The sequence below is a fragment of the Parasteatoda tepidariorum genome, chromosome 3 (assembly GCF_982258835.1).
Source record: "Parasteatoda tepidariorum strain Cologne lab strain chromosome 3, Ptep-v5.0, whole genome shotgun sequence".
NCBI classification, from domain to species: Eukaryota; Metazoa; Arthropoda; class Arachnida; order Araneae; family Theridiidae; genus Parasteatoda; species Parasteatoda tepidariorum.
This window is the reverse complement of record NC_141757.1, coordinates 13,136,788-13,208,876: the sequence shown is the minus strand read 5'-3', so window position 1 is coordinate 13,208,876 and position 72,089 is coordinate 13,136,788. Positions and strand designations below refer to the sequence as shown.

The window sequence follows — 72,089 nt, the reverse complement described above, 5'->3', positions numbered from 1 at the left end:
AATGCATTCTAAATATAAACTCTCCAAGACCTATACCCCTCGTATAATTACTTCTCATGCAAAAGCATTCGAGAACATTGGTTCTAATTTTAGCCAAACTACTGGGCGACCTTTAAAAACAACCGAAACATTTGTTTCTAGCAACCAAGAAAATAACAGATTACCTACAGATCATCCTTGGAGAGTTCCAACGCCTACAGATTATTACTCACACAGTATAAAACCTACAGATCACCACTCACACAATATAAAACCTACAGATCACCACTCACAGACTATAAAGTCTCCAGAATATCATTCGCATGTTGCTGAACATGCAGATTACAGTCTGGAGACACTCACTAGTACCGATTTCAATGCCACAAAATCCTCATCTGATGGAATAACCACTTTTACTAGCCAATTATCTCCCACTGAAGACTTTGCCGACAAAAAACACCAAATTGGCGAATTGCTGGAAAACAAATCCAAGCTGGTGGGGTCCTTCTACAAGGAAAAGAACTCTTCGGTAACCCAAGTCAAGAAGATAATAGAAAGCGACTGGCCATACGGAGAAACGAATGACAATCAAGATGCAGAAAGGTTCTTTCATTTTCAACAACTTAAAGCACCGCTTTTCTCAGGTCGTTCAGCTTCTAAAGTTGGTTGGGATTTCGTTACGACAGTCCGACAGCCCAGATGGTTTTTGAAAAAAATTCAAAATATTAGATTAAGGGATATTAATGAGACTGACGAAGAGTACAAAGGTAGTTCCACTACAGAAATATTTGATGATGTAACAATAAGTACTAAAGACAATCGAACAGATATGCTTAACCATGCAGAAGATATGGAAAAAACTCTTCTTTATTTAGATTGATTGCTTGTAACGTAATAAAGTCGTTTAATTTAAAGACGAATAGTATATAAAGAAATTAATCTGAGTCTCAATACTATAAAACATTTAAAATATATACTTTTTCCTCCAGCCTTCACTCCGACCTAATTTTTAAGTCGAAGTGGGTTTTCTAACAAGATAATGCCAGCCGTAACAGAGCTAAAAATAAGCAACTGTAAACGAGCTAAAAATGTAGCAACCGTAAGAGAGCTAAGAGTGAAGCCCTTTTTAACTATCCTCCAATAAGTCCTAATCTAAACTTATAGAAATATTTGGGGTGTCGTATTACGAGCCTCATAAGAGAATGGAATACAGTACTGCAACCGTAAAAGCCATCAAAACAGTATGGTTGAATATCGAATTAGAAAACGTGCAACATATTGTTCTTACAATGTATGTTACAATACAGCAAAAAAATAATTTATCAAATCAATAATTAACACGTTGAATGCCACGGGGGTCACCGGTGACCGGCGAAGCCAAGATTATTAGAAACACATAATTCTAGTAAATTTTTAATTTTTTTTATGTTATTATCGTTACTAAAATGGTTTGAGGAAATTAATGCATTATAGAACACACAAAAATAGTTTTATTTATATACACAGAGATACCAACCTGCTCCGGACAGCGAATAAATATTTTCAAGTGGTAGTTTATTAATTGTGATACTTGGTTTAATAAGCTCAATTTAGTAGATTTCTACCCACTACTATTTCAAAACAATTCGTAGGCTCATATAATTCACCACTTTTTTTAGATATGTCATGCTAAACCTTTTAAAAAACTAGCAAAATCTGTCTAATATTTGCAAATTTAGTTTGTAGTTATTTAGCCTTTAGCCAGACGGGCAAGCCATGTAAAATTAGAGTGGCATTAAACGTGTAGATAGAGAAAATTACATTATGACAATTCCTTTAAGATGCTTCATAATGAAGACAGATTATAAGTCATCTTTTTACTTTATTTTTCAATACAAAAATTTTTAAACGTAATCAATCATCTAACATCATTTCTAGAAAGAAAAAAAGAGGGGGCATCCACATATTTACTTATTATTATTATTATTATTTTTTTAATTTGGAGCCGCTTCCTCTTTTCTATGTTGCCAAACCATATCTAGAACTGCCATCTTGTACGGTTGTTGTAGAAATATTTTACATATTTTAAAAATAATAATTGAAGTTGGGAGAATTTTCTAAATATTGAGCTATTTCACCAACACTTAAAAATACATCTAAACTATTTTACCAGCACTTAATAACACTAAAAATAAATAATAAGTAGGTAGTGGTAAATTAATGCTTAACTAATGGATATTAGAGAGCTTTTACATAACGCTAACCTTATTTTCTACCCTTCAGCGACATTGTAATTTGTAGGGAAATTTTCGCATCGTTAAATCTTACAATTATTATTATATTTGAATTATTGATTTGTCATTAGAGTTAAAACATTTCTTTAGACATTAAAAACCCAAAAACATCTTCATTAAAGCATAAATGTTTTCTACCATTGATAAAAATTTTCTTGTACAAGTTGGCAGCTTGGATATTATGTAACGACCTTCATCTTATGATATTATTTTCAATGATCAATAAATATATTATTGCTAAATCACGTTTTTTTTTAATTTTCTTTTATTTTTGTCAAAATTCTAAAATTTCCAGCTATTGTCGTAATTTTTAAATATAACCATAACTAACAAAAAAAAAACTATTTCCTTCTAAACAACTTTAAACCCAATGATCAGATTTAATATCGTTCAAACGATTAATTTTTTTATTTTTATTAATTTCATTATGTTCAAACGATTTATTATTCATTATTATTTACTTAATAATATTCAAACAAATTATTATTTTTTATTACTAATTTAATAACGTCCAAACGATTTATTATTGTTTATTTATTATTATTTATTTATTATTGTTCATTTAATAATGTTCAAATGATTTATTATTTATTATTCTTAATTTAATAATGTTCAAACGATTCATTATTTATTTTTATTAATTTAATAATATTAAACGATTTATTATTTATTTAATAATGCTCAAATGATTTATTATTATTTATTTAACGAATTTTATCATTTATTTCAAAACAATCAATTCGGATAAATGAACTTTTTAATTCTAAGCAAAATTTTTTCCTCTCACTTAAAAAATTTTCGTGGTATTTATTGCGAATTGCGTTAAAAGGGAAAATAACATTAAGGAGTTCAAATTTACGATTACTCACCTGCTTATACTATTAGGATAATATAATCCTGATTGCGGCTACCCTCCACAGCTTCGACAGCCAAAAATCCAAATCAGTTGGGAAAAAACTGAAAGTTTATATAGATATTGTCTATTTTTGTAACTTAAAATATGGCTGCTCTTATAAATTAACCTATTTAAAGTGGGGCCTTCAATATTAATTGAAATTAAATTTAATAAACAATTAATTTAAATTAATAATTAAATTGCAAATTAAATTTAATCATTAAGATTGAGTCTTACTATGTGAGAATATGTTCATTAGATTAAAAGTTATTTATATTTTAACAGAACATTAGTAGAAAAAAAATGGCCATATCAAGATTTTAAGGTTTATAGATATCCACTAAATCTTCTTACCCACTGCTTTCTTACTTTACTACATCTCAATTCAATTGCGTCAATTCATAAATCAATCTCATACTCAAAAATATTTTAACAGAACATTAGTAGAAAAAAAATGGCCCTATCAAGATTTTAAATTGTAATGATGTTTATAGATATCCCCTAAATCTTCTTACCCACTGCTTTCTTACTTTACTACCTCTCAATTCAATTGCGTCAATTCATAAATCAATCTCATACTCAAAAATATTTTAACAGAACATTAGTAGAAAAAAAATGGCCCTATCAAGATTTTAAATTGTAATGATGTTTATAGATATCCCCTAAATCTTCTTACCCACTGCTTTCTTACTTTACTACCTCTCAATTCAATTGCGTCAATTCATAAATCAATCTCATACTCAAAAATATTTTAACAGAACATTAGTAGAAAAAAAATGGCCCTATCAAGATTTTAAATTGTAATGATGTTTATAGATATCCCCTAAATCTTCTTACCCACTGCTTTCTTACTTTACAACATCTCAATTCAATTGCGTCAATTCAAAAATATGTTAACAGAACATTAGTAGAAAAAAAATGGCCCTATCAAGATTTTAAATTGTAATGATGTTTATAGATATCCCCTAAATCTTCTTACCCACTGCTTTCTTACTTTACTACCTCTCAATTCAATTGCGTCAATTCATAAATCAATCTCATACTCAAAAATATTTTAACAGAACATTAGTAGAAAAAAAATGGCCCTATCAAGATTTTAAATTGTAATGATGTTTATAGATATCCCCTAAATCTTCTTACCCACTGCTTTCTTACTTTACAACATCTCAATTCAATTGCGTCAATTCAAAAATATGTTAACAGAACATTAGTAGAAAAAAAATGTCCCTATCAAGATTTTAAATTGTAATGATGTTTATGGATATCCCCTAAATCTTCTTACCCACTGCTTTCTTACTTTACTACATCTCATCTCAATTCAATTGCGTTTAAATAGAATTAATATTGCTAAACGAAGAACGATTAAAACCGCAAAAGAAAACCGCTTTTGCGACCCGCACCTAATCACTTGATATTGTTATGACCAATTCATCATCATGACACAGCGTGCGTGCCACTTATTAATATTCGGACGATATATCGCGTAAACTGAAACGCTGTAGATTTTATACGGCATATACCCACGCAAGCATTTTGTAATCCGCTGTTTTCAAAACGAGGCAGACCTTCGACACTTCCTGTCTATTGCAATGATCTCTGCTCGGACCCCCAACTTCCCAGTCTTTTGTTTTTCCTCGTTCTATTTTTGTTCTATTAAATTACACCGGTCCGTCTTCGTTTATGATCTGAATTAAATTGCTCCTAGACTGAAGGTGATATTTTTTTTCTTCCTTTTGTACACAATGAGAAACTGGATACGACTGGCGCATGTCCGTTTCTTTTTGTTCCTTTTTCGTTTTGTGGAATGAATTGCTGCAGTGAAAAGAGACTTCAGTCGAAAGGATTAGGTGACATGTTTCTGTGTTTTTTTGCAGTTGTGTTTCGATTTTTGAATATAGATTTAACGAAGGCAGAGATGGTGAACGTTTTCTGATTAGAATGCCAGTTGATTTAATGTTTTTTTTTCAAGTGTCATTTGTTAAATTTCTTTTTTTTTTAAAAAAATGTATCTGCAACAGGGTGCGTAGTGTTTTTAAAAAGTGCTTAAAGGTGCTTATTTTCGATTTTCGTTTTTTAAAAGCCCTTATAGGTGCTTTTTTCTTTGGGTGTTCTTAAAAAGGGCCTAATTTTCCCTTTTTCAAAATTACATTTTTCCTTAACCATGTTGATTTTCGCTACTAATTATGCAAAAAGACACAGTTCACATTGCTCTATTCTACGCTTTCACAATTAATTCAACTCCAAACTATTTCAGCGTATTGTCAGTACGTAGCGTATGAAGACACCATTCGTATTATTTAGAATTTCATGATTTTTGACAATTGTCAAAAACAATGCCAAAAGGTTTTTTTTTTGACATGACAGTTAAAACAAAGTAAAACCGTCAATTATAAAAAAAAACTTTCCAACTCTGCCTAATCATTATATTTTTTAAAGTGCTTAAAAATATTTTTTGAGTGCTTGAAAAGTGCTTAAACGGTGCTTATTTTTTGTTGAATAATTTGGCTACGCACCCTGTGCAAGTCCTTGCTTTGATTTCAAACCATAGAATTACATTGTGTAACTAGCTGCTTGCTGTTAACTAGCACATTTGTTGTTAGATAGCACATAAACGTAATTCAAATCTCAAACAATGCGATTTCTAATTAAACAATAGAATTAATTGATGAAAATACTTATTCACAACATCGTGCAATTTATAGTTTATTAGATTGTAAATATCTTCACAATATGTAATTTATTTTAATATCTGTGCCATTCGTTATATTTCTTTTTAAGAAAATAAATCTGTACGACCTAGCTTTGATTTTAAACCATAGAATAACATGGTGCAACTAGCTGTTTGCTGTTAACTTGCGCATAAACGTAATTCAAATCTCAAACAAAGCTGTTTCTAATTTTCGATTATACAGAAACTATTGATGAAAGCGTCTGCTCACAACCCCTGTGGCAGAATTTTTTCGAGCTATCCGTGACGCAACTCTCTAGCACTAATATCTTTCTGTATGATACTTTTAATAATAACACAAACATATATGTTACTAATTTAAAATAACAAAAACGCTGCGTTTACAAAAAAAAAAACTGTAAATATATATACATATATATTTTAAATGAACATGCAATAATTTTTTATTCTAATATTATATGTGATATTCTGGAATTTTGTTGGGAAAATGCTTTGTAAATAATCATCACAATCAAACGCATAATTAAAAATCATGAAATCCGTAGTAGACATTGCCGAAAAAAGTTCGACTACGAAGTTACGCTAATCGGACTCCTCAAATGCGTGTTTCGTTTCAAGATTAGGTTGTTGTAATAAATAATATCGTATAAAGAATCTCAGATTTAAAAATTATGGCGAAATCAATGGCAATAACTGCCAAAAATTCCATAAAATTATTGCCTTAAAAAGTAAATACTCAAATGCACGATTCGAATTTTCCATATTGTTCGAAATATATCGGGATATTTAAAAACTATGCGAAATTCAATATCAATAACAATCGAAACATTATATCGATGTACGATTCTATCGGCGTAAATTGAGCTCGTCCATAAGTGATTATCTAAATCAGTGTTTCCCAACCTCTTTCGTGCCATGCCCCACCTAAGCCTTTCTAAAAATCTTATGTCCCACTATGTAACATATACATAATTTTTAATATTAAAAAATTGAATTATTCACTTAAGAAACTTAAATGATAGGTTTTAGGAAGAAATCACTAGGAAATTGTTAAAGAAACACAGTAAATAAATTTTCAAAACATATAATGAAAAACTAAAATTCAAATTCGATATAATTTTAATAAGGATTTTTCTATAGTAATTTAATATTTTAATTTAGTGAGATCCTTGCGCTGGATGCTTGTTGAACAGAGATTTCATGTTAGGTTCCAATTTGGTTAGCTTAAGTCTCCTCGTTGTGTTATATCCAGACGATTTCTTTTTTTATCAGTAAATCATTTACAGCACTAAATCCATATATGAGCTAAATATGAAGATGGAAGCGGTAACAATAGTTTTCTTGCACATTTGGTTGAATTTGGGTATTTGATTTCTGTTTCCTCGCAAAGCCATGTCATCACTCCTTTTATATTAAATTAAGTTTCAACTGACTCCTCATTCTGCGAGTTCTTCTTGATACTGCATATTTGATATATCAGACAAATTCACTAACATTGGCTGCATCATTCATGATGGTTGTTGTAGTTAATTTACGTCGCACTAGATCTGCACAATGGGCTATTGGCGACGGTCTGGGGAAACATCCCTGAGGATGATCCGAAGACAAGCCATCACAATTTTGATCCTCTGCAGAGGGAATGGCGCCCCAGCTTCGGTAGCCCAACAACCTGCACGCGAAGTCGAGCACTTTACGGTAGAACAGTTTAACGAGGACCCATACCGCACACCCTCGGTCTCTACGCAGACTGATCCAAGTGGTCTCCCACCCGCACACTGACCGCAGACAGTGATGCTTGACTTTGGTGATCTTCCATGTCTTAACGATCAGTGCACTGCGAGACTCATCCATGTTGGAAAATCAATTTATTTTAAATCAGAAAATCTTTCTTTTAAATCAGTCAATAGAATTTTTTGATGACAATAACAAGTAAAGCGGTATCATTTACTTTACTTTTTTGGAGCCAATGAAACTGTTTAAAGTTTTTATTGTTAATATATTTCTGACATAACTCAATAAAGGTAATGAAACCAAATATCGTCGCTTTCGCATCAACAAGAATTTTATTTGTTCCTTGAAGTCGCTTATTTAATAAATTTAGTTTTTCTGAGATATCGGCTAAATAACTTACAAATGCTTTACTATCGACAGTTAACAGATACTTCATTTCAGGTTTGTCGCTTAAAAAATGACTAAGAGTATCAAACAGTTCCATAAATCTTTTCAAGCAGTTCCCTTTTGAGAGCCATCTTACTTCAGTGTGAAGTAAAAGTCACATGGTCTGCCTTTTGTTCTTCACAGAATAGCTTGAAGAGACGCTCACATTTGGCATTAGCTTTAATAGCATCGATACCCTTTATTACTGATATGTAGTACTTCATTTAGAACAGGCGAGATGTTTTTAGCTACCAAGTTTTCCCTGTGAATAACACAATGCACAAGAATGGATTCTCATCTTTCATCAATTTTAAGCAACCATTTTTCTTGCCCATCATATTAGGAGCACCATCACTAACACAAGGTGTGAATTTACACTTTTATACAAGGTGCAGCACAAGGTGTTATATTTTTCATTGGTATATTATTGACATCTAATTAGTTTTTCAGCTTATTATATATATATCTTTAGAGGTAATCTTTTACTGAACAACATTTATTCAGCAAAATGCCCTTTATCAATATATCTTACGTAAGTTATCAATACTGCCACACTGTCTATCAAAGTTGTTTCATCCATTTGCATTGAGAATTTTCCTGTTTTCAGCAAGTTGCTTTTCAATATCATCACTCATTTCGTCTATTCTTCAGATGCGAACAACTGCATTGTTTAGCGAGATTTTAAAGCGTGCGGGGGTCCACGCGAAGCCTGCCGTCTGCTGCAGGGAAGTTAACTTAACGACGCCAAAAACCCAGTTGAAATTTTGGTATCGTCAAACGAATTTATAATATTTATTGGCCGCAATTATTTAAGAATTTGCTTTTTTCTTTCAATTTTGGCACCGAAATCTAGCATTGCATTTAAATGGCCCGGAGCAAGAGGGTTAAACTCGGGTCGAGTCCATTTTCGAATTGCCCCCCTTAACAATCAAAATGCCCCCCAGTGGGGCGTGGGCCCCACGTTGGGAAACACTGATCTAAATGCATGATTCAAATATTACGTAAATTTTACATTGATGAGGTAATTTTACGAAGATTAAGTTGTAAGTTTCTGTTGTAAAATTTTTAAAAGAAAGTAAATTTTTACTTTAATACTTTTACTTTTAGTAAATTTTTTAGTAATTTTTTTTTTTTACTTTTCAAAAGAGAAATCTTTCAGCACGAACTCTGCAAGGTTCTGCAACAATTTCCCCGTGTTGCTGCGATTCTGCCACGGGACTCACAGCATTGATAAATTTACTGTTTATTGCATTGTAAATATTTCTTAATTTAAGATTATTATTATTTCTTTCAGTGTTTTCACTACAGCGCGAGAACGCGAGAATCTCGCATATTTTTTTCTTTTCTCGCATTAAAAAATTATTACTGCGAGAAATTCGCGCATTCTATAAATCAATTTCAAAATTCGCGAATTTCTCGCATTTTGGAAGAAGCTTCGAATTACGCTATTTAGAATAAAATCCGTTTCACTTTTCTTCCTGGATCTTTCATTATTTTCAACATTTGCTCCGTTATCTAGCTTCCCTATTTACCAGTATTGTTCAGAATCTTTTCGAACAACAGAACACAACCGAACCACGGAACCCCTTTCAGAACACATTTCTCTGCAACCACGTGTTTACCGTAGGTAAGGTTTTTTCATGTAAGACGTTCAAATTTTTTATGCACTAATGTAAGATGGACAAATACCTAGTAAAGGCAAAATCTTCTATGATGATGCAGCAAGAATATTCAATGCTTTAAAAAATAGAAGACGTTAAAAATGTATTATAATAAAAGAAATGATTTTTTTTCCAAGTCTATTTGTGTTTTTTAAGTTTTTGGAAATCTCACTTAACTTTCTGAAATCTCACCCTGTTTTTGAGAAAGGGTGAGAAATTCCGACCCATTTTTTTTTCTATGATGAAAACACTGTGTAATTTAGTTTGAACTCTCTCTTTACAATTCAACACACTTACACACTTTCCTAAAAAAAAACTTATGACACGTACTTCTCTTGTGAAGAGACAACGAGTCACCCTCAGTCTTGAAAAATATTGTAATATCTCCCAAATTCGTACTTGCTTCTGAATCCACCTATGTCGGCTTGCACCGACCACAGTGCTGGCGTAAAATATTCTCAGTGGTAGACGGATCATGGGTCAGAGTCCCCTTGTAGTCAGGCTAACCGTGGGAGGCTCTCTTGGTCTTCCTCTCCATGTAACGCAAATGCGGGTTAGTTCCATCAAAAAGTCCTCCACGAAGGCAAATTTCTCCCAATACTTTATCCAGGAGTTCTTGTTTTCTGGATTGGATTCAAGATTACTGCAGTCAAATTACTGCAGGCTCCGGCTGTAGTAAAATCTTAATTATTGAGATTCTCCATTCCACCACCTGTATTACCATATCGACTCTCAAAATTCGTGACGAATGGGAAAAATCGGCCCGATATTCGTTGTAATGTAACTCACGTGAGATGAAACATGAAATTTTGCATATTTTCAGAAAGATGTTTTAGAAAACATTCTCACATAAAAATGTTATTGATGCAGATATTGATTTTTGAATTATTTAAAATCAAATTTTGTAGGTAACGTAATTCAGTTAAACGTAAACAACAAGCAGGGAAATTATGATTTTTTGCAGCCACGTACTCATAAGTCTGAAAATGAACATTAGCAAAAATTTCGAATAAATTTTAGAGTTATTAAATACAGTTGGATCTAGATTCTTTATTTGTCAAATTCATAACTTAATTTTGCGTTTAATAGGTTAATTAAACTGCCCTTAAAAACATCAAAAAAATGTTCCGTTGTATTAAAAGAAACCTTATAATTAAGTCAGAAATTCGATATTCTATCACAGTGGTTACCAACTGGTTGGCCTGCGAAGTCTTTTTTTTTGTGGCCAGCGAACTAAAATATATTAGTTGACATTTTTTTGCGGACAATTTTCTTAAAAATCTATATGATTTTAAAATACTTTTCTTTCGTTAAAAAAAAAAACAATTTCTTCGTTTCTGTTAAATTTAACCTATCAGCGATTCAAAAAAAATTTATTTCTCAGGTTTTGCATCCAAAAAAATATTTATTCAAATGCAAAAATAATCGTGTATGTTGCTCTTTTTTTATTTCATTTTTTTTTGTATTTTGCGAATATAATTTATCATGTGCGTATCAGAAATTGTCTCGAAGAAATTCTCAGATTTAGTGTTTTGAAACCACTCATTTTGGACGAAATTATTTACATTTGTAAATTGTGTAGCCAGAATTTCTTTAATATGCAATTAAATATTTTTAAAAATCTACTTCTTATTTTAATTTGTAATTAAATATTTTAGTTTTGTACAACTCGATAAAAATCTGACAGAAATATTTAATGTTCCTTCAAACAGAAAAGAGTTCTATATAAAATTTTGATAAAGTTGCGGCCCGCCACTTGACTGGGGTTTTTAATTGCTGCCCCAGGTCTCATGCAAGTTGAAAACCCCTGCTCTATCACATCACTTTGCTTAACCAAATTCAATGATGTAAACAAATGCAAGTTAACAACCGAGTTAAGTGCAAGCCAAACAATAAACACCTCATTTACCACTCAATGTTTAAGTTTTTAAAAAGTTTCTGAACAATAAATAAAGTTACGAACAACACAATGTAGTTTAAAATATTTTTATTTCTATATCGGAATCATAAATACTAAAAACTACAATACATAAATACGTTTATTTAGACAAAAATTTCATCTGTTTCAAATGGGATTTCTAACTGATGCAAGTTATTTACAAGAAATATTAGAGCAAAGAAATCAAATGAAGCACCAATAGTCGAATCGTACACGAGAATCCATAGAACGTTTACGCGAGATTCTCTTAAAAAATAAAAAGTTTTCATATTAAAATACAAAGTTTTATCTTATTTACATCTTTAAGACAATGAGTACATTTTAAAAACAAAATTCGTTCAGTAAATTTGATATTTTTTTTACATATATACTAATAAATATACAGTTCACTTTTTTCTCACCAAACGATTTTATCGCTTGTTCGTGATTTTGCGAATATTCGCATTGTCGTTTTCAAAATGTTTTTTCTGTGGGGGAAGAACGTTGCGTTCGAATTCTCCAGGCATGTTGTTGTTGCCAGCAGGTCGATAATTTACGACAACATAGGCTTTATTTTGTCCTGGTATTCTGGCAACCCCCACGCCGATTTCTGTCGTGCTTTTCCATAGCAGCTGAGAAAACCTGTAGGCACCTGAAAATAAAAATCACATAAATATATGCATCAAACTTAGATAATTGTTTTAAATAGTTAAAATAAACGTGAAAAACTTTTTTAACTCAATTTTAATGCAGTAAAATTAGACATTTTCTTCCGAAAAATAAGTACCCAAGTTTTTGCTTTCTTCATAGAAACTATAAATGATGCCACCATCTATAGTTATGTAACTATAAATGATGCCATCATCTATAGCTATATAACTATAAATGATGCCATCATCTATAGTTAGAGAAATGATGCCTGAAAACTCCGCTACTCTCTTCTGTACACTTTCTAGAGGAAAATGAAGGTAATTTGAGGGGGGAGAATTAAATTTCTTCTTGCCATGTAAGTCAAGCATTGTATACAATGTATTTTTCACACAAAATGAACGTAACCCTTTTCGAGAATCAGACTATTAGTTACAAATTTATATGTGCTTCGTGTAAAAAAATTACAACTTTGTATTTGCACTTATTAACTCATCTTACATTTGCTATAAAGAAAAGTGAAGTACTGGGTCTTGTGTATTTTTTCCAGTTTAATCGAATGAAACCGAACTAAAGACTGAATGACAAAAGTTTCAAAGGGTTTCTTTTGTATGCCATTTTTGAATTGTACTTATTATGAAGAAACTCCTAATATCTTTAAAACTGTTTATGCTATTGACGCAAATTTCACATAACTCAGTTCAGCATAAAAAAAAATTGCATCTAAAATGTATACGCCCAGATAACCTCCAGATAGAACAATAAGAAGTATACTTAGGTACACGTCAAAAGTAGCACATGAAAATGCTTGTAACTTTCGAACTACTTATTCTATTTATACGGGTTTAGTCTCATTGTATACAACGTAAAAAATTTATAATAAAGGTTTTATGCAGCAGGAAATAAAATAGAATAGCAATGCATTCTCTGCAGTTATTAGGCCTAATCTTTAACCCTTTCCTTCTCGCTCCCGTGAAATTTCCGGGCTGGGGTGTTCAAGAGTAATGCGCCAATAAGAATAAAACTACTTTTTTTACCCGGAAAACATTTTATTTCTCATTTTACACACCAGATGGCAGTACCAGGGTATTTTTAAGGTAATTGTAGATAGTTAGTTTATTTTAAACTAGATGTCAGCACTAATCAAATACGTGTATTTGGCAAAATAGGCACTTTTATGAGAGTTTTCTTGAAAATTAACTGATCGTTAAGGGAATAACAGGAAATTAATAAAAAAATAAATTTTAAAATTTTGTTAAGTGTTAAATATTTCTTAAGTATGAATTGCTTTGAATCCATAATAATGAAAAGGAGGAGTTTGTGTGTGGGTATCTCATAATTCCAAAACTGAAATTTCGACACTATGTGAAAGGGAGGATTTTAACCCTCGGTCCTAATAGTCGTTCAAAAATTGAGAAAATGGGTGTTTTTCACAGTTTAAAGATTGAACATTTTTCAAATAAAATTTAGACAGTGGGATACTCTGAATTTAAAAAGATTACAGATATGCAACCACCTGACCACTTCAGAACCAGCTACTTTTTTTATGAACAAAATGGCATGTTAATATTCTGGACATTGCTGGTCGAGCTAAGTATCTCCGCATAAACTAAAATATTTATTGGCATGATGTTAAATACAACGCCGTATCGCATATCGAATGTGTTAAAATATAATTCTTTCTTGTCTACGTCTTTTATTTAACCTATATTTATTATTTGTTTATGCATTTGGGAAGAGTTGTTATCGACCATGTCAACATGAATTGGAATTTTATTTTTGTATAGTGGTAGACGCACTACAGTACTCCCCAACCAGAATTAAAGCTGTGATAGAATTCGATGAGGGATACCATTAGTTGATTCATTGCTGTTTTGTGAGAGGCTGGGAGAGCTGTATTAAGGTCACCGTACTTTTGAGTGCTGATCGTGAGAGCTGTATTAATTTCACGGTCGTGGTTGCTCCTGTGTTGCCTTTAACAGTCGAGTGAATACGTTGTACGTCATGTGTGATCGAGACTGAGTAGCAACAGTGCGAGGAGGTGGATGATGTCGCAGTCACAAGTAGCCAAGTCAACTGTTCAATGTGGACTATCCATTGAAGTAGGGGGTGTTCAAATCGAAGTGGTAGTTTCTGTCAAGGTAGGCATGTTCACATCACGTCCGGGTCACCAATATGGGGAGAGTTCTTGTCATCCTTCATCGATGAAAAGGTACCCCTAATGTAGAATCGAGTTAACATGCCTTATATACTAGAGAATTGGAATTGTATTTTTGTTGTGGTAGACACACTACACATTTATTATAACCGAGCAAAAATTAATTATGCTCTAAAGTTGCCAGATGCACATAAAATCTATATGGGTTTATGTTAAGAAATAAACCAAATATTTCTATGAGAAAGAATAAAGAATGTATGTCTTAAGGGAATTCATATTTGACGGACTATAGGCTTACTCGAAGTAGAATGAAAAGAACAGTTGCTAACATAAACGACACCACTCAATCAATATCCAAACCCACGCTCCTTGAGGGTATCCAATTTGTTTTTTTTTCCCATCATATATTTTAAAAATATCGATTATGCTATCTAGCTTAACCGCTCTATTTGATCAATAGAGTTTCAACGACAGTTATGGCAAAGTCTTTAATAATAATTATTTATGTTTGAACACTAAGCACAAGCAAAATCAAAGCTGAGTAACAACGTCAAATTATTACTTTTAAAGTTATTCGAAAATCTAGTGTATATTTTATAGTGTTGTTTATTTTTCAAGTGTTTATGTTTAAAGAAAACTTTCAAAAACTTTAGTGCAAAATTATTGGAGAAAACTTCTTGATTGTGGTAAATTTTAAAAATCTTGAAACTAACCACGAGCAATATAATTTTTCGGGTGGTAAAGGACCTTGAGTGTAATTAATCTTTATTTTTGTGAACTTCTAAAAATGTGTTTGGCTCAATCTAATACTGTAAAGTCACCAGGAAAGAAGACCAAAAAAAGCTTGAACTTTTTGAGATTTTTTCTAATTGGACACAAATAACGTCATAGGTCGACTCTGAAGCCCATTAGGTTTGACTATGCGCGAGACTTTGCTTGCAGATATCCAATTAAATTTGATTTAAATCACACGGTTAGGCATTATCACTTCTTTGGTTGCAAGTACCCAATATTGGTGGAATGTTCCTTTTATTATTATTTTTTTTAATGACTGCGTCGTGTTCTGCTGTGGAATGGAAAAATCAATAAAAGCGACAATATTAGAAATTGAGGTTTTTATACATTTGGTATCTTTCGTATGTTAAGCTATCCCATTGCAAAAATTTTCTTTCAAAAGTAAATTTTATTTTAAATTTTTTTAAACATTTTATTTTAACGTTCATTATTGCAATAGGAAAAAAGTAATTGTTAAACCACTTTTCTCTACATCAATTGCACGATAATATTTAATTAATGGTGATTTAATAATTATTTACTTTTTATTATGCTCCTTAACAAAAACAAGCATTCAGCTAAAGACACATAAAATAATTTATAATTAAAAATTATTCTCTTTTTTTTTTTGAAAGTGATAAATTATAACTCTTAAAACCCCATAAAAATTTCCGAAGAAGAAAATAAAGTAGAGTTTTACTACTTTAATTACCTTCTTCTATTTCAAAACATTCCTAAATTTTATTTTTATAACTTAAGCAGGAGTAAGGAGAAATTCGTGAGCCGTTAAATTAGAACGTGCTATGTATTAATAATACGGCAATTCTAAAATGAGACATTTTGAAAGATATTGAACTGATTAGTTTCTTACCTTTAAAATTAAATATAGTTTTTGAATCATGCAATTACTAATAGCGACATGTCCGTTCTTTATTTGGAAAGTAAGATGGGAATAATATTTTTTAATCGTGGGTGTCTCGTTAAAAGTTGAGAATATTTTACTAGTAGAAATATTTTTTTCCTACATTAAACATGAATGTTTTTCCATCACAATTGCGAACTTAAATTTATAATCACTTTCAAGATATCAAACACTGTTGCTTTTAAAAACAATTTTTTTTTTAATCATCGGTAGTTGAAACTATTTTATCAGTAGTTATGCTCTGTTCAGAAGTGAGCTGTTATTGCTAAAAAAGAAATGCTTTTTTTATAGTTCTGATTTCTAATAATAATTATTTCACAATTCTTGCAATTGCAAGTGTTACTTTTAAAGATTGTTTATAGTCTGTTACTCTTTTATTTAGTATGAGCTGTTATAAAAATGACTGCTCTACAATTGTTTGGCGCTCATCAATATATATTACGAAAAATTTAATAACCCTTATGAATGAAACAAAATTATCAGAAATATTTTATATATTATAAAGGCAGCAGCCCGTTGTAGGCCAGTTGGTTCATGGAAGTTAAGGTTCCCCAATTTTATGACAATTTCAAAGTCATACAATATGGTCATGGACCATATTGTATGACTTTGTCTATATAGTCCACCTTTACTAGCCAGACTAGCTGGTACCCATTGATGTGAAGTTGGGTGGGCTTCATGCCGCCACTGAGGATCAAACCCCAGTTTCTTTACTGGAACAGTTCAGTGCCTTAACCACTCAGCCATCACGGCTCAAACTTCGTTAACTTAGAATGATGTAAAGAAAAACTACTGGATAAAGATATTAATGCAAAACTAGAAAGTTACCAAAAAATTATAAATAATTTAAAGCGTATAAGTATAGTGTTAATTTTCAAATTACAAAAATGGAAACTGAAACAAAACTTATGAACAAAATTAGGGTGATCATCAGAAATATTGTCAGAAACTAAATTTTAAATCATTTACAGACATTAAGTTCACCCGAGTTTTAGAAAAATTTATTTAGGCGAATAAGTACCTCTTTTCCAACCTGGCTTGCTGTAGTTGTAGTTATTTATTTCCTTGTACCATTCTTTGACAATTTGTTCACCTTTTCTCGATGGTTTTTCCAAATCTACGAGAGAGATATTTTCACCTAATCCTAAAGATAAGAAAAAAAATATTTTAATAATATTGTAAATTAAAAAAAAAAGATTAGAAATGATAAAAAAAAATCTTTTTTTTTTTTGAAAATAAATTTAACCTCTTCTGCTCTCATTCGAACGCTTTTAATAATTATTCTTGGAAAAAATAGAAAAAACAAACAATAAAACCAATTATTCCAGGTTAGGTATCAAACAATCAAATATGACAATTATTCCAGGTTAAATAGCAAACAATAAAAAATTACAATTATTCCAGGATTAATAATAAACAATTATGTCTTCAGGTCGAACAGCAAACAGTTACTAAAAAAATATTTTGGCATTCTTAACCCATTTTTAAAATTTATATACTTTTTGTACGATTTTAATATTTGTAACATGTTATATAAATAGCATTTGAAAGCTAGAGTTACGCAAAAAAAAATTTATTTCATTTTATCTATGAATAAATTCTGATATTTTTTTAAATGAATAAATGACGTACTTTTTGTTTAATTTTATCTTGTTTCTTTCTAAAAAATATAATAGACAAAAATTTTTTTAAGTTTCTTAGGATCTTAATGGCCTCTCAGAGTCTAAATACAAAGCACGTTTTGAAGGGACTAAAGTAATCGCTGTTACAAACTAGTTATTAATTTATTTTTAGTTTTTAAAAGTAAAACTAGAAATGAAAACTTTAGAGGAAAAAATAAGTATATTTTATTAATTTAATTATAAAAATATTTAACCATTCACAATTCAATGTCAATGAAAATTATAATAAAACTACACAATTTGGTAGAAAATCGAGATTGCTCCATTTCTTATTTAGTTAACCATCAAAGATGCTTTGTTTTTTATTCTACTGTTGATTAATAATCTAATCCATGTATTTCAACCTATAAGAAGTCAATATATTACACATTTTTCATTGTACTGTAGAATGATAATGTATTTCACGATTCACATTCTATTGCATAATTGCAACATATTTCACTTTTCTCATTCTACTGTGAAATGACAAAATATTTTACATTTTATATTTCTCTTTTTACTGTAGAAGGCAATATATTACCCATTTCTTTTCATTTTACTGTAGAGCAGTGATTCCCAAAATGGGTTCAGCGATACAAATTTTATTTCATTAAAAAAAAAGAAAAGAATGGTGCTTAATATATTCACATTTTCCTCGAAAAGTTTACAATTTATTGGTCATTATGTTTGACTCTGCAAGGAAGACAAGTCAACATATTGTAAGCAAAAGATAAATTGGTTGCCTTTTCAAGGAAAATACAATATTGGATTTCAGCTGTGGACCTAAATAACTTCGAGTGTTTCCAGACGCTTAGTCAGAGCCTGACAAAGGCAGGGGCATACGGGGCAGTTGAGTCCACATCACTGGGGTCCCTCAAATCGAATTGAAAGTTTATTTTAGGTTTCCTTCTTTAATGAACTTTTTTAAACAAAATATCAGTACAGTGTAAAATCCGTCAGCTTTATGTTAGCTTCTTCAACAATCTATCGTATGAACACAAAAAATCTATATTTTGTTAATCCATGGCTTTCTAGTGCGGAATTAAACAAAATTTTCGCAATTACGATGGACAAATTTGACTAATCGAAAGCCTGTATATCGCAACACTTTTACATATCGCAAAATACGATATGTTTACAAAAACACAGGCTTCTGTTTGGCTTAAGTGAGCCATCGTAATTGCAAAAATTTAGCTGAATTCCGCCCTAATGTCAAAAAGGATATGAATTTTTCGCAGCTAGATGACAAAGTTAACAATCAGAAAACTGCATTCTGCATGATGGACAAAGAATCGTCAGAAAGTTAATAAAATGGACAGAACGATATTTTGTCTGACCATTGGAGGGGGAGGGGACTTAATAGCTATTTTAGGTTCTAGTCAATTCTCTTGTTATAGATGTATAATGAGGTGAAAAACTTAAATACCTCTATAAAGTTCAATTCTTCATTACAGAAGTAGTGAAGCAGAGAGGGGGCCGCCAACGAAATTTTTGCCCTGGGCCCCAATTAGGCTAAGCCGGGCCCTGCGCTTAGTGATTTTCTCGAAGAATCTAAAGTGGATTTAGATATGGATGATGGTATAAAATCCATGATGGTATAAAAATCCATCTGTCCAGTTTACAGCAATCACTCAGTGATTATTTTCCAAGCCTAGAGAATCAAGATAATTACTGGGTACAAAATCTTTTTAAAATAAAAAATAAAAAACCAATAGGATTTCATTCAATGGATTATGAAAATTTGATGGAATTGAGCTCGGATACACAATTAGATGCCAAATTTAGAACACTTTCACTAACAATATTCTGGTCTGATGTGTTCGATGAACGTCCAAATTTAGTAAAAGAGACTCTATTCGAATTCTATTGCCGTTTGCAACTACTTATTTGTGCGAAGCTGGGTTTTCAAAATATGTTGCGATAAAACCAAATATCGTAACTAACTTAATGCTGCACCAGATGTGCGAGCTCAGTTATCAAACCTAATGCCTAATTTTAAAAGAATCATGGAATCAAAGAAGCAGGTGCATCCTTCACATTAAAGAATTTCCATTTATTTAAGTTCATGTTTGGTATTTTTATTAATTATTTCCATGATTGCTTTTTTTTTTAGTTTTGTTTAATTCAATAAAATCTGAAATACCAAAATAATACTTGTTTCATTTAATATCAGATATTAAATTTTGAAAAGTCGTTGATTAAAAATTATCCAGGGTTCCGCGATTATTGGCAACAAATTTTGGGGTTCCACGACCAAAATAGTTTGGGAACCACTGCTGTAGAGTGATAATAAATTTCATGTTTCTTATTCTACTGTACAATAACAATATGTTACATATTCTAGAGTAGAATGGCAATATGTTTCATGTTCTACTGTAGATTGATACAACATTTCATGGTTCTTATCTTAAATGTTTAGATTACAGTATATTGTTGATTATTTTTACTGAAATAATTTAATATCGTCAAGGAAAAATGATAATCTGTTTTATAAGTCTAACATTGAATAATTATAACAAATCATTTGTGCAATAATAATAACAAGTGAGCTATTTTAGCATTGAACTGTCTGGTGATTAACGAAACACTGAATTGCTTTTAAGAACAAAAAACAATAGATACGTCGGTCAGACATAAGTAAATGTATAAAAAAATATATATAATTACCTGGATTTTCACTGTACTGTAGAAATCCTTTCTCGGCTAACTTAGCTGCCCATGACTGGGCTATGTCACTCAGTTCATCGGACATCAATAACGGTGGACATCCATGCATCGTCCTGTAGTTGTTATGGGCATTGAAAGTATCTCGTTTGAAAGCTTCTAATTCAACAGAACCTGCGAAAAAGCAAAATTAAAAAAAATGTACAGGATTAGCCGCAGCAATAAATAAATATCCATTCTCTCCAACAAAATTCCAAATTATGATCAGTTACAATAGTTATTAGTTAAAAGAATTCTATATCATTAGTAAGTAAAATTAATTTTAAACCATTACCAATCAAATTCTGAATTGCCGACAGCGAAAATTCTGAATTGCCGACAGCGAAAATTCTGAATTGCCAACAGCGAAAATTCTGAATTGCCAACAGCCTACCCTCCAACTTATGAGGACTTTGAAAATAATTCTTTCTAGTGATAGCGAACCAAAGTAGAAACTTTTAAAGCAAATGGATCTCTCATAAAACTTTTATCAGAACTTAAGAATATAGCCATATGGCCTGCACTTTTATAAGTAATAGTGGACAAGTTACGCTAAAATTATTTTTTTTTAAATATTAAGACATTAATTTTGCTACCGTCTGAAAAGAAGATTTCTGAAACTACGGAAATTCCGTAGCAGTTGGAGAGTATGCAACAGTGAAAATTCTGAATTGCCAAACAGTAAAAATTCTGAATTGCCAAACAGTGAAAATTCTGAATTGCCAACAATTAAAATTTTAAATCATGAGCAGGAAAAATTACATTACACTTACAAAAAAACATCAACGGCGCTAAATAACTGGAAAAATATTTTGAATAGAAACACTTTTCTGAAGTAGATATTTAATGATTATTATAGAGCATAAAATGAAAAAGTTAAAATTTAGTATTAAATTATTTTTATGCAAAATTTAAATTATTAGTTCAATAGTGTTTTCTTTTTAATCGGGGAAAATGGGTACATAGGCCTTCTTTAAAACTGGGTCCAACTACATTGTTATTCAATTCCAACTATTAGTTGACACGCTCTCTATATATCTTATTCAAATTTTTAATCGTTAATAAAATACTTTTCATTCATCCATTTATGTTCAGATAATTTTTTTTAAACTTGTAGAGGATGAAACTTCATGTTAATACACGTTTTTTCAAAAGTTTAATTCATTTATTAAATTTAAATAATTTTAGTGTTATATGGGAGAAAAATAGTAATTATTTAATAAAAAGTAACTAAAATAAAATTTTTAATTTTCGCCTTTATTCAGAATGGCATGTATTTAAAAAAAAAAATTTATTCGCGACATTGTTTTAGAACAGAAAAAATAACTGATTTTCGTCACCAGCTGTAGTTAAAGTTCTCCCATTCTAGCCATAAATAATATCTTCCAATTACATCGCGGATGTATAAAATGGGCAATTTTTTTCCCTTCTTTCTCTCAAACAACTCCAAGTATTCGATAGTTGTAGCGCAGAAAAAAAAAGAAGACACGCTTATCCAAGCAAAAATCTCTAGCTTTCCCAGAAAATCCGTGTTTACTACGTGTTAGAGATACTCAGGAGAATACAGGAGCTTGTTAGGAAAAATAGACACTGCTATTTTCATACAAGTACAACAAAGCGTAACTCATTTTTTTTCTGGGTATCTCGGTTTAACTCTGTTATCGATTTCATCAAAAGTTGTTTTACATATTCAAAACAGACCTTCAAATAAAAATGAGCAAATATACACGCACAATTTACTAAATACGTTATACGTGTATGCGTTTAGTTAAATGTAAAGTTTAGTAAAATAAGAATCGGGACGGGATTACATACACTGTTAGAATTTTTATTCTAAAATTACGGGGAAATAACCGGTAGTAATCTGTTTATCGAATTAACCGTAAAGTTTACGGTAAAGAACATTTTTTAACTTTACGGTTTTGAAACCGTCTTTGTAACTGTATCGAATTTATATGATGGTAGCTATGTTTTGAACTGAAAGCTAGCATCTAAATGTGCATTTATTATTTTTAATATGTTTCGTGTAATAATGTTTAGAATTTTTCCTTAAACAAAAATCAATATTGAACAATATATTTAGTTTTATTTCATTGTATATTTGAAATTTTATGAAGATTTTAGTTCAAGTCACAAATAACAATTATTGATCTAGAAAAAAAAATTATTTCGATAGTTATGTATTACAATTTACTGTAGAGCTGACAGCGTAACAAACAAAATTGCAGTTTTACGCTCAAATTTGCCCTTGTTTTGAAAAAATTTATAAATTGTTAAAGTTTTCTTCAAACTTATAAGTTTAAGACCCCTACTTACCAAAAATAAAATTAAAATTTTAATTAAGGCTTTTTCTAAAAAAATGTGTCGAATACTTTAAATCAGTCGTTCTCAATGGTGTTCCGCGGAACTATAGGTAAATGGGTTCCCCGAGTTTGCAAATTTTTTATCAAGTGGATGAATTTTGGAACCTCTGAATATATTTAAATACAACTTATAATTCCTAATTTATTTAGATTTCCAGTTGTTTTTATGAAATTATTGCAAACATTAATGCCAATAAAATAGAAAGGGTATTTCTTAAAAGAAAATATTATATTTATAACTAGCCGCCTAAGGCGGCCAGATGTCCGCCACGCTAAAGGTTTTCACAAATAAAGTTTTTTAAAACATAGCAGGAAATCTGAAGATTAGTGGACAATTAAAGTGTTCCTGTCCAGCAATTTTGTCTTCATATCCAGTTCTGCTGCAGATGTGTTATAGCTCTTGAGGATGTTTGAAATTATATGGCTACAACGCTTAAGAAAAAAAAAAAACTAAAATGCTAAATACATGAAAAGAACACGAAAACGAATAAATTTTTTATGGTATCAATTTCTATTTCTATATAATTTTTCATTGTATCAAATTCTATTTCTATATCTGTTACGTCAAGCACTCAGGTATTATAATTTGATCTAGTTGTGCTTGTATAATTTTGATCTAGTTGCGCTTTCTACGTCATTTTGTTAACATATCGTTTGGTTTGTTATTTAACATCGTTTGGTTTGTTATTTCTAAGTTAACTTTCAAAAAAATGGCTGGCATCAGCATTTTTATTCTTTAAGTTGTTTATTTTTTCTTTTGGAATTCGTTCCTTTTTAACGAAATGTTTTTCAACCTAATCGAATTCTTTGCCGACTGTTCTCTGTATATATAAAGAAAATAAAGTAAATATCTTTAAAGTGTTGTGAAAAGAATTTTTAGTTGTACAAAGTACTACAATATCGCTATAAAAATTATCGTCTTCGCTTAAGAAAAAAAAATAGAGCGTGGAAGGAAGAAGAAAAACTTATTATAACAATTATGAACAGCGACAAATATATCAAAGCGAAGCGTTCTATTTACGTATCGAATATGTTGCCACATTTTTAATACAAAAATTAAACTTTTCTCCACTTTAATAAATGTAAACTAATGCGAACTTTACAATTAAATTATTAATTCCTTCGTATATTATTGGTTTAAGTTGTCGAAAATTAATATTTCAATTGTGAGGTTCGCATTAGCATACATTTATAAGAGTGGGGAAAAGTATATGCATTTTTTAATAGTTTTTTGAATATGACTCTTTGAAGACGAAAAAGCAGACGAAAAGCATAGACTTACAAAATGACTGATAACTAAATAACTAATCAAAATTTTTGAAAAAGAAAAAAAAATACTTCTTCATTATGTCAAAACACAATTATGGGCCGAGTTTCGTGCCCGGCCGAGGCTTCTGGGGCGATATATTGTGATTACAGACACACACACAGCCGCGTTTATTATTATGTATAGATAACAATATGTTGAACAAATTATGAAAAAAAACAAGCATTTATAAAATATTGCTTTGGAATTTTCTTATCACGCTTTTTAAATAAAAATAAAATAACTCTTTAATTTAGAAATATGTTAATACAGTACAGAACCCGTTATCCGGAAATCAGAAAACCGGAAAACCAAATAACCGGAACGAAATTCGATAAATTTTCCCGCCATTTCTAAAAAAATTTTTTTTTCCTCATAAGATTTTAGGATTTTTCTTTCTTTTTTGAAAGATGTTTACCTTACCATCATTTTGGAAATAATCATTAGTGTATTACTTCATCGTTTTTTCTTCTTTTTAAGATTATTTCCAAAAAAAAAGAATTTTTTTTTTAGTTGGGTTTAACAATAAAAAAACGGCTTTTTGTAGCGATTCAGAAAACCGGAAAAATCAGTTATCCGGAATAGCGATGGTCCCGATCGTTCCGGATAATCGGTTCCTTACTGTAACAGTTTTCAACGCAGTTTTCAGCTCGAAGTAAATTATAATCGGGCTTACTTTATCCAGTCATGTTTGTCCACCAGAAACAGATTCATCACTAAACTAAATATAAAACAAGGACTGCAAATTTAACTGTCGGAAATAAAACCTAATTTAAGATTATTAATGAGAAAACGGCGAAAATTCATCTAATTAAATATTTTAAAAATAGTTTTTTATAGGTTATAACGTTATTATTTTAGCAAACATCATTTATTAAGTCGTCAAAAGAAGGTTGATTATTTAGGGTTTCATAGCCGAAAAAAATTCGGAACCACTGCTTTAAAGTAATTTTTTTTTCACTTTTCTGATAGTAAAATATAACTAAAATCTTTCAAAATATCCTGGGTTTAATTTTTCTACTATTGCTGTTGCCTTAGGCCAGTGTTTCCCAAAGTGTGGTACGCGTACCCCCAGGGGTACGGGAGCAGTTTAGTGGGGGTACGCGTTCTTATGCGAAATATCTTGCCACAAACGAAAATTTCAAAAAGCTTTATTTAAAAACAAGGCTAGTTATGAAAATTTACGATTACGTATTTTTCTATTGGTTATTTTTTGCAGAGTTAACAGTTAATTAGTGGTGTTAACCAGCCAGTTGTGATTTTTAACTTTTGTGCAATTTTTTTCTAGTATAAAATACATTCATTTTTTTTTATTAGTGGTACACAGAGTTTCGGAAAATTTAGAAAGGGTACACAAAAGTCATAAGTTTGGGAAACACTGCCTTAGGCCATTAAGATAAGGGTTGTGATTGTTCTTTTCTTCAAGTAGCGCCATCTATGGCCATGAATTCGACTTAAGTCACACCCATACGTCACAGACTTTTATAGAGTGGACCCATTCATACATCCATTCAATCATTCATCCACAGATCGCAATTTTGACCTGAACCAGAGAACGATTAATCTCCAATTCAGTACCCCCAGAGGAGTTGATTTATGGGAACATAGAGGACTTTGTGAATCGACAGATTTAACGTGACCCAGTCACCATTAACTACACGGGGAGTCTTCGTTCTTCTGGATTCGAACTCCTGTTTACTCGAACGCGAGTTCAGCTCCCTGCCAACTAGGTTATCCCGGCTCTATTTTTTCAACAGGATGAAATATATTGTTTTAAAATGCAATTATGATGAAAGCCTAAAACATCAACAGTTTCATCATATGGGGAGAAAAAAAACTAACAATAAACCTTACATTGCATGCTAATTGAGTTCGGAACATATTTTAACATTCGAAAAGGGAACTAATAGAAGGTTTCTAATAAAAAGGAATTCAAAATTTAATATTTCCGCGTCTGGGACACTTTTAGAAAAAGGAATTTATCTATCTTCCAAACAAAAGAATAAACAAAATAATGAAATGAAACAAATAAAATGTAAATTGATTACTCCGGGGGAAAAAAAGTAACAAAAAAGTCTCAATTGTTCTTTTCACACTATTCAAACAAAGGGATGAGTCATTTTCTTTGAAATGCTAAAGTGAAAGTGCTATAACAAACAGTGAGTGATAATGATACTAAAACTAGAACTGATTTAACAACAAATGCTTCCGTGCAATTGGTTATTAGACAAAACATTAATAGAACGAAAGTGAAAGAATTTATTCGATTGACCGATTTTAAATTCAATTATTTCGGCATTCTGTTTTTCTCTTTGGTTTATGATAAAAATCAGATAGTTAAAAAATGCCATAGTATAATATATAAACCTAGAAAAACAATGCTACAGATTAATTCATAATTTTTTTTTTTTTTTTTTTTTTTTTTGGCTCAGTCCAATCTCGGTATCACGAATTTTACGATACCACGAAAAATTCTGCTTTCACTACTTATTTGTTATGATATTAACCAGTTAATAGTAAAGTGCGCAAAAAGAAAAAATAAATAGAAGACTAACTTTTGATTTGGTGATTGGATTTTCTCTTACTACGATGCAACCTTAAAAACCTTAAAAATGCCGATAATTTTCACCGACGTTTACTTTAAGTTATGAAATCAGACACAAGACAGAAACGTACATTCTCTTATGCCTGTTTTTTTTTTATTTTATTGATTCAGATTCTATAACCTCAAAATATGGTTAGTTTAAATGTGGAGAGTCAGAAATCTATGTTATTTGGACCTTTTAAACATTTCTTAATACCACTGAAATTCTTAACGAGATTAAAAAAATGTTTAAACATACTTATGAAGATATTTTTTTATATGAAATTAGATAAATTAATTGTTAAAAATTATTTTTTTACGGTTAATTTAATAATTTGTCAAAAAATATTTTAATATGTAAAATCTATCATTTTTCTCATTTCAATTTAAACAAAATCATTTTTAATGACAAAATAAAAATTTGAAATTACGAAATAAAAAATAAGTTATTGCTAAGTGACATACAAACTGAATGTATTGCAGTCCTCAAAAGCCAATTTTCTTTCTGCGGCGAAGGCCTTTTATCAAAAAAGTGGGGCACCTTTACTGCGAAATATATTCTAAAATCAGTATACGTTAAATAAATTTACTATCAAAACAAAAGCCAGATTCATTACTTTCATATTTGCATATAATTTTATGTAATTTAAATAATTAAGATAGAAAAAAAAGAGTTTTAACGTAAGCTACCAGAAAAAAAAAATTCAATAAATAATAAGCTAAAGAGTTTATTATAGTAATTTTGTGTTAGCTAATATTTCTCATCCAATTGTCGGGAATTTATACGTTAATTCGATACATTCTTTCCTTTATCCTCGAGAAAGTCGAACAAAAGTTTCTGGAAAGTTCGAATGTTTATGAAGTTATTGGTGTTTTGAGGGGATATGGGAAATATCCACATCTCCAGAATGAACGATAATTGGATTGGTTCTGTTCCATTATGGAAAATGATTCGACAATGATGCTGTAATACATTCCATACTATTCTGAGCCAGTGACTTAATATTATCGTCACAAATTCGAATACGAAAATAGAAGAAATTGTACTAATATAAACATTTTAGTAGCATGATTATATGAAATTACTTTTCAGCAAAAATATTGCATGATATGCACGATGTAAATGCATGCAGAGTATTTGATATCATATAATCTCATAAAAAATCGGAATTGGAAAAAAGTTGAAAATTTCTATGGGACAAGATTGAAAAAAAAAACATTCTTGAAAAAGACAATTACTGTTCGAAGATTCATGCGCTACCTGTTTTAAATATGTTACATTTGTAACTTCGCCAAAGTCTAACAATCATTTAATATTTGTTTCACACGCTAAAAGCTTAAATCCTGTTTTAAGAGCTTAACCCTTTAAGGATTACTTAACTAATTTGAATTTAAGTACTCTTAAAATGAATCAAAAACATAATTCTTAGATGATTTTTTATTTCTATTCTTTAAAATATGATGTAAACAGTGGTAGTATTTTTATTTCATTATTTGCATTTTTCTTAAAACAATTCTATTTACTGTTATGTATTTAAAATAAAAAAAAGTATTATAAATATATGATAAGGTGAATTAACACGTTGAATGCCACGTTAATTTAACATGGCTTGCCCGTCTGGCCAAACGGTAAATAAATACAAGCTAAATTTGCAAATATTAGACAGATTTTGCTAGTTTTTTAAAAGGTTTAGCATGACATATTTGAAAAAAGTGGTGAATAATACAAGCCAACGAATTGTTTAGAAATAGTGGTGGATAAAATTCTACTCAATTGAATTTATTAAACCAAGAATCACAATTAATAAACTACCACTTGAAAATATTTATTCGCTGTCCAGAGCAAGTTGGCATCTCTGTGTATGTAAATAAAACTATTTTTGTGTGTTCTATATTGCATTAATTTCTTCAAACCATTTTAGTAACGATAATATAAAAAATTAAAAATTTACTCGAATTATGTACTTCAAATAATCTTGACTTCGCCTGTCACCGGTGACCCCCGTGGCGCTACGAACAAGCTCAGTGCCGATCACCGGTGACCCCCAATGGCATTCAACTTGTTAACGCTACATCGCTATAGGGTTCTTTACAACTTTTTCAATTTGTGTAAGGTGACAAAAAAAAATTTCCTTTCTTTACTTGCATTACAATCGTATCTTTACTAGTAAACAGATGAAATTTCATTTCAGTACAAATTTCTGGGCATCAGAAAGTTAATTTAATCTAAATAGACCAACGCTTTTTTTAAACTTAGGGGCACATCTTTTATTACAGAAATATACAACATCCACATAACTAATATCTACATTTAAAACAATTTCTTCCCTAAAAATAGTCTGAGAATGTTTTATACGAAGAAAGAAAATAAAATATGCAGACTTTCCAAGAAGTTGGCTTTCTCTAGTTTCATCTAAAAGCCAAATAATCTCTACTTCTGTATGAAAATGGACTCTACTCTCGGTTTCAGTATAAGATACCGTAATTTACAAAAATGGAAATGTACCATGCAGTACACGTAGTGTCGTGTTAGAACCTTGAATAGAATACAAAAAGATTCCTTGAGACTAAAAGTTACTAAACTGGGAAAATGTGAAACGAAAAATAAATGCGATTTATATTTTTAAACTAACCCACTACATCAACAAAACAAAAAGATCTAAATGGTAAAACGTAAAGCCAAATACTTTTAACACATCCTTTAATCTTGCTAGGTCCATGACATCACGGTTAAAAAAAACATTACTGCAAAGTTAAGATGCATTTAAAATAAGGCAAAAATTTCCATGGATGCATTCGAAGTTAAAAGTAAAATAATTATGTATATTAAGATTTATATCAAGTAAAGTTATGTGTTTTAATATGGGTTTTCATTGATACCATATCCTAGAAAATTAAATAATCATAATGAAAACTCCACATATGTTGATGATTTTGATTTGGTGTATTTTTGCGGCCACCACTATAGAATATATAAAAATATGAAAATTCCACGTCACCATACCTCTAACCGCAAAAGTGATGTAGCAAACGAAAGGAATTCTTACTAGCATTAGTGGAAGTTTGATATCACCTTTAAATTCTTCTTAAAAGGACCTTAGAAACCCTCGTTTTTTTAGAAATGGCAAAAAGTATTCCGGATACTTATCTAGAATTCTTAAAAAAATATTAAAAACTGAGAATTTTTTTTTTACTGGATATTGACAATGGATACAACGAGAGCTACTCTGAATTTTCAAAGACTGTAGTAGGACTATTGAATTGAATTTAGGTTATAATGGCACTAAGTCCAAAAGAGGATATGCTGCACCAAACGAACTGTTTCAAAATAAGTCAAAAGGTTAAATACCACTACGAATTTATCTTTCTAAAATATATATATATATATATATATATATATATATATATATATATATATATTTCTCTTACACGGCGACAAAAAAAGCCTCATTACAACTCCCCGAAAGGCAACGCTAGAAAATCGACCAATGATTACCGCCAAAAATATCACATGCCAAATCTAGCTGAGGTGGCTCAACATATAGCGCTTTTAAAAACGAAAACTGAAATAGCCAGAGAGAGCATTCTCAACAAATACTATTAAGCTAGGCAGAAGTGAGTAGTCTTTGTCGATAGAACTCTATTTTAGTATTTTGTCGAAAGCGCTTTTTTTTCACGAATTTATATATTACGAATTTATTTGACGATTTTTGATTTATATCACGAATTTATTTGTTTTATTATTGTTATTAGTTATTCATTGAAAAATGAGTCTCAGTCGTGCTGTTACGCTTTTGAAGTATAATCAACAGAAGCGTGCTCGAAGATTGGAGGAGAGCATTGATGACAGCTATGAAAGACGTAGTGGTGAAAGAATGCGCAGGCGACGTGCTGTCATTTTAGTAGACTTAATTATAGCCAAAATTTTTACCTTTTTAAAGAGATGTCAGTTTTAGAAATTTTATCTTAAGATTTTATACTATAGCACATTTCTAATAGGTTTAACGAATTACATGTCTTTTATTTGAATTTAAATTTATTTTAATGACTTAGTATTTACTAAAAATATTTAATTTTTTTTTTAAAAAAAAGTTGTTATATGGATTTGAATGCTTGTTTTGAATTCTTAGAATTTTGTGCATTTGCAATGCACCTAAGATAGTAGCGAGCGAAGCGATCTTGGTTTGCGAAGCAAACCATATAAGATTGCGTAGCATTTTTCGGGGGTTAGCGAGCGCTAGCGAGCAGGGGGCGCAGCCCACTAGTACATTAAATTGCTTAAACAGTTCATGATTAAACAGGTGTATTCAAAATCAAATGATAGGATAGGATGAAAGTGTAGAAAAATAGGATAAAAACAAGTTTTATACAATAGAGGACTTAGACAATAGTATAAGTAGGACAATAGACAATAATATCAATAGGAAAATTGCATAGATGATGGGTTTCACCTAACAAATCTATGAGGGTTTTGAAGATCGGCTGATTGGCGTCTTATCTCTCAAAAACTAGCAATTTGTATTCGGTAACAGGACTAATGCAAACTTAATTTGTATCCTGTTACAGAATCCTGTTACCGAATACTAACTCAATTTGTATTCGGTAACAGGAGCGCTACGGAGAGTGATTGACATATGGGCTTTTCGATTAACAATGAAGGGATTAAAATTGAAGAAAAAGGTTGTAGTTAGTGAAATGAAAGCTTGCAACGATATTCGGGCTTCAATATATGACAAAGACATTCCATATATATCGCGATTTAAAAAATTCACATAAATGATAGTAACTAAGTTCATTTGATTTTTTTAAAAAGAAAAAAGAAAAGAAAAGGAAGTTTCGTAAATATGCCGATTAGCCACACCAAATTCACCGATATTTTATATACATATGTAACCGTCGTTGAACAGCGAACCCAATTTAGGGTTCACGATTACTAATGCTCAACTCCATAGCCTTGTAGTTTTAAACCCAATCCAGAAGACAAGGGAACTACAGGCTCAAGTATTGGGAGAACTTTTGCCTTCGTGGATGACTTTTTGATGGAACTAACCAGCACTTGCGTTACATGGAGAGGAAGACCATGAAAACCGTCCTTGGTTAGCCTGACGGCAAGGGGACTGACCATGATCCGTCGACCACTGAGGATATTTTACGTCAGCATTGTGGTCGCGGGCATCGAACACGGGTCACCTCATTGGGAGGCGAGTGCTCTATCCCCTGAGCCACCACGACTCATATTCGCCATTAATAAAAATCTTTGGGTGGTCACAGAGAGCTCCCATCTAGACACCCCTCAATCCAAAGCGCTTTTGATTTTCAAAACTACTTGTAGCTAGAATCTCCATTGACTGCGTTTTTTCACTAGATTATGTGATCGGACGCTGTATCGGTTAAATAAGTGTTTAGATTATTAAGGATAAGTGAAATATTATGAAGTATAATATTGTAGAGTTATATGTATAATAATCTAAGAAATAATAGCTGCAATATAATATTAGATAATCATATTTCCAGTATTCTGACACTGCAATATTTTTGTTACCTTAACTCTTAAGTGTTTCAGGTTAAAAACTGTTTTCGCATTAATTACACGAAATATGCATAAATAAACACAATCAACAGGCCACAATTTAATTATATTGTGGTCGTTTGAACACAATGAAGTAAACATTTGTGAATCGAAAGCATTTTCGGAAAGTTTAGGATCCCTTTAGCTGCGCTGTTGAGGAATGAGATATTGAAATTTTTAAAAAAAATAAGCTTTGACCTATAACAGGAATTGCGTTTTTTCTAAAGCATTGATTAGACGAATATCTGAAAACACCAAACTCGCTATTTTCCCTTTATCGCTATTCCTTACTAGTTATTATCCCTTTATCGCTATTTTCCACTATTTTCCCTTTATCGCTATTACTTATTCGCTATTGTCCCATTAGCTCCGCATTTTAGAAATGAGATATTGAATTTTTTCCGTTGCGCATTTTAGGAATGAGATTTGACGAATATCTCAAAACACCAAATTCGCTATTATCCCTTTATCGCTATTATCTCTATTGCTGTTCATTTTAGGTATGAGATATTGAAATTTTAAAAAAAAATAATAAGCTCTGACCTATAACAACAGGAATTGCGCAGTTTCCAAAGATTGACAGATTCCATTGATTTGACAAGTAACTCAGAACACCAAACACGCGATTTTTCTTTTATCGCTATTCCTTACTAGCTATTTTCTCTTTATCGCTATTCCTTAATCGCTATTGTCCCATTAGCTCCACATTTTAGAAATGAGACATTGAATTTTTTCCGCTGCGCATTTTAGGAATGAAATTTGACGAATATCTCAAAACACCAAACTCACTATTTTCCCTTTATCGCTATTCCTTACTCGCTATTATCCTTTAATCGCTATTTTCCGCTATGTCCTCTTTATCGCTATTCCTTACTCACTATTACCCCTGTAACTGCGCATTTTAGGCATGAGATATTTAAATGAAAAAAAAATAATAATAAGCTTTGACCTATAACAACAACAACAGGAATTGCGCATTTTCCAAAGCAGCAGTGATTTGACGAATATCTCAAAACACCAAACTCGCTATTTTAAACGTCTTTATCTATTAACTCAACGCAGTTGCAGGCGAGGAAAGAATTATACCTCAACAACCATCCATCACGGAAACGAAATATTACTCTCGAGTTTTGAACTTCATCTTTCCCCTCCACCCCCAAGGATCTTGAGTTCTCTTCCCGCTTCCAGAATATATCCCCATAAGAAAATAGCGCAAAAGAAAAGAAAAAAAAACATTCCCAAGTCTCACAGAGCAACACTCATCACTTACGGTGTGAGTTTACTTGTAGGTGAGACAGAAGGCATATTTCACAGTCACCCCTTTAAAACCGTTTCGTTGTGCCTTGTTTGCTTTTGTGTCCAACGATTTGGATGACGGCCACGGTGTTTTTGAGGTTTTTTGGCGATATTCCATCCCACCAATGCAATGTGTGAGCTACAAATGATGCGCGCCCTTGAATCTTTCCACGTGTAATTCGAATCTGATAATGCCTGGAATCTTTTTTTTCATCGAATTCCATTCCAACAACCTGCCAGGTATCTTAATAGTTTTTCATTCTTTTCCTCGGGATACCTTGGGCATTCCGCGTTTCAAAAATAACAGTCATCGCGAAGGAATGTTATGAATGATTCCTTAAAACGGCTTATAAGACATTGGAAGTGTTCGCTTGAGGGTAAATTAAGAAATTCTGCTGTAAGCAGGATCTGATGATTATCTATAGTTAGTTATCTATCGTATATTTTGTGATCAGTAGTTTTCTAAAGTTTAAAAATTGAATCATCTTCTCCCCAACTTTTGTTCTAAGATTCTTTGCAAAATGGTAAACCTGCTTACATAGTGACAAACAGCTTGTAATTTCTTTGTTATCTGATTAGCATTTTAAAACACATCGGCAGTACAAACAATACGAATATAAAAAGAAAAAAAAAGTTCTTTTTGATCTACTAATTTAACATTTGAAACGTTGATTAGTGACAGGGTGAATAGCCAAATCTTTCAACAAAAAATAAGCACCTTTTACAGAGATGCCAACTTGCTCCGGAGAGCAAATATATAATTTAAAGTGGTATTTTATCAATTGTGACTCTTGGTTTAATAAATTCAATTTAGTAGATTGTTATCCACCACTATTTCTAAATAATTCGCAGGCTTATATAATTCACCATTTTATAATGATTAGGTCATACTGTACCTATTAAAAAACAAGTAGAAATAGTCAAATATTTGCAAAATTTACTTTGTAGTCACTTACCGTTTTTATAATTATTTTGGCGTGTCCGGAGCAGTTGGCATCTCTGCTTTTAAGTACTTTTTAAGCACTAAACAAATATTTTTAAGCACCATATACATTAACAAAATGCAAAATAATGTTTTTTGAACTTTACATGATTATGATAAAATAATTAGTTTCTGATAAAGCATTTTTTTTCCTTGATTTCATTAGCCACCACAAAAAGATCGAAAGATTTTCCGGTTCAATTTCAGAGGGAGGAAAATGAAGACCGACATTGAGAATATCTTGCAAAATGCAGCAGAGTTGCACACGAGAGCGTAAGAATCTCACCGAACCCAGCTCAGTAGATGCACAAGTATTTCATCAAACATGTAACATGATTGGCGCTCGTTCCGTAGCGTATGAACGCTACGGAACGACGGTACGCCGAAAAGCATTGCCTTTGAATGAATTGAGAAGCCGTCGAATAGATCAATATGAAAAACATGCCCTTGCATAGTACGTGGCGAAAATCGACATGGTAAGGACAAAACTAAGCACTTTTTAAAAATGCTCAATAAAAAAGCACCTTTAAGGGCTTTTAAAAGACAAAAATCGAAAATAAGCACCTTTAATCACTTTTTAAAAACGCTACGCGCCCAGGAGTGAGTATCGTGTATGCGAAATTGACAATGGATATCAATGTTTGATGGTCAGTAGTTTTCAGCAGTTTACACCTGTTTTTTTGTCAAAAGAATCTTTCTCGTTATTTGATAGACCTTTGAGAACACATCAGTACATTAATTAAAAAGTTATTTTTGGGATAATCTATTTAAAGTTTTAGACCTTAATAAACAGAAAAGCATATATTCAGCATACATACTGAGGTGTGACATTCACATTCGCGTCTTTGGCATAGTGTAGTTAACTAAAAGACGAATCTAAAAGATAACAAGAAATAAAAATTCGTGGATTCGGTGGCGCAGACTACAAACTACCTGTACATTCTGTGAAATATAGTTCGCAGTATTTTAAAGAAGGTGAGTAAAAAACTTTATTCTTGAAATTTAAATTTTTTACTCAAGCAAGAGAGCACTTATATGTTTAAGAAAAATTACTTCACGATCAAATCTGACAACAGTTTGGAAAAATTTGGCAATAACAGAAAACAAAAATCGGAAATATCACAATAATTCATCTAAATAGCCTCATTATGTAAAAGATTTTGTAAAAAATTTTCCCTAGATAATGGAACAAATTTTCGGTAAGTGACGAAGAATATTATCCTGTAATAAGTACTTTAAAAAACTATTTAAGTTGCTGGCAATTATTTAAATTTAAGCAACATAATTCAGTACTAACGCTTAATGAACTGTACTGTGACAGAACTTCAAAAAGTAATAACTTACATAATATCAGCCTTAAGGCTCTAGCAAATTCATACGCATCTGCCTGAATGCTCTGGAAAATTCATTTGTGCCCTCTCAAAGACACTCTCAAATTCATCGGTACCATCTCGAAGACGCTCTCAAATTCATCGGTACCATCTCGAAGACGCTCGCACACTCATCGGTACCATCTCGAAGACGCTCTCAAATTCATCGGTACCATCTCGAAGACGCTCTCAAATTCATCGGTACCATCTCGAAGACGCGCTCTAATTCATCGGTACCATCTCAAAGACACTTGCAAACTCATCGGTACCATCTCAAAGACACTTGCAAACTCATCGGTACCATCTCAAAGACACTTGCAAACTCATCGGTACCATCTCAAAGACACTTGCAAACTCATCGGTACCAACTCGAAAACTCTCGCAAATGCATTTTTATGTGACTGAACGACTATAACAAGTTGCCAACTACCTTATTCCTTACATCTGTAATTGATGATATAATATAATGATGTAACTAAATAGCGTATAACTAATATAGGACAAAGACCGGGTAAAACTGAGTTCTTCGATTGTGCGGAATTAGTTCTCTCTGGTGGACAGACAATGAGGGGGATTAATTCTTGACTATGCCAACCTTCATCTATCAAAAGGTACCTCGAGATAGGATCAAGTTAATACGCCTTATATACTAGAGAATTGTTTAATAATCGTAGTCATAGTTACGCTACAATACTCTCCCATCAGAATTTAATCAGGGATGGAATTCGATGAACAGATACCACTAGTTGCCGTATTTGCGAAAGACCGGGAGAGCTGTGTTGAGTTGACTGAATTTTGAGCACTTACGGGGAGAGGTGTACTAAGTTCACCGAGCTTAGGGGACTATTTTATGAGCAAATTAACTATTCAATGTTAACCATTCTTCGATGTTGGAGAGTTCATACCACGTCCGCCATAGAGGGGAATTAATTATTGACTATGTCAGCCTTCATCTATCAAAAGGTACCTCTAGACAGAATCAAGTTAACATGTCTTATGATATACTAGTGAATTGTTGTTTAATAATTGTGGTGGCAGTTACGCCACAATACTATTCGCCCCAACAGATTTGTTATTAGAAGTAAACATGCATCCCGAATGTTGCGCTAGTTAAAATGCGAATTTTTGAGTAGGCATAAAAATGAACTATTAAATATGGAACAATGGAACCCCGTTCTAGAAGAGAACTTAGTCACAGGCGTTAATACAGTTTTAGAAACACAGAGAAAGCCTGATCCTCTTTCTAAACCTCTTAAAAGATAATGATGCCAAGCAGTGCCAGAATACGAACTGTTTAAAAGTTACAGATTTCAAAGAGTGACAACTGGTCTACGCCTTTAGCGTTTGTTGTATCACGCAAAGATATAAAGCCAACACCTCGAACAAGAAAAAAAAAAGCAAACGATAAAAGAAAGGTAAAAATCTGTCATTTTAAAACATCCTCGCAAATTTAGAATATGAGGTTTGGAAAAAAAAACATTAAAAAAAAGTGCTATTTGGTAAGAAAAAGTTTTTCTGGTGTGATTTTAAAAACAGAAAAGAGAAAACAAAATTACTAAAAAGAAAAGTGTATGATGAACCAATTTAAAATAAACAATTTCATCACTAAACCTGAATCCTTGACTTTTTCCGATGAAGACGCCATAAAAACGCATCAGATAGATTGTTTACATTATAATCGTGAATTTTTTAACTCGGAAAGGAAAGGTGGATAAATGGGAAGTGTTTTTGCTAGGCCAACAAGAGTTGCAGTGCAACGGTAGAAGATCTTCACATTTGTATAATATTTATAAAGAGTCAATCTTCTCTCTACATATAAATCAATGTATGGACTCCCAAACTATCCGACCGAAAGTGAAAAAATTTGGCATATAGGCAGTTCAAAGTCACTGTCAACATTAGATCACTGTATAAGAGGAAAACGAAATGAAATTTTCAAATTGATTGAGCGTTAGCTTTTTTTATAGATTTAATTATAAACGATTCGATTTTTCAATTATTTTAAAGATAACAGTGATATTTTCTAGCTTATAGCTCTTTTAATGGAAAAAAAGTTTATTGCACATATTAATATTTAATTATTTTTTTTATTCGCTATGCCAAATAAATTCAATGAACATTATGACCGTGGTTATTCATGGACTATGTCACCAAATTAATATTTCTAAAGTTTTCTAATATCGCGTGTTTATTATCAGGAATCATGTACTGTATGCAACTTAATAATGAATATTTTGATTAAAATCTCACAGTATCAAAAAATTCGGTTCTAATTAAGCATTCTAATATCAGCTAGTCAGTTTTATCCCACTTTTCCCTATATAATGTAAGTAAAAATATTTTCAAGTGATCCATTTCTCTAAAATAAACTAAAATAAACTAAAACAAACGAGCGAACTAACAAAACTAAAACAAACGAGCGAACTAACAAAACTAAAACAAACGAGCGAACTAACAAAACTAAAACAAACGAGCGAACTAACAAAACTAAAACAAACGAGCGAACTAACAAAACTAAAACAAACGAGCGAACTAACAAAACTAAAACAAACGAAACGAACGTCAAAACTTAACAGGACTGAAGCATACTTGGATTTTCAATTTATCATAGCCTTATTTTAAAGCATCTGTTGCCTCATTTCATCCCATTTCCTTTTTTTTCTTTTTTTTTTAAAACCCAAATGCATTTTCATTCCCCATTTCCTTTTTAAATCGAATTCATCCAACACCTATTTAACCTTAATCTAATACAACTATTTTCAAAAATAATTTTTATTTGAATATCATTTTTTAACATAATTTTTTTTTCAAATATTTATTTTCAAACTATCTATATTTTACGATTTTTTTTAATTATTATTTTATCAATTTTGTCACTGCTTTACAAATAATTAAATCAATATTATTTTTAAAAATATCAATATTATTTTAAACATAACTATATTGATATAATTTTTAAATTAATTATACTATAATATTTTTTAGAAAAAATCACTCTATCAATATATTTTCAAATATTTCTCTTTTATTACAGTGGAATTTAAAGCTCCTATCTCTTTTCTTTATCTAAATGCAACCATCACTTCAATACTTTCAAAATAATTATATCAAAAAGATAATTATGTTATTGTTTCAATGATATAATTATCTTAATGATATTTAATGATTTCAAAATAGTATCAACATTTTTAAAATAATTATATCAACCTTATTTTCAGAATAATTGTTTCGTCATTATCATTTCCAGCCTACTTATCTTATCAATATTATATTGAAATCTTTGTTACTAAAATATATGAAGCATTATTTTCAAAAGTGTTTACTATTATTTTCAAATAGTTTTAAACCTTAAATGCATTACAATAAACAATTTTCAATTTAAACATATTTAGATATCACCAAAAAAGAAAAAAGAACTAAAACGATCACATCGGATATTATAAGAAAAAACACTTTATGAATCTAATTTAAGAATCATTAGTCCAACAAAACAAAGGCTTGCATACTTTATGAAGGTAGAAAAGAGAGTGATTATAAAATTTGTTTTTTTTTTCGTTGCCGGTCGTTGTTGCCAAATCTATTTCCCGTTTTGCATCCAGAGATAAGTGAAAGAGATATTGTCAAAGCATTCTAGTGGTATTCAGAAAGTACCACCTTCCAATTCTTGTCTCTGGATTCGAAAAGGAGTTAAGACTATCCTTGACTAATGCACGGAAGAAAAGGAAAAAAAAATGAACAGATCTTTATCGTCTTTCTGGGTGTCATTTTTAGAAGCAGATTTTACGCTACGATAACTATGTACATTTTTTTATTATTTTTTTTTCTTTCACAATTAAAACACTTGACTTCTGAACTTCGTTGGCATCAGATGATGAATTTGCGCTTGCCTTAAATGGTTCGGAGGTTAGAAGTTATTCCAAAATCGTCATTTATAAAGTAATCATTTATAAAACTTGATGTAAACTTTGTTTTATAAATTGTTTTTATACGGTAATAGAGCTTGTCATACACAATTCAGTTAATTACAGTTATAGAAATATCTACGATATTTAAATTACAGTATTTGCCTTAGTTTTTTTCAATATACAGTTCCTGGCCAAATTATTAGACGTAATATAAGATTTTATGTAAAATCTTAATTATCAAGTGATACAGTAGGGAACCGATTATATTCCGGATAACTGATTTTTCCGGTTTTCAGAATCGCGACAAAAAGCCGTTTTTTTTTATTGTTAAACCCAACTAAAAAAAGAAATATTTGGAAATAATCTTGAAAAAACAAAGTAATACACTAATGATTATTTCCAAAATGATGGTAAGGTAAACATCTTTCAAAAAAGAAAGAAAAATCCTAAAATCATATGAGGAAAAAAACATTTAAAAAAAAAAAAAATGGCGGGAAAATTTATTGAATTTCGTTCCGGTTTTTTGGTTTTTCCGGTTTTCTGATTTCCGGATAACGGGTTCTGTACTGTACTATACAGTTTTGTTGTTTTTAAGCTGCTGGTCTGCACTTGTTTACATTCGTATATCAATTGGTTAACATTGTCATGCAATATATTGAAAATAAATACAAATAGGAAGTATATAAAAAACCTCCTGAATAATAACCCATTACATGTATGTTTAAATATAAAAGTATTGCACATAAACTCGTGCAAAACATGCAATTATTAAAATACTACAGCACGTCTAATAATTTGGTCTAATTATTATAAAATACTAATATAATACCTAATGTAATACATATTCCATATTTACATAACATATCGTCTAATTTATCCAATCGTCCGAATTTATATTATATATCGTCTAATTTCACCAATTTATGCACGGACGTAAAGAAGTGCAAACGGGTTTCTGTCGCGTAAAAACAATAAAGCTGTATAGTATCACGTGATAATTAAGATTTTACATAGAATTTTAAAATGCGTCTAATAATTTGGACAGGGACTGTATATACACGATATCGCTTCATTATTTTTACAATTTATGTACTTTTTTACGGTAAAAAATAAATATTCCATGCTTGAAGCATATTTTCAATTCGACATACTACTGCATTTTCTTTTGATTTTAAAAGTTCAGACAGCATCATGCTATCACTATATTTTAAGAATGATTCGCAAGTTTATCGTGTCTCACGATATCGTATATCGTATCGGAATAATTAACATGAACGATAAAGCGATCCCAAGGAGATGACTCAGGTTCGAATCTCAGCGGTGGGTGATCGAATTCTGCATCCAACTCGCACCGACCACATTTCTGACGTAAAACATCCCCAGTGGTAGATTGATCATGGATTAGAGTCCCCTAATTGTCAGGGAAACCTTAAGAATTTATTGTGGTTTTCTTCTCCAGATAACGCAAATGCGGGTTAGTTCCATAAAAAGTCCTCAACAGAGGCTCGTTTTTCCCAATGCTTGATTCAAGAGTTTTCTTGTCCTCTCGATTGGTTCAAAATTACAAGGCTACAAAGTCGAACATTGATAGTCCCAAAATTGGGTCGACGGTTATAAAATTAAATATAAAACATTGCATATGAACACACTAATATCGCGATCAATATCGAAATCAACAAATATCAAGTATGGTAATAAGCCGAGTTTTATGGACAATGATATCACGACTATTATTATAATTACCGTGATACGATATTATCGTAATTCATTGGGTAACAAATATATTGAACAATTAAAAATGTAAATTAGTTCAATTTGATAAATTTTGAGATGTAGTGAAATATAGATATTTTTTTATGGTGTGTCACCTCCTTCGCTTTCACTCAGAGCAAATAAAAATAAATAAAATAAAAATTAAAATCAGTAGGGTAATAATGGAGACATCTCTGTGTGTAAATCACTAAGAATTGAAATATTCAAAATATGTTTAGACTAATACCACAATAAAAACTTTATTCGAAAACATGAAGTAAAAGGTACAAAAATGTACTCATTCATACAATCCAATGGAATAAATTAAATTATGCAAATTCTGCTTTTAAAATTTTACTTAAATACGAGACTATGAAAATACAGAAACTCTAGATCCCACAGGGAATATAAATATCGAAGTAAATGAAGGTAAAATGTATGTTTCCAAATGAATTTTGCTTCACCTTTAAAAGTTTAGTTCATAACTCTGCTTATTAATCTTAGCACCGTTATCAATGGTCATAAAAAATAAAAGTGACTGTATAAAGATAAAAAAAAAACTAACCAAACATCGCTTATAATATAAAGTTTATTTACTTTTAAGATAAAACAAATATTTTTCGGTTTTTTTAAATGCAATTTAAAAGAATGATTCAGTACGTTGATATTTTTAAATCATTTGTAAAGAAAATAAAACTTACAATGAGTAAAACAACAAACAAAAAAAAACAGAACACCCTGAATAACTTTTGATCTATTAATCGAATTTTCACGTTCTAATACAGAACGTTAATGGTTCGCTGCCCTAACCTTAAATATGCTAATTATTTAGTTCAGACGATATTTTAAGTGACGAAATCAAACATAAACAAACATTCTCTTAACTTTCTCGAGAACTTAAGAAAATTAAAAAAAAAAATTACACACAATTATGAAATTTGGATCGGAATGATTGGATTGAGGAAAAAAACACTCATGCGAAAAGTAATTTTTATTAAATATTTAATGCTTTTTTTTCATTAATTATTTTGTTTAATGATAATCGAAAAATTTTCAAAAGTAAGTTAAACAATTTTTTGAATCTTTCTAAATAATGTAATTTTATATGGCATTTAAATTTTAACGAAATTTAATTTAACTAAATATTTTGAATTTTAGCGAAACTTAATTTATCTAAATATTTTGAATTTTAACGAAATTGATCGATTAGTTTGAGTTATCAAAAGTGTCGTATTTATCACAGCACTTTATATACGACTTTCACTACTTTTTAATATTTCGAAAGAACAGAACTTTTGGCCTTCAACTCTTTTTCATTTGCTTCTAAAATTTAACATCACGAGAACGTGGGCATTATACAATCAAGGGAATGATATAAAACGGTGTTATAAACGAAGCCTATCCTGAAAACAAAAAGAAAAAAAAGGAAAAGTAATCCATACTTAAATAGAATTTCTCTTTTATTAAAATTGAATTCTGTTGATTACATACAAGAATATCATGAAAACTAGCATTTAAAATATTTGGTTTAACCATTTTTTTTTTTTTTTTTTGGCAGTTTTGGGTTGGAGAATTACTAAATTAAATGTCTCCGAGAAATATTCTGCAGTAACAAACAATTGAAATCACTATTTTACAATAAAAAAAAACTTGGTTAGATTTCAATAAGGCATATTTTCCCTAATAACCGATTGAGAGCGGCGATGGCTCAGGGGTTAGAGCATTCGCCTTCTAATGAGGTGAACCGGGTTCAAATCCCTGCGATGGCAGGTCGATACGAATCCACAACCGGCTTGCACCGACCACAGCGCTGACGTGAATATCCTCAGTGGTAAACGGTTCATGGTTTATAGTCCCTTTGCCGTCAGGCTAACCGTGGGAGGTTCTCGTGGTCTTCGCCTCCATGTAATGCAAATGCGGGTTAATTCCATCAAAAAAGTCCTCCACTAAGGCAAAATCTCTCTCAATATTTGAGACAGGAGTTCCCTTGTTTTCGGGATTGGGTTCAAAATTACAAGGCTACTGAGTTAAACATTAGTAGTCATAAACCCAAAAATTGGATTGGCTGTTCAACAACGGTTATAAAATATAAAATAAAAAGAAGAGTGATAAAAGGTATACTAGGTTGAAAAGTATTTTTTAAAAAACTTTCTCACACCGGAAAATTTTATTTTAATGTTATTGTATAGATAAAATTATTAATAAAAAATAATTTTTAAAAGAAAAAAAAATTTCTCCATGAATTATATAAATTTCTGTACCTAAAAACATGTGAAATATTTTCAGAAAATTTTAAGTTCAGTTTATTGCAAGAATTATTGAAAACGTAAAACAAGAACGCGAAAAAAAATTTAAAAAATACAATTGTTTTCGTAAGTTTTTTTTCAATAATTGATTAAGCAGATCGAAAGGAACAGGAACCTTACAAATTAATAAGTTTTTAAAAAAAGTTCAGATACAAAACAAGCTTGTCTGTAATTTAACTGTTCTTATTTTCAGAAAACCTTAAAATACATAATTTGAAAAAATTACACATTAACGTTTACAAATGTCCATATTCCGTTACTATTAAAGAGTACCATTTTATTTATTTTTTTAAATTTCCCGTTTCGCAATTGTAAAATTAAAACAAAGTCGTATAATTTTTTTTTTTAATCTATTCATTCATTTCTCTTACGTGGCACAAAAGACTTGGAGTTAAACCACATCTATAATAATTAATTTTGTTAGGTAGTCTTAAATAATAATTTAACTTATAGTTAAATAATCAGATCGTTAAGCATTTATTTAGATTCATGTTGTTAGGTAGTCTTAAATGATAGTTTAATATGTATGGAATAGTTAGTTATGCGTTGACAGGGGTCTGTTTAGAAGAAATTGGGGTCTGTTACCGGACCCTTCACAAAATATGTTTCCATAAAAACGGACCCTTTATAAAATAATTTATTTTTTAATCAGGCCCTTCACAAATTTGTTTATCTTCATTACTATTTTGTTAATCGAATAAACCCTTCCCGTGGGGGGGGGGGGAGAAAGATGGTTCGAGACAAACTAAGTTTCCCTAAGTTTAAATTCCAAATGTATTCTAAGAAAATATTTCTACTTTTGCAAACATCGTGTGCACATTCTTATTAATATTAAAAGACAATTTTGTTTTCGTGTAAATAAATAATTAATCAATTTATATTTATTCATAACATTAATTGAATATTATGTAAATGAAAATTTCTGGCAATTTTTTAAATAAAATACTATAAACTTAAGAATTGTTTAAGTTTACTTAATGCGTAACACATTAAAAGTGATACATTACTAAGACTTGTTATTTAAAATATGTCAATTGAAATTATTAAAAACGGGAATGATTTTGTTTCCATTATTCGTCCGAAATGAATATTCTGTGTTGAGCTGTATGGGCCAAATATCAAATAACAGGACCCTATTTGCACAAATTCTCAAAAGCAGGACCCTGGTTCAAAGAATGCGACTTAGCGCTTATTTTATATTCACAAATTATTAATAGTTTTTTCACAATTTTACAAAAACAGGACCTTTCACAAAATGTCTGGACAGACCCCTGTATATTTTAAAGAATAAATTTATGGGAAAATTATCAGAAATACGAGCGTTACGTAATTTGGACTGTAAAAAATTTTTATGTGAAAAAAATAACATTTCATTTTCATTACAGTGCATATTTCATTGAAAAATACACTGTACCGGTACTTTTACACCAGTAAAAGTAACGACTTTCAGGGTACTGCTACTTTTTACCGTAAAATTCACGTTTAGCGGAACAAGTTACGGAAACAAAAATCCGATGTACCGTAATTTTTGCCATTATAATTTCTTTGAAATCACTGAATCACCGCACATATATATTACTGAAAAAATTGCTGTATTCACCCAAAGTGACGATACTTTATACCATAATTCGATACGGAATTTTTTACAGTGCACTTGAAAAAAATTTTAAAGAATTATTTTAAGGAATGATAATTACGTTTAAACTACTTATTTGAGTTTATTATCTGTTTAAATAATAGTGCTGTTTCAATTATCACAATTAACAAGCAAATAAATATAGCTTTTTCAAAACTATGCACACAGTAAAATGTATGCTGAAATTTGTTAAAGATACTATCAAATAATAATCCTATTTAAACGTTATAAATTTTTTTGTAAGTAATTATATACTTATTTTTAAAAAAATTTGCAGAATTTGATCTATATTATATGAATGTCCAAAATTTAACTTTTTGGTTGGAAACTTTCGCAATAAATATATTATTGAAAATGAATTTTGCTATAATTTATAGTTAACTTTTATTTTCCTTTAAATAAAAAAATGATAAATTTTTCTCTATATTTAAGTTTAATTGTTGTTCGAATTTCAAACTTAGATTTGTGTTATGCTCTGCCCTATAATATAATATAAATCACTATTTTATGCAAATTGTGACGAGTAAATAATATTTTCTTTAACGCTTATTGCTGAAAGTACCATACTTTTAATAAATAATGAAAATACCTAGCATGTATAAATTTTAACAAAAAAGAACAGTATCCTTAACTGTCTTTAATTGACCGACTTACCTGGAAGAAAGCTAAAATCCTCAAACTCAAAATCATCCAACGTAAAAAAAGAACTAAATCCACCAATCAAAACGCATCCAGCTTCAATCAACCAATCCAAGAACTTCTCAATATAATCCACAACGCTGACTGTAGCCGTCCACATTACGGCCCAAAATATAAATTCCGCATCAAATTGTTTAACATAGACGTAGAAGCAAGAGTTCTAATTTCTCCCGTTTTTTAAAGTGAATGCCTGCGAAACTGAAGCTATTTCGGTCGGTTTCATTTCATCAAGTGATAAACGCAGCAGCTTATCAGCCATCAAACTGATAAAAAAGAAAAAGAATTCTATAATAATTCACCGAAACATGTGTTGCTGTCAGATGACGAAATTAAAACAGAATCGAAGCGCCTTTTTTTTTTTTTTTTTTTTTAAATAAATCGAACATTTTTCGGAAAGCGTCGGATCTGCAACACGTGCGAGCGTCCAGTCTCCGTATTGGCTTATTATTCTGAACACGTCACCTCGCTTTGCACCTAAAGAATATCAAACTTTAAATCATCTTCTGTCCGAATTGTCCTTTAAACGATACTTATTGTTTTTAAAAAACCGTAACCTATTGTGCTTTTACAACAAAAGGTTCGTATCTTCTGTGGGGGGCAAGGTGTTCTATTCGCCATTTAACACTTTCTGCCATTGTCCTTTGTCTTTGGACAATCTGATATGAGAGTTGTACACTTCGAAACTGATATATCGATAAATCATATGAAGACTAATATCAGTATCGATGAATTATCGGTAGTTTTGTCACGTCGGAACCTTCTTCCATGGAAACAAACCTTTCGTTTCACGTAACTAACACTTAAGAGATTTTGAGAAAGCAGAGTCATAGCTAAAGCAAGCGGGGGAAAAAAAAATTTGTCATTCTTTAAATCTATGTTTCTCATGTTTGATTTACATAATATTTATATTAACTACAAGCTTAGCAAAATCGTTTCATCGTTTATTCACGAACAAAGCAGATATTAACCCTTTGAGAACCGTACGTGATTTAATCCGTCCAAGAGGAAAAATTCGAAGTGAATGATTACATTTTCTAGATAATGCAAGACATTTTGTGCCTTCGTGAGTATTTTAATCTGAAAAAAGGAATCTTTAACGAATGTATCGCGACCCACCGATGATATTTGAGTATCGCACTGAACTATCCTGAAAGGAAAAAGAGCCGTACACTTCCAGAAAATCAGTTCTTAATTGAACGATAATACCGATATTTTGAAACATATTATAGTGAAAGTTTGCTGCAAATTCATGAGGTGTTAAGTGGAACCTTACATAATAAAAGTGGAACCATAATTTCGCCTTAATTGGAACCAAGCTTCCGCTTTAAGCTAAGCCATAGTTCCTGTTTAAGCTGAGCCATATTTCCTGTTTAAGCTGAGCCATATTTCCTGTTTAAGCTGAGCCATATTTCCTGTTTAAGCTGAGTCATATTTCCTGTTTAAGCTGAGTCATATTTCCTGTTTAAGCTGAGTCATATTTCCTGTTTAAGCTGAACCGTATTTCCTGTTTAAGCTGAACCGTATTTCCGTTTAAGCTGAACCGTATTTCCGTTTAAGCTGAACCATATTTCCGTTTAAGCTGAACCATATTTCCGTTTAAGCTGAACCATATTTCCGTTTAAGCTGAACCATATTTCCGTTTAAGCTGAACCATATTTCCGTTTAAGCTGAACCATATTTCCGTTTAAGCTGAACCATATTTCCGTTTAAGCTGAACCATATTTCCGTTTAAGTTGTTAACAGTTTATAAATGAATTTATTCCAATGTTATGTTATAATATGAAGCATAACTTTAAATAAAGTGTCCATCTAATCGAGCATAATAAAAATCGAAATATACAAATTGAATTAGCATTAACTTGGAATAATATGTGTTACCGTTAATACATGATATGCCGGCAAACTATAGAATGTTTAGTCGGTGTATAGAGTGTTTGGTTGAACCATATTTCCATAGACAAAGTGAGAAATATGAGAATTATATACTTTGCTTAATCATTGTACAGATCTAATAACAGTCATTCTACAGAATGCCCATGCAATGTGTCAAAGAGTAACTCTGCCGGTTGATTTTAGACATTCTACAGAAAACCGTATTTCATAAATAGACGGAAATTTCTATTGTATTTTTTTAAAAATAAAGGTATGTACATTACTATGTACTGAAAAATTACATTTGATAGAAATCAAATATTACGGTAGTAATGGAAAATGCGACTGATAATAGTTTGGCGAATTGCCCCAATAGTTTGGTCAGGAAAACCTTTTTAATCACATCAGGACCCTATCTTCCATACAAATTATAATATAAAGTTTGAATCATATTTGCGGATACCTCCCCACTCTCCTATTTTAAGGGTAAAAAATCCGAATCCGTAGAAGGAATGTATACTTACCCAGAGACAGTACTTTGCGTTTGATGTCGAAACATAAAGTCTGCACTAATTAAAATCTTTTAATTTAAGACCAACCTATTGTGTCCTAGTGCCTGAAAGCACCATCTATTAGATCAAAAAATATTCAGGGTGTTCTTTTTCTTTTTTTTCTGCTCACTGCACATTTTATACATATTTTACTTAATTTACGGATAAATTAAAGTCTTGGAAGTATGCGTTTTATAAATTCTTGCCTGTAAAAGTAATACTCTGTTTTCTGATATTTCCGAAATATATCTGAAACCTCTATTTTACCAGAAGTCAACGACAAATTTCCAAGATGTTGTTTAAAAATGTTGTTTCCAGAATTCAATTGAATATAAAATAATTAGGTCTATTACAACTTAAAAATGGACCAATATAACAAAATACGAAACAAATATTCAACGTTGAAAGTGCTCTAGGAAAATCTAACACAGGCTCATCTTTTAAGACAACTTCTGTTTGAAATTCTATCTGTTCTTATTGGCTTTCTGCAAATTGTAGCACATTTTATCATCACAATATGTTTGCTACCTTTATTCAATGCTTTTACTGTTTTATTGTTCTTTGTTTGATTCCTCGCCTGCTATACGAACACGCGAGTTTTTCCTACATTAATTATGAATAAAATTAACCAGTATTTTGTTTTTTAATTTCATTCATAGGTGCATTTAAACACTCATCTCTTAAAACGCAACATCAAAACATTCTTAAAAAGAAAAAAAATAATCACAAATCAGATCTGAATGCATCTTGGAGATAGTCCCTCTTCATTTGCTATACAGACTTAACACATTAAATGTGGAATTTGTTCAATTAAATCCAATTACAAGTAGCTTTCGAACAAATGTGAAATTCGGAAAGCAGAAACCAATAAAGAGAAAATTAAATTAGCGCTACAAAACCAGCAACGAAATTAATAACAAGCTGTCAGATGCGTTCATAAACCATATAATGACTATGAAACTCTAATCCTATGGCTTTAATTGAATTTCTAACTATTTGAAGCAGCCTTAATGCAGGAATAGTCACCAGGGAAACATACGAAATCAAATTCGTCAGGAAAACTGAGCGAAATTTAAAATCTGATATCCTTTTCACCGGGTAATGAATCGATAATTTGCATTCCCATTACTAATTCATTCGCATAGACATTTAATATTAGCTTTACAATTTCATAATTAAATTTGAAACTTATAAAATTTAAAAAATTTTAGTTTCTTGAAATTAAATCTGCCAACTTTTCCTCCATTCGAGAATAATTTTCCCAAGTGGTAGTAAAATGACTATTGAATTACAATTAAAAGCAGAAGTACTTTTCAGAGAGGCCAACTGCCCCGGACGCGCCAAAATAATTTTTAAAAAAAACGGTAAATAACTGCCAAGTAAATTTTGCAAATATTTGACTATTTTGCTTGCTTTTTAAAAAGGTATAACATGACATAAGTACTATAAAGTGGTGAATTATATAAGCCTACGAATTATTTAGAAATAGTGGTGGATAAAAATCTGCAAAATTGAATTTATTAAACCAAGAATCACAATTGATTAACTACCACTTTAAAATGTATATTTGCTGTCCGGAGCAAGTTGGCATCTCTGATTTTTAAAATTTGTCAAACCTTAAACGCACCATTCTGTAGTAGTTCATCTACGTCACATTAGAGCTGCACAATGGGCTATTGGCGACGGTCTGGGAAACATCCCTGAGGATGATCCGAAGACATGCCATCACAATTTTGATCCTCTGCAGAGAGTCCCGTTTCGGTAGCCCGACGACCTGCACTCGAAGTCGAGCACTTTACGGTTGCACAGTTTAACGAGCACCCATACCGCACACCCTCGGTCCCTACGCAGACTGATTCAAGTGGTCACCCACCCGCACACTGACCGCAGCCAGTGATGCTTGACTTCGGTGATCTGCTGGGAACCGTGTCTTAACGATCAGTCCACTGCGGGACCACACCATTCTGTAATTACCGTGATTTTCGGTACAGTTTTAATTTATTTATATTTAATAGAACGGTGATAAACTTTATAAATTAAAGAATTAAATAATAAAAGTATGCATATCGCTATCACTTTAAATACAAAAACAAAATCGGGAAAATTCTAAAAATTTACAGCACAACAGAATCACTCCAAAAATAAAATTTATTAGCGATAAAAGGGTAATTTAATTTCTACTTGTGGCAACATTTAAAACTTAGCTATCCTACACATATCGTCAGTTAATATTTAAACATTCTGGCAATTAGTAAATGATCAAAATACCGATTTACGATTATCTTCCTTTGTCGGCAATATCTTGATTAAATTATGTTTTTTTTTTTATCTATCAGGAAGCAATTAAAACTTAGATTTGTCATCGAGCATGGAGCTCCCGTAGACATTTAAAAGCTCGAACAAGTCGGAAAATGGTTGAAGTTTTATTTTCAAAATTTCATCGTTACAGATACGAAAACAAATTATCAAAAATGTAATCAAAATTTAATGAATTTAACTTTTTTCTGAACTTTTCAAAAAATTACTTATGAACTTGACACGTTGAAAGACTCGTCGCAATGTTCATGAAAGTTCTAAAAAATTTCTTAAATTTTTTATTTGTTTATTCTCGTTGAAAAAATTGTTACAAATCTCTTCCTTGAACTATCCCAATTTAAAAATGAAAGTTTTAAATTTTGAATAACATATTTTTTTAAAAAAAAAGAAAACAAATAAAGGTGTTTTAAGGAAGACCTGGTTGTAAAATTAGAAAAAAAAGTATCTGTCGCATGAATGCGAACTTAAACTTATTATCTTAGAAATTTTTTACAAATATGCACATTTTAGAAATTTATTAAGATAAAACGAATTTGTAAAATTTATAATGGTTTCGATATTTAACTGTCCCGAAAATGTATAAACTTATATATTAGTTATGACATCTAATTAAAATTTAGAAAAAAAAGATTTTTAAAAAGAATAACATTAAGGTTAAATAATCTTGTTATTCTTTGATTAATTACTATGCTCCAGTTAGAATGGTGTAAAAATTGCATAAGTTGCGACTTGTAGTCACTAGTTAGTGTGATAAATTTATTATAATTTATAACATTTACTGGTTATTAATAATTATCAATGAAGTTTGGTAATTATTAATCAAGACCTATTAATGTAATGTATTCTTACACTTTAACTGGCTTATTTAATTATTATGTATTATCACTGATTATTAATAATATCCGATTAAGATTATTACCGGACTAAGTACTTGAACTGTAAACCAGTTCAAGTACTTAGGAACCTTGATCTCTAGCCACAACAACCTGAAAATCGAAATAAATAACAGAATTTTCTAATTGGATGGAAGTTTCTACGGCCTCAGAAACAAACTCAAATGCAAGTCCATCAGAGTGAAGACAAAGTTAAACATCTACAAAACTTTAATCAGGCCTATAGTTACGTATGGAAGTGAGTGCTGGACCCTAAACAAAACAGGAGGAGGAAAAATTGCTAATTTTCGAAAGAAAAATTTTGAGGAAAATCTTTGGATCTCTTCAAGAGAATAACGTAAGGAGAATTCTTTACAACCACGAAATTTACAAAAAATATGACAAATTCGGTGAGACCGACATTGTGAGAACTATTAAAGCATCACGCATTAGGTGGCTGGGCCACCTCTTCAGAAATTCCGATGCCGTTCCTGCTAAAAAAGTGACTTTTTTCCACAATTGAAGGGACTAGACATAGGGGACGACCACCTACAAGATGGGTAAACGACGTCGAGGAGAGGTCAACCGATGGCGGGCCGCCGCACCGGACAGGGCCAGATGGAGGAAAATCTACGAGTCAGCCTTGGCCTGTGAAAGGCTGTTGCGCTAATGAGGAAGTGCATACTGGGCAATGACCTAATCATTATCGCCATTTACTCATTCCAGTTAATTTATTTGTTATTAATCATGTAACTAGAAATTATAATAACTACATCTTTTGCTAAATGTGATAAAAAAAAGAGCACATAAATCGTGGTATCAACACCCCCTGGAAGAGAGAAGGCCTCTGCACCATAAACAAGAAATTTGATCCTGTAGTAGTCCAAACGCAATGACATCTTTCGAATTCACACCAACTGCGCAGCTTAGTAACCGAACGAAGTGACATGTTTATTATTTTGCCTCCACTGCGCAGTTTATGTTGTAAATTGATCAAACTATCTTTCTTCCAGGTGTTGCTCGTATTCCTTAATTCCCCCAAGCTATCCTTATGGAATATTAATAAATTGGGATTATTATTAACAATTAAATAAACAAGCCGCAATGGCTCAGGGGATAGAGCGTTCGCCTTCCAATGAGGTGAACCGGGTTCGAATCCTAGCAATGGCTGGTTGATACGAATTCCGCATCCGGCTTGCACCAAGCGAAGTGCTGACGTGAAATATCCTCAGTGGTAGACGAATCATGGGTCAGAGTCCCCTTGCCGTCAGGCTAACCATGCGAAGTTCCCGTGGTCTTACACTCCATGTAACGCAAATCCGGGTTAGTTCCATCAAAAAGTTCTCCACGAAGACAAATTTCTCCCAATACTTGATCCAGGAGTTCCCTTGTCTTCTGGATTGGGTTCAAAATTACAAGGCTGCGGATTTGAACACTAGTATTCGTAACACCGAAAATCGGGTCTGCTGTTCAACGACGGATATAAAATAAACTGAATAAAGTAAACTGATTCAATTGAATAATTCGTAATAACATCTCACATTAATTGGTCAGTTTATTAATGGCAAATTTCATTGGAAATTATAAATAATTAGAGGGTTATGAGATAAATTCCAACAGTTTTATAAATAACCAGATTACTTTGACTGTTACATATAATTCAGATAAAAATAAATGCTCGTCGCAGTATGGTTTCGTAACGATGGGAATTATGACAAAAATAAGACGCATATCCACTGAGTGTTCTAAAATTATTCTCTTCCAGCTCCAAATATCGATTTTTATTGTGTTGTCACATCGCTATTTTTGATAACATCTTTGCAGAATGCTTCTTCTAATTCTGAAATGAACATCTTTGACTTATGAGAAGAAATTATTGACATCTATTCTTTGATTATTCTCAAGGACGATAAAGAGAACAATTAAAGGAATTAATTTGAATAAAGGAAACGTTTCTGTTTCCTCAGACAGCGTGTGACATAATCAGACTGATACGGTTTTGCAAAATATTGCACAGTGATAGACAATTAAAAACTTAAAGTTTTCGGAAATTTTACTAAACATTTTAAAATCCTCACGGCAAGAAAGATGTAATAAAAGGCCTTTTCATTAATTTCATAAATTTTATATAATTTTCATGCAGTGGTGTGGAGAATAATTTTTAATAAAATTTACAAAACAAAGAAACTCTTAAACAACATTTTTCTCAAAAAACGTTGAAAGTTGTCAGTACATAAAGGGAAAATTTTTTCTTCGGAAAAAAGCTTTTTTTTTTTGGTGTGTAAATTTTTAAGCAACTCAAAACATATATAATGACCAGGAATCTTCATTAAAAATGAATAATGAGCAAGATATACTTCATTAAATATAAATAATGAAGACGAATCCCTAATTAAATATGAATAATGAGCACGAATTCCTTGTTAAATATTTGACAAAATACCCTTGTTTAATAGAAAATATTGAGCATGAATCTGTCATCAAATATAAATAATAAGCATAAATCCCTTATTAAGTATTAAATAATGAACTTGTACCCCTTATTAAGTATAAAAATATCTATATTATCCTTCAATCATAAAATTAGTTTATACAAAGATGATGCCGCGATGGCTAAGAGGCTAAGGCCTAGGCTGACATTGTGAATAACTGGGGTTCGATCCCCAGTTACAGCTTGAAGCCCACCCAGCTCCAGACTGATAGGTACCAGCTTGTCTGGGAAATAAAGGCGGCCTGTGTGCGGTGCTGACCACACTGCAACAATCATGCCGTTGGTCACGAAATTGTGCAGCCTTATTTGCCATGACTCCCCTGGTCACAACGGGTTGTTGCGGGAATGCTTTACTTATGTTATACAAAGATAATTCCACGTAAAAATAGTTTTTAATAATTATTTACTCCTTTTATTATTTTATTTTACAATAATCGAAAAAAAATTTTGAATTAAAGAAAGTTCGCAAATTTTTGCTACATATTAAACTTTGTAATTTGAAGTGAGAAAATACAAAATTTGAATGAAATCGATCGATCAATTTTTGAATAATGAAAGTGTGAATTTTAATTTATTCTGTTCCTTATTAGAAGGATTTTCTGCCATGCATCTAAATCTTATCAGGATTGGTTTCATATAACTATTTACAAGTTTAGACAGGAACACAAAACCTCATTTTTGTATGGAACTATTATGTATCTAAAAATTAGTCATAAACGCGAAATCAATGCCTTAAAATTGTACGTACTAGACGCAAAATAGGAAAAAAAAGCGAACACTCTAAATAACTTTTGATCTACTGATCGGATTTTTATGTACTAGGACTCCATAATTCTATACACAAACCTTAAATATTTTAAATTGTAATTTTGAGCCAATCCACAAGAGAAGGAAACTCCTGGATCAGTACCCCCAGAGGTATTGATTTGTTATGGGAACATGGATAAAGATTTAGCGTGTCAGTCACCATTTACAACACTTCTTCGGCTTTCGGGGATCGAGACCACGAACTCTTGGACATGGGCCCAGCGCCCTAGCGACCAGGCTATCCCGGCCTTTTGTTAAAGGATTTAGATTATTGACCCTTTGAATGTACTCTTAGATTCCGCAATCTGGAAAAATTAAGCCGCGATGGCTCAGGGGATAGAGCGTTCGCCTTCCTTTGAGATGGCCCGGGTTCGAATCCCAGCGATGGCTCGTCGATACGAATTCCGCATCCGGCTAGCAGCGACCACGGCGCTAACGTGAAATATCCTCAGTGGTAGACAGAATCATGGGTTCGAGTCCCTTTGCTGTCAGGCAAACCATGGGAGGTTTTCCTCTCCATGTGACACAAATGGCGGTTAGTTCCATCAAAAAGACATCCACGAAAACAAATATCTACCAATATTTAATCCAGGAGTTGCCTTGTCTTCTGGATTGGGTTCCAAATTACAAGGCTACGGAGTCGTAAACCCGAACAATTGGGTCGACTGTTCAACGATGGTTATAAAATAATGCATGCGATATTTTAAGTTACGAAATCGTGCAGAGGCATATCTTTAAATAAAAACTACCTTTTCCCCCCGACGGATTCTTGATCCTCAACAGGTGAGGGATAACCGAAAAACTGGAATATAGTGTATAGTATAGCAAAATAGAGTCCCAATAGTATAGTAATATAGTATAGTAATATAGTATAGTAATATAGTATAGTAATATGGTATAGAATATGGTATAGAATATGGTATAGAATATGGTATAGAATATGGTATAGAATATGGTATAGAATATGGTATAGAATATAGTATAGAATATGGCATAGAATATAGTATGGAATATAGTATAGAATATGGTATAGAATATAGTATAGAATATAGTAATATAGTATAGTAATATAGTATAGTAATATAGTATAGTAATATAGTATAGTAATATAGTATAGTAATATAGTATAGTAATATAGTATAGTAATATAGTATAGTAATATAGTATAGTAATATAGGGTCCCAATAGAAGGAGAAAGGTGGAAAGCCCATTAATGTTTTGTTTAAATTTTGGTCATTTTGCCAAATCTTTGGATTTAATGAAGCAAATCAAAAAGATTTTCCACACAATTCCAAAAATTTCGCTATCCGAAGATTATTTCAGGTAAAAATTATTGCAGCTAATTATTTATTGTTTAATTTACTCATTGTCGAAAAACGCATTTTAAGGCAGATAAATGTTTATAGCAATATAATCGACGTAAATTAAATTGCAAAATTTGAAGAAACATGATGCTGAGAAATAAAACAATTTAAGCAATACACAAGTATGCAGAACAATACAGAATTTACATTAAAGTACGCACGTTTTCTGCTTATTGGGACCATGTTTTCCAGATTGCGGAAAAGTCAAGAATCTAAATCAGTCAACAAAAAAAGGTATGTTTAATGAGAGAAAGTACAGTGCGCCTATGAAAACGAACCACTCTGAATAACTTTTGACCTAATGATCGGATTTTAACGTACTAGGACTCAATCTTAATGGCTCGAGGGGATAATCTCAAACATGCCAATTAATTGGCGCAGACGATAATTAAAGTTACGAAATCAGACACAAAAAATTACTTTCTCTGACTAAACATGCATTTTTTTCAACGGATTCGGATTTTTGACCCCCCCCCCCAAAAAAAAAAAAAAAAAAATACTGGGATATATGGTCCCCGTAGTTTAGTCAGGAGAACGATCCAAAGTTTGAACCCTTTAATGTTAATTTTATTTTTTGCTTATTTCGCCATATATCGAGAACTTTTTAAGAAGCGAATTGAAAATATTTACACGCACATTTCATTTTTACAAAAGACAATTCCATGTAAAAAGTAAATTTTAGTAAATATTTATAATTTTTTTATTTTATTTAATAATAGTGGGAAAACATTTAGAATTGTAAGGTATAAAATTTTTCACGCCTTTTTTTTAAATGTAATTTTTCATAGCGGAATACAAAATTTTAGCGAAATCGGTTGAATAGTTCTTGAGAAATTGAATTTTAAAGAAGTCGAATATTTAAAATTAAATTTCTCATGAACTATTCAGCCCATTTCACCCGAGTTTTATATTTTGCCATGTAAATTTATGTACTTTAAAATGATTTTAAAAATAAATTTATACCTTACAATTCAAAATATATTCGACTATTTCTAAATTAAATTAAAAAAAATATAAATATTTAATAAAATTTATTTTTTCATGGAATTATCTTTGGAAGAACGAATTTTATAATTGGGTACAAAAATTTTTCAATTTATTAAAAAGTTCTCGATTTATGGCGAAATACGTAAAAAGTAAAATTAACATTAAGGTGTCCAAATTTTGGATCGCTCTCTTGATCAAACTATGGAGACCCTATTTACCAGATTGCGGCTATCCCCCTATATTTTGGGGGCGTTTTTGTACGTTTTTGTGATTGATTTCAACTTAAAATATCGTCTGTACTTATTAATTGATATATTTGAGGTCATCCCCTCAAACCATAATGATTGAGTCCTAGAACGTGAAGATCCGATCATTAGATCAAAAATTAGTCACTGTTTTTGTGAACTCAAAATTCATTTCATACACTTTTAAAAAGAGAATTATTTTGAAACTAAAAATAAATTAACTATACATAGATGCTCATCTGCAAGTGCTAGCAACTCACACAGTTTAAATTGCAAAATAAAATAAAATTGTAAAAAGCGAAACAAAATTATAAATTTTAAAATATTTACTACTTTAAATATTTAAAAAACTCAGTTTTAAACTGTAGTAGTTCGCAGTTATGCATTTTATTTTATTTTTATTTATTTTAAAACTACCGTTGAAAAACCGACCCAATTTTAAATTTACGACTATAGACTCCCTAGCTTTCTAATTTTGACCTCAACCCAGAGGACAGGGAACTCCTAGATCAAGCATTGGGGAAAACTAACAATCGTGGAGGATTTTTTTGATGGAACTAACCAGCATTTGAGTCACATGGAGAGGAAAACCACGAAAATCTCCCACGATTAGTTCGCCGGCAAGGAGATTCTAATTAATGATTCGTCAACCACTGAGGATTGTGGTCGGTGTAGGATGTCATGAGCATTTTATCATAGCTTGATAAGAAAATGTATAAATATATTTCGATTGGAAAATCTTGACTTTCTAATATACAGGAATCACAGCTCGAAATTAAAAACAATGAAAATAGTTACCTAAATTTCACTCATTAAAAAAAAAAATCGAATTTTTTTTCTTCTAATTTTCAAAATATCTGCAAAATGACTTTCTTTTTCTTTATTTGTATTTGACTTAGTTAAATTTAAATTGATTCATAAAAAAATTCATTTACTTGATTTATTGGGAAGGCACTCAAAATATTTTAAGTTCTCCTAAATTAAATAACCTAAAATATTTATTGTCGATGTAATATTATAAAAATATTTTTATTTTTATTTAAAGCGGTAGTTAACAAAAGAAACTATCCATTTAAATTCAAACATGCTATTACTTAAGCAGGAGCACTATTGACAGACAAGCACAATACAGATTCGGATTTTAATGGGTAAATATGGGCACTCCTTAAATAGTTTTCTCTAAAATAAAAAATCACACATTTCAAGTAAAAAATTTTATATTCTTTTTTTTTTTTAACCCATAAATCGAAATCTTAACTTTTATTATAGAATTTACATGAAGCCATTAAATTATTTAAGTATGAAACTTTGTGACTAATTTTAAAATTTATATAGAATAATTTTTAGGTACGAAATTGATATTTATTTAAGTTTTATCTGTGTTACTCTCTACCAGTGTTAAGTCCGAAAAATTATAAAAATGTGTTGGTATTTTTTTTCCGAAATAAAAATTATTAAAATACTAATCGTAAGACTTTTCATGTATTCCTTAAAATAATTTAAAGATTTTTTTTCTTAGCCATTAGAATACAATGTATGAGTAACAAGTTAAAATTCTCAATCTTTTGTTTGAGATCAGACAAAATCTCAATTAATAAAAACTTGAAAATGCCCATTTAAAGCTAGTTTAAATCGAAATTTACCAGAAAAACTCATATTTAACGAATATACTGCTTAAAATTGTCTAATCTAATTCAGTTTTTATGTACAAAAATGCTTAAAAACACTCGGAAAAAAAACCCTAAACATTTATCTCTGATAAGCAAAAGATATAGATCTTTTCCTTACAATAACTTCAACAAGAAGGCAACTTATGCGGTATTTAATCTTAGAGTAAATATATGACCTACCAAGATTTACTTATAAATAATATGACTTAACTCCAAAGTATACAACTTCAAAACCAAGGAATACAAAAAATTAATACAGTCAAACCCCGCTATAGTGAACATGGTTTATAGTGTACTCCCGGATATAGTGAACGAAATGTTCGCTTCTGTGCCTTGCTACACACGTATAATGTTATTTATTGTGGATAGAGTAAACCAAAAAAAAAAAAAAAAGAGACGAAGTTGAATTTTCTTTCTTCGACTGATTTATTTTCTTCTTTTTTTTTTTTTTGCAATAATTTTGAAATTTCAACTTCAAAATAAATACATATACCGTATTTTAAAACAATCTATAGCAATAAGCATTTTTCTTGTTTGCTTCATTATTGAATTGGTTCAGCATTCAAAGAAGCCGCAATCGTCCAGTATCTGTACAAATGCTTCAAGTCAAAGCCGATGAATTTGCTAAGCGATTTGGTGAGCCTACTTTCATGAGCTCGAATGGCTGGTTAGACAGGTTTATAAAGCGGAATAACAGAAATTCAGGAAAAATTAGTCGGGAAGTGTTTCCCTATATCTGATGTTTAGGATTGCTCATCAGCTAAAGATTACCAATTTTTTTTTTCTCCGCAAAACGAAGAGTAATAAAAAATAAAAGTTAACACATTTCTGTTACTACGTATTATTTTTCAGTGATTTTTGTATTTCATTTCCTTGGTCATTTATCTAAATAATGTGTAATAAAAGGGGGGGGGGGAGTTTGGAACTATTAGTTAAAATTGTTTACGGAACTGTTCTAGTGAAGTCACGGTTATAATGAACCAAAATTTCGGTTCACTATAGCGGGGTTTGACTGTATTTCATTTTTTTTATACGAGAGCACACAACCACTAGTAAAAGCTTAGCTGCATTAGTAGATCTGGGGAAAAAATTTAACGTATCATCATCCTTAGTTTTAACATGAACTCTTGTTTCTCATGTTTTTAAAGAAATTTCGAGTTAACATGCATTGTGATAAAGATTGTGTCGCTTACAAGTATCACCAAAAAAATCACATTTTGTAACCAGACTGTTCTATGTAGTTTATAAAATACATTAAATAAAAGTTTATTAAAAAAAACTCTAAATAAAACGTCTACACTCTGAAAACAACAGATTAAAATAGTTCGAATTGGAATGAAATTTAAAGGACTTTTTATTGCTATCTAATATGAGAATTATTCTAGCATTTGTGTTTTAGTGATTTTTCATGAAACTCTCGAAGTCTAAATGCAATAAAGTTTTCTTTATTTAAACTTTTAAAACAATTTCAACAATCCAAATGTAATCACCATAATAAAAATACTTATCACGAATAAATAAAGAACAGGAAAATAATTAATATATGATTTTTTTTATCATGCAGATGAAAACTCAAATAAATGTTAAAAAAATTTATTCTAAAGACGTTGTTTATACCTATCAAACAGAAGGAAAATGAGCTAAAATTCTCACTCTTAAAACTAAATTTAAATATTTTCACTAAAAACAATATAAACAACCTATAATTCATTCGATAGAAGAAATTTATAGCCATATCAAGTCAGCAATCAAAAATCGAACATAGGTGTATTTTGACATTAAATTTTAATTATAAAAAACACATTAATAAAATAGTCCAGATTTTGAAGCAAACGATTAATTCATTCCAGAGAAAACCGTTTTCATTCCGGTCCAATAGAATAAAGAGCAGGAGAATAATTCGAACAATGACTCACCTGTCTTTTCCATGACTAAAGAAAAGGTGTTTCACCGAGACGTTGTTTGTTTTCTCCCAACAAATATAGAGCTCAAATGAAGAAAATCCTGAAAACCTAATGGCCCAGACACATTTAATACTTCGGGATTTGCTCTAGCCTATCTCTAGTTGGCGACGGAAGATGCCGCCCGATTGGCGAGCTTCTTTCTTCTTCTTTTATCTGATGTCAACTTCTGTTTTATCTCATTTAATAAATATGAAATGACTCTGCGGGAACACTTTTAAAAACCTATATCTTTACTCCCCGTAAAGCATTTTTATGTGTTTCTCTCATCCATCAGAAGTTAATGGATTGTCACATCATGTTAAAATTCAAAAATATTTTGTTTTCCAATTCGAAAAAAAAAATTGATAAAATTTGATAGCAGTCTGCTCTTTCCTGTATTTGTTTGGAATTTATTATTTGCTTATTTATTGCTAAATTATTTTAGGGTTTAGAAGGAAAAAAATGGTTTTTGTTTATTTTTTTTGTTCAAAAGGTGCTTTGATGCCTTTATGATGTACTAAAGACAAGGGTCAACAAAAATCAAAATTTCTAAAAGCCAACCAACTTTCCGGATGTTATAGAAAATAGATAGTCGTGGTAGCTTTTTTATTTTAGGAATTTACATGAACACTATTATTATTTTTATTTAATGCGATCTAAAGAATAAAAAAGTGGTCAATATGAATAAATGGTCAGTATGGTTTACTATTATAATAATGCACAGACAGTTTAATCGAATAAAAATCCCATTACGGATTTTGAAACTTTTCTTGGACGCTCGGATTTTATTTTATTTTATAACCGTCGTTTAACAGCCGACCCAATTTTATGGGTTTCAACTTCGTAGCTTTGAAATTTTGAATCCAATCGAGTATCGAACTCCTGGATCGAGTATTGGGAGACATTTGCTTTCGTGGAGGACTTTTTGATGGAGCTAGCCCGCATTTGCGTTACATGGAGAGGAAGACCACGAGAACCTCCCACGGTTAGCCTGACGGCAAGAATAATCTAACCCATGATCCGTCTACCACTGAGACCATTTCACATCAGCACTTAGTGACTTCGTACCGCAGTGGACCGATTGTTAAGACACGGTTCCCAGCAGATCACCGAAGTCAAGCATCTCTGGCTGCGGTCAGTGAGCGGGTGGGTGACCACTTGGATCAATCTGCGTAGGAACCGACGGTGTGCGGTATTGGTCCTCGCGTTAAACTGTTCAACCGTAATGTGCTCGACTTCACGTGCAGGTGATTGGGCTACCGAAGCGGGGGTGCCATCCCCTCTGCAGAAGATCAAAATTATGATGGCATGTCTTCGGATCGTCCTCAAGGATGTTTCCCAGACCGTCGCCAGTAGCCCATTGTGCAGCTCTAGTGTGACGTAAATGAACTACAACTACAACAACTCACTTAGTGACTTCAATTTAAAATTATATATTTAAAATAACAATATTTGCAGACATATGTAAGATTATTTAATTTTATTACATAGTTATTTCATTATGAAAAAAAATTCGAACCCGCAATCTCCTCACTGAAGAGTGCTTGGCGTTGCTGCTAGATCAGTTGGCAAGTAAAGCCACAATTGCATGAATATATGAAGTTTGTGAGTCTATTACAACCCTACGAACAATTTTACCTTGGCCCCAGATGGGTTCGAAATTGGAGCGATATGTTTCCCATAAGAACATGCACTGAGGCACCAATATTGGGATGTCTAGATTTTTTAATATTGGTCCTAGAATGGCCTATATAGGGCCTACATTGACCAATATAGGACCTACATTGGCTAAATAATGGATATAAAATATTGGGTGAATCTGACAATTCTATATAGGACCGATATTGGTTGTAAATTGGCTGTAAAATATCGGGTGAATTGAAAAAATAAAGGCATTTTGAACCTTTACTGAGCCAAGATTCATGAATATTGGCCCCATGAGGGCCAAAGTTATTTTGCTGCTAGGGAAAGTACTACTTATAATTTCTTGTCTATGTGGTACGTAAAGCACATGTGGCACAGCTATGTGGTCATAAAGCACAAATTAGACAAGGACATCACAAAGATGAATTCAAGGTTACTGAGAGATTCGAACCTGTTACCTCCATCTTACAGAGAGTCTTGAGGTTCCAATTGCTTATACATATTGTACAGGTTTGTGTGGTTATTACAAACTGTGGCTTATAAGCTCTTGTCAAATTAAAGAACATATAGCTCAAGTTGTTGTTGTTGTAGTTCATTTACGTCGCACTAGAGCAGCACAATGGGCTATTGGTGACGGTCTGGGAAACATACCTGAGGATGATCCGAAGACATGCCATCACAATTTTGATCCCCTGCAGAGGGGATGGCACCCCCGTTTCGGTAGCCCAACGACCTGCGCGCGAAGTCGAGCACTTTACAGTAGCACAGTTTAACGAGGACAAATACCGCCCACCCTCGGTCCCTACGCAGACTGATCCAAGTGGTCACCCACCCGCACACTGACCGCAGTCAGTGATGCTTGACTTCGGTGATCTGCTGGGAACCGTGTCTTAACGATCAGTTCACTGCGGGACATAGCTCAAGTTAAAGAAAGGCTATTAGGGCGTCAAAAACATGCATCTAGGGTTACTGTGGAATTTAAACTCGATATCTTGACGCAACAGAGCGTTTGGTGAAACGGCGAGGTGACTGTATTCGAAATACAGTCAGACTTCTATTTAACGAACTTAAATTTTTCGAATTTTTTTGTGGAACCAAGAACATCTTGGAAATTTCTTCGTAAAATAACCTCCAAATAGCGAAGTCAATTTTCCATTTAACAAATTTTTCTTTGAGATCTACTTTCCTTATTTCCCAAAATATTTGTATACCTTTTATCATATATGGCAACGTTACTTTTAAAAAGTAACGAATAAAAGTACAAGTATTTTTAAAAAAAGTAACGAGTAAAAAGTAAAAAGTTCTTATTTTAAAAAGTAACGAGTAAGAAGTAAAAGTAAAAGTACAAGTACTGAACAAAAAAAGTAACGATTTAAAAGTACATTTCTAGGAAATCAAAAATTCAAAGTAACCTAAAATTTTATTGAATAATATTCTTATGTTCTTTAACGTTTTTGCAAAATTGTTGTTATTTGTTTAATTATTTTTAATTTTGAAAGTTATGGATATTAATTTATTTTTAAATTCGGAAGAATATTATAATATAATTTTAAAATATAATCGTATAATATAATTTTAAAATCAAATATAATCTTAATATTAAACTTTTTATGGATTTGCACGAAAAATAAATTTTATCTATTGATTTTAATTTTTAGTTTATTATTTTTATTTATTTAAATTACCATTGATTTAAAATTGTTTTACTCTTTAGAAACGTGTTTTAAAAGCACAAACATAAACAAAGCAAACACGGAGTTTCAGATAGCTTTGTGATCGTTGAGATAGTAAAAAATAATTGAATATGCAGTATAAGTTGAAACAGAAGGTATTTGAACACGAAGTCAGCTGTAAATGCATATATATTGCACATTAATTCTATAAATCAAAAAAACATAAGCATTTTTTCTTAATTAATTTTTTTTTATTTTTAGAAAGCTTACCGAGTTTTAGAAAAAAGTAACGATTTCATTCGATATTTCCGTTACAAATACTTGTACTTTTTCCCTAAAAAAGTAACGAAAGTACAAGTAAAAGTACTAAATTTAAAAAGTAGCGAAGTACAAGTAAAAGTACGTACTTTTTACTTGTACCGCCGGTACAAGTAACGAAAGTAAAAGTACTGCCATATATGCCTTTTATGCTTGCTAATACACTTTTGGGGGGAAATGAAAGCATCAAAATCCCTTTCCCTTTTGTTTGCCTTTTCAAACGAAAAACTCAGATATAATTAACAAATTTTATCAGTAGCAATTAAACTTAAGAACGCATATGTTAATGCATGCTTAAAATCATTTTTATAATAAATGCAGCTATCATTTTATACATATATTTAGCCTTTTTTAGCTGAAAATGTTCGTAGCATGGCAGTGTAACACTGGATAATGTTTTGCTTCTTTCTTGCCTTCCATGCAGATTTCTTCGATGGTTAAGATTTATAAAATAAATAGTAGATACTAGTTTACGAGATAAAGGTGTATCAATTGCTATTTTAATTATGTCTAGTGTTTATGAATTTAAAACCTGTTTTGTATTGTTTAAATATTTCGAAAGGTGATTTTCTATTTACGGAACTTTCCATATAACGAACTTATTATCGGGATTTAGCTACTTCGTTAAATGGAGATCCGACTGTATATCAGTTTTTTTCCACTTTAATTACGAAGCAAAAGCAGTTTTTATTGAACAATATATTTTCGATTCCTAATGATCCATACATTAAAGAACTCATCTTCTAAGTTGCAAAATTAATATATACATTTTGAAAAGAAAAAAAGGTCGAAATCAGATCCAATACTGAATGGATTGTGAAGATAGCCCTTCTCAATTTGCCACAGACTAATCATTCAATTTTGAGGTTGTTTAACTGAATCTAATTACAAGAAGCTTTCACAGAAATCAGAAATTTGAAAAGCACAAACCAATAAAACGAGAGAGCCGCGATGGCTCAGGGGATAGAGCGTTCGCCTTTCAATGAGGTGAACCGGGTTCGAATCCCCAGCGATGGCTGGTCGAAACGAATCCGCATCCGGCTTGCACCGACCACAGTGCTGAACGTGAAATATCCTCAGTGGTAGACGGATCATGGGTTAGAGTCAGGCTAACCGTGGGAGGGTCTCGTGGTCTATCACTCCATGTAACGCAAATTCGGGTTAGTTCCATCAAGAAGTCCTCCACGAAGGCAAATTACTCTTAATACTTGATCCAGGAGTTCCCTTGTCTTCTGGATTAGGTTCAAAATGACAAGGCTATGGAGTTGAACATTAGTAGTCGTAAACCCAAAAATTGGGTCTTCTGTTCAATGACGGATATAATAATAAAAAAAACAATAAAGAGAATATTGAATTTTAGAACGTGTTATCGCTACAAAATCAGCAACGAAATTAAAAAGAGGCAGTCAAGTACGTCCACAAACTGTTTAATAGCTGCGAACTCTAATCCTATGTCTTTAATTGGATTTCTAACTATTCAAAATAGCCCTAATAATTACTGGGGAACATATGAAATCTAATACCTCAGGAAAATCTGAATGGAATTTGAATTCTAATATTCTTTTTTATTTCGAGGTGGATTTTCATCGCTTTTACTATTTACTCGTATTATATATTTTTATATTTAAGTTCGAAACTTATTAAACTATAGAATTAAACAACCTTCGTGGATCTAAGTTTGGTTATTCAAGGAGTAAATCAGCTAACTTCACTCGCGTCTACATATTTTCTTTCTCTGGAATGATTTTCTCAAGCAGTAGTAACCGAGGGTGTGCGGTATTGGACCTCGTTAAACTGTTCTACCGTAAAGTGCTCAACTTCACGTGAAGGTCGTAGAGCTACCGAAGCGGGGTCCAGAGGATCAAAATTGTGATGGCACGTCTTCGGATCATCCTCAGGTATGTTTCCTAGACAGTCCCTAATAGCCTTAAGAAAAACCACCAGGCATTCATTGGTAAAAATATGACAGTCTTCAAATTTTGCGACCACTTGGATCAGTCTGCATAGGGACCGAGGGTGTGCTGTATTGGTCATCGTTAAGCTGTTCTTCAATAAAGTGCTCAACTTCACGTGCAGGTCGTTGGGATACCGAAGCGGGGGTGCCATCCCCTCCGAAGAGGATCAAAATTGTGATGGCATGTCTTCGGATCATCCTCAGGAATGTTTCCCAGACTGTCGCCAATAGCCCATTGTGCAGCTCTAGTGCTACGTAAATGAACTACAACAACAACCCTACTTCGAACGTACAAAATCGCATAATCTAAGAAGAATATCTTCACTGTCAGATAATTCATACATTTCCAAGCTTTTGTACTCTAAAGAGAGGTTCATAAGAACATTTAAAACAAATGTTTTATTTAAGTAGAACCAACTTTAAAGATCAGAGGTCCCACAGTGGACTGTTCGTAAGAGACGGTTTCCAATAGATCACCAAAGTCAATCATCACTGGCTGCGGTCAGTGAGCGGGTGGGTGGCCACTTCAGTCATCCAGAGAAGCAAGGTATCGATCCTCGTTAAACTGATGTACCGTAAATACTCGGATCAAAATTGTGATGACATGTCTTCTTCAAGAATGCATCCTAGACTATCGCCAATTTTAGTGCGCAATGAATAAAGTACTACCTTATTTATTGGAATTGCATACACTTGCAGGCTTGTGAGCTCAATTTAGGCTTATAAAACTTTGTCAAAGAGAAGGGCAGATAGCACAATGGAGAAAGAGACAGCATGAAGATACATCCAGGGTAACAGCGGGATTCGAACCCGCTACCTTTATGCTTTGTATGGCGTTTGGCAGGAGACACCCCTCGGCCATGGAGGTCCCGACTGTTTTTACTTAAAGACCTGAGCTTAAATGAATTTTCAAATTTATGTGCTCAAAAGATCCCACAGTGGACTGATCGTTAAGACACGGGTCGCAGTAGAACACTAAAGTCAAGCATCACTGTTTGCTGTCAGTTTGCGGGTGGATTACCACTTGGATCAGTCTACGAAGAGATCGAGGGTGTGCGGTATGGGTCCTCGTTAAACAGTTCTACCGTAAAGTGCTTGACATCACAAGCAGATCGTCGGGCTACCAAGGCGGAGCAGCCATCCCCTCTGCAGAGGATCAAAATTGTGACGTCATGTCTTCGGATCATCGCCATGCTTCCCAGACCGTCGCCAATCGCCCACTGTGCAGCTCTAGTGCGACGTAAATAAGCCACAACAACTACAACAACATATGCTCAAAAGAGTTAATGGCTTAACAGTTCATGTTAAATTAGAAAACAGAAAATCAGTAATTACAATGGAACATCAAAAAACGAAGAAGAAATTTGCACTATATTCTAGAGAACGAAAAGTATAAAACACTTTACCTCCATAATTGAGGGAAGGAATGAGAAATATTCATTGATTTTGAGGTATAAACACAAAACCTTTTCACTAGCAAGCAAGAAATTTAAAGTTGTATTGTGAAATATGAACATTGGCTCACATAAATCGCCAATTAACGCCAAATGCTTATGCACACTTTGTGCAAATGGTGATTTGTTTACTGCCTACGAATGGTTGTTTACAAAGAGATAGGATTTACAATCCATGAGCAGCTTTTCAAGATAATCCACTCTATGATATTATCACAGTCTTATCCATGACAATTGAATAGTAGTATTTTATTTACGTTGCAAAGCTGCACAGTGGACTATTTTATTTTATTTTATAACCGTCGACTCAAATTTTCGAGTTTCTGACTACTATTGTTCAACTCCGTAGCCTTGGAATTTTGAACCCAATCCAGAAGACAACGAAACTTTTGCCTCAAGTGTTGGGTGGAATAAATTTGCCTTCGTGGAGGGATTTTTGATGGAACTAAACCTGCATGCGTATTAATCGGGGAGGAAAACCACGAAGACCCCCACTGACGGTAAGGGGACTCCAACTCATGATCTGTCTACCACTGAGGATATTTTATGTCGACACTGTGGTCAGTGCGAGTCGAGTACGGAATTCGCATCGACCAGCCATCGCTGGGATTCGAACCCGGTTGACCTCACGCAAACGCTCTATCCCCTGAGCCCCCACGGCTCTCTTGAACTATTTATCAAGTGTTAAGTTCTTTCTATTCCAGCCTACTTTCAGATTTGAAATCAGTACAACAAACTACGTTAGAAAAGGTAAGCATCACGCCATATATCTGTAGCTTGTTTATCTGTATAATTTAATCTTTTTTTTATATTCTACTCGTACTCCCTGTATATTTTTCTACACACCGTTGTCATTTCAAATTTTTAAGTCTTATAGTTTTTGTGCAGCAAAACGAAATGTAGCCTTATGTTGAACACCCAAAACAGCGACGCTCCCGATTTTTTAATATACAGTCCCTATCCAAATTATTAGACGCACTGTAATATTCTATGTAAAATCCTAATTATCAGGTGATACAATACAGCTTTATTGCTTTTACGCCACTGAAACCGGTTTGCACTTGTTTACGTTCATGTATTAATAGGAAAAATTGGACGATATATTTTATAAATTCGACAATTGGATAAATTAGACGATATATTATATAAATATAGAATATTTATCATATCAGGTATTATATTACTATATTATAATAATTAGACCAAGTGATTAGACGCACTGTAGTGTTTTTACAAATGCATATTTTGCACGATTTTAAATGCAAAACTTTTATATTTAAGCATACATGCAATGGGATTTTAATTAGGAGAATTTTTATATACTTCCTATTTGTATTTATTTTTAAGGTATTGCATTACAATATTAACCAATTGATACACGAACGTAAACAAGTGCAAACCGGTTTCAGTCACACAAAAATAATAAAGCTGTATAGTATCACCTGATAATTAAGATTTTACATAGATTCTTACAGTGCGTCTAATAATTTGGGCAGTAGAGAGAAGAAAATGTTATTTTTCAGTAAGCATTAAACATCAAAAGCATATAACATAGATATCAGTAGGAGGCAAAATTAGTTGAAGTTAGCAATATTGTTTTCACCTTTTGAGAGGAGCTACATTGTTTTGTGATTAAAAATAAAGAAGCTGATTTTAAACAATACACGTACTGTTCGTAGTTGGCTTATGTTATAAACTTTTTTAATATTTGATGCATTTTTTTTATTGTTTTCGAACATGAGTGGCATGTATACTTTTGTTTGGCTTAATGTACCTGGCATTGAACATCTACTTGGCAACTGTAAGGTTGCATGGGTTACAAAAACGAAAGAAAATAGAATTTCGTGAACAAGTATAGAAATGAGACAGAATGCTTCAAAAAGGAGTTTAAAAATTTAGAACTTCTGCTAGTATCAGCGAGAAATCATGATTTATTCAAGAGACATTGGAAAATTTTAAATTTTTATTATTCTTTTACCTGATTATAGAGGTCTTCCACGTGCTTGGAAAGTTTCTTTAAAAAAGAAGAAGAAAGAAATAGCGATTCAGTAGAAAACATCATAAAATAATGCTTCTTAGTGGTCGCATAATTTTGAAGAAAAAAAGTCATAAAAAGGCCTATTATTTCATTCTTACATCAAACTATGAGTATGTACACAGCATATGTATTCATTTTCAATTTTCAGGTTAATTCTTAGCTTACATCATTTGCTGGCATCTAGCGCAAAACAAACTATCCTTAACGCATTACAAATAGTCTGGTACTGCCATCTGGTGTATAAATAATGAAATAAGCATGATTCCGGGCATAAGAAATCGCATAGACTCTTTTTGGTACGTTGTCTTTGAGCACCCGGAAATATGACGGGCACGAGAAATAGAGGACAAAACTTCACCCTGTCATTTTTTTGGGAGTAAAAAGAACTAATCTTAGTAAGACTAATTTTGATTTCATGCTTTGAACTAATGATGATAATTACTATTTTGTTACACAATTCATGAAAACCTTGGGATTCATGGGATTCATGAAAACCTTGTGAAAACTGCTGACTTATAAAATGTTTTCATAAAGAATAATTAAAAATTTTATTTTTGAAATAAAAGATATTACTAGTTTATTTGGATTCATTAGTTTGTTCTTAAAAAGAAATTCATTAGATAAGTTTGAAAAATGAAATAAAATGTTGAGAATCACGCATCTTTAATCACGTATTTTGAGTTGTGTCCATTTTCATAAACACGTATTTTGTGCTGTGTCCAATTTCTTAAACCCGCATTTCGTGCTGCCACAATTTTCTTAAACGTGCATTTCGAGCTGTGTTCATTTTCTTAAACGTGCAATTCCAGCTGTGTTCATTTTCTTAAACGTGCATTTCGAGCTGTGTCCATTTTCTTAAATATTCATTTCGAACTGTGTCAATTTTCTTAAACGTGGATTTCGATGTGTGTCCATTTTCTTAAACGTGTATTTCGAGCTGTGTCTATTTTCTTAAACACTCATTTTGTGCTGTGTCCATTTTCTTAAACGTGCATTTCATGCTGTGTCCATTTTTTCCTAAGCGTGCATTTCGAGCTGTGTCTATTTTCTTAAACACGCATTTCGAGCTGTGTCGAAAATAAAAATCTCACCAACGAGATAAATAACCTTTGGAATCTACCAACTCGAGTATTCAATTAGATTTAATGCAAATTACCCAATTTTAAAGCCGGATTGTTCCAATTTAATGCCAACCCGCGAGTTCTGCATTTTTTTGATTGGTAGAGAAATAACAGTTAAGATAAGCTTAACTTGTTTGATATTTTCAGCTCTCAACATGATAATCAGGTCGCATGTATTTGTTTAAACTATTCCGTGATAGTCAAAATCATCCTAAATCAAATTTATCAAATCAAAAATAAAACAGTAAATCATACAAATTTGCTACCACTTTAAACAGTAAAAAAAAAAATCTCCGTCAAAAAATAAAAATTAAATTTTGAAATGAAAGAGTTTATTTATTTATTGATTGATTTATTAGAGTTTATTATGAAAGAAATAATTTATTTATAAGAGTTGAAATACTTTAGAATTTCAGTTACTTGTTGTACTAGGTCCTATAAAGCACGAGAAGTTATTGGTGATCTGGCACAGTATTCGACTTAAGTCTACATACTGTATGTTTTTGGTCTCCTGGCAATCGTACCAATCAACTAGCATTAACTTTGAAAAAGAATAAAATACA

At 31.6% G+C, this 72,089-nt stretch overlaps 2 protein-coding genes across 3 annotated transcripts in view; one reads left to right on the top strand and one right to left on the bottom strand.

Annotated features, from left to right (window-relative positions):
• The window catches only part of LOC122269214 (uncharacterized), a 13,217-nt gene extending 12,051 nt beyond the window's left edge, over nucleotides 1–1,166 (top strand). The window contains exon 4 of the mRNA XM_071187062.2: nucleotides 1–1,166. This exon is cut by the window's left edge and continues 454 nt beyond it. Coding sequence (XP_071043163.2) covers nucleotides 1–859 — 859 coding nt within the window. The 3' untranslated portion in view covers nucleotides 860–1,166.
• Nucleotides 1,167–11,624: 10,458 nt separating this feature from the next.
• Nucleotides 11,625–61,456, bottom strand: LOC107440181 (Golgi-associated plant pathogenesis-related protein 1). 2 transcript variants are annotated; one of them, XM_016053027.5, is made up of 4 exons: nucleotides 61,298–61,456; nucleotides 20,403–20,573; nucleotides 17,096–17,218; nucleotides 11,625–12,224 (listed from the first exon to the last, which is right to left on the bottom strand). In XM_016053027.5, the coding sequence occupies exons 1-4, from the start codon at nucleotides 61,308–61,310 to the stop codon at nucleotides 12,004–12,006; spliced, it is 528 nt and encodes a 175-aa protein (XP_015908513.2). In that variant the 5' UTR covers nucleotides 61,311–61,456; the 3' UTR covers nucleotides 11,625–12,003. The 2 variants fall into 2 exon arrangements, with proteins under 2 accessions (XP_015908513.2, XP_015908512.2); XM_016053026.5 differs by lacking the exon at nucleotides 61,298–61,456 and adding an exon at nucleotides 46,162–46,710.
• Between the last annotated feature and the right edge of the window lie 10,633 nt (nucleotides 61,457–72,089).

What these genes read in the sequence shown, in the direction of transcription:
- LOC107440181 (XM_016053026.5), bottom strand. Translation starts at nt 46,306, where the DNA reads ATGTGGACGGCTACAGTCAGCGTTGTGGATTATATTGAGAAGTTCTTG. An exon ending in GGATTTTAGCTTTCTTCCAG is followed by an intron (nt 20,574 to 46,161) that starts GTAAGTCGGTCA and finishes GCTTTTTCGCAG; the next exon opens with GTTCTGTTGAATTAGAAGCT. An exon ending in ACAGTACAGTGAAAATCCAG is followed by an intron (nt 17,219 to 20,402) that starts GTAATTATATAT and finishes TCTTATCTTTAG; the next exon opens with GATTAGGTGAAAATATCTCT.